The sequence below is a fragment of the Pseudophryne corroboree genome, assembly GCF_028390025.1.
Source record: "Pseudophryne corroboree isolate aPseCor3 chromosome 6 unlocalized genomic scaffold, aPseCor3.hap2 SUPER_6_unloc_1, whole genome shotgun sequence".
In the NCBI taxonomy this organism is placed as follows: domain Eukaryota; kingdom Metazoa; phylum Chordata; class Amphibia; order Anura; family Myobatrachidae; genus Pseudophryne; species Pseudophryne corroboree.
The window spans coordinates 2600658-2672746 of NW_026967602.1; the positions used below are offsets into that span (position 1 = coordinate 2600658).

The window sequence follows — 72089 nt, forward strand, 5'->3', positions numbered from 1 at the left end:
TTTGCCAGTATTCGTACCGGTTCCGTGAGTAGCGGCACGGCCGCGTCCGTTGGCTTAGGCCGCTGTATTCCCTTATTATTTCTGTCACTGGTGTTTTGCAGAGGGTTCTGCTTATGCTGTCACCGCCGGTACACAAAAGTATTGTGTCGGCGTGTGGTCAGCATTTCCTTTGTTGTTCTTTTCCTTTGGCGGCAAGCCGCACATACTTTGGTTTTAGGTTTGTTAGTAGCCCCTGGCCTTGTTGTTTAGTCAGAGGGCCCCTTGTTATCACCCTGTCTCGGTTCACTCTTTGTCTCTCATTAAGACCTGAGGGGGCATCGAAGTTGGGCAGACGTAATCCGCCCTTCAAACGCGGCTGCCATGGGCTCAAGCAACCATAGTCTCGCAAGAGTGTACTGACAGCACGGGTGAGACAACGGAGATAGGGCGCCAGGGGCTATTCCCTTTCCATTCCCCTTTCCCAGCATTACGTCCTGGTGCTCTGGACTCGCTTCATAACATCTCCCTTGTTCTGAGCACCAGGAACCTAACAATTGGTTTCAAGGAACTTCTGAATACTATCTCTTAGAATACCTTCCAATACTTTCCCCACTATAGATGTAAGACTAACTGGTCTATAATTACCTGGTTCAGCTTTACTTCTCTTTTTGAATGTAGGCACTACTTCCGCTATACGCCAGTCTTTGGGAACCATACCTGATATAACTGAATCCTTAAAGATCAAAGATAGCGGTTTTGCCAGTTCAGAGTGAAGCTCCACTAGAACCCTTGGATGAATACCATCGGGCCCTGGTGATTTATTAATCTTTAAATGTTTTAATCGGTCACAGACCACTTCCTCGCTTAAATAAGTACCTATCAGTGGGATATTCTCATTATTGAGATTGTGCGTTAGTCCCTGAATTGGGTCCTCACGAGTGAATACTGTTGAAAAAAACTCATTTAGTGTGTCCGCTATGTCATTATCATTTTTGCTTAAGACTCCCAACTTGTCTTTTAAAGGGCCTATACTCTCCTTCTTTAATCTCTTGCTATTAATGTAATTAAAGAATTTTTTGGGATTCGCTTTGCTTTCCTTTGCTACTAGTTTTTCAGTTTCTACTTTAGCCGCTCTTATTTCCTTTTTGCAAACTTTGTTACATTCCTTATAGCGCTGAAATGACTCTGCTTCCCCGTCAGATTTGTATTTTTTAAATGCTCGCCTTTTCTTGCCAATAAGTTCCTTAATCTTTTTGTTAAGCCACATCGGTTTATGATTTTCATTCCTTTTTTTGCTACTCATAGGAATACATTTGAGTGTATTTTTAGCTAGCATGAATTTTAGTACCTCCCATTTCTCCGTAGTATTTTTTCCTAAAAACAAACCTTCCCATTCAATATCCCTGAAAAATACCCTCATCTTTTCAAAATCTTTGCTAAAGTTTAAAGTCCTAGTTGAGCCAGTATAGGGCTGTTTATAGAAACTGATATTGAATGTGACCATATTGTGGTCGCTATTTCCTATGGGTTCCCCTACTATAATACCTGAGCGCTGACGTACAGTACGTAATGATGGCGGCCGTTATATAGACAAGTCTCTCCTCAGTTGGGTGTGTTGGACGTTTCAGAACAAGAAGGTTGAAGTAAAATTGGGAAAGCGGCGTAAATCTATATGCTGCCCTCTACAGGAGAGCTGATGGCAGGACAGGTGATCACGGTCAGTAGAACGTGGCCAGACGGTGGAGCTAGAACCCAACAGAGCTACAATTATTGTGTCCTGAGGTTCTACCTCCCCATGGAGCATGAACAGGTCAATTTGCCAAACCTAATGGGCTAAGTTACCAACACCTCTTATGACAGGCAGCACAAGCAATGGTTAGATTTCAATTTTTAATTAATTTTCACAGCTATGATCCATCGTTATTACACAGATTAATAAGGAATTTAGTAGTAAATCATTATTTGATTGACAGGTCTGTGGCAAAGGTCAACAATATCTGTGTAGCTGTCATTTTGCCTTCTTCTCGCAGATGAAACGGTAGGCTCGGGAGCAGTGCTCATCATTCCATTCTCCATTGTAGTGAAGCTGCGCACAGTCCTCTCCACCACCCAGGCCATGGCCGAAATACTCATCCGGCTGATTGGTCCCCCAGTTCCTGCAATGACACAGTAGATTTTGGACAGTCCCTAGCATACTCCCTGGTTCTCCAGCATCTGTAGAGGCTGCCTCTAGGTGAAGGCCGCATAGAGTACCCAGACAGGTTATAGGCCGTTATTCTGTTATAAAAAGAGCTCAGGGCAGTAGGTAACAGTGCTCAAAGGAGGCGATGCAGAAGGTGACACGGTGCCAGCAATATAGGGTATCAATCAGGTGTAGAGGTCAGTACAGAAAATGATAGAGACTGAAACTCGGAAAGATAGATTGTTCTGCAGTAAACGTATAGACAGAAATAACATTATGGTCTAAGAGAGAGGACAAAGTTCAGGAGGTGAGAAGAAGACAGAGAAAGAAATAGGGATGGTGTTACTGTGGTAAGGAACAGTCTGAGAGAAAGGAATAGAGGTGATGTTCCTGTGGTAAGGCATAGGCAAAGAAAAAGGAATAGGGATGGAGTTCCTGTGGTAGGGAGCAGTCAGAGAGTAAGGAATATGGATGGTGTTCCTGTGGTAAGGAGCAATCAGAGAGTAAGGAATAGGGATGGAGTTCCTTTGGTAAGGAGCAGTCTGAGGGTAAGAAATAGGGGTGAAGTTCCTGTGGTAAGGCGCAGTCAGACAATTAGGAATAGGGATGGAGTTCCTGTGGTAAAGGAGTAGTCAGAGTAAGGAATAGGAGTGAAGTTCCAGTGGTAAGGAGCAGTCAGAGAGTGATAAATAGGGATGGAGTTCCTGTGGTAAGGAGCAGTCTAAGAGTAAGGACTAGGGATGGAGTTCCTGTGGTAAGGAGCAGTCAGAGAGTAAGGAATAGGGATGGAGTTCCTGTGGTAAGGAGCAGTCAGAGAGTAAGGACTAGGGATGGAGTTCCTGTGGTAAGGAGCAGTCAGAGGGTAAGGAATAGGGATGGAGTTCCTGTGGTAAGGAGCAGTCAAAGAGTAAGGACTAGGGATGGAGTTCCTGTGGTAAGGAGTAGTCAGAGAGTAAGGAATAGGGATGGAGTTACTCCGGTAAGGAGCAGTCAGAGAGTAAGAAATAGGGATGGAGTTCCTGTGGTAAGGAGCAGTCACATTAAGGAATAGGGATGGAGTTCCTGTGGTAAGGAACAGACAGAGAGTAAGGAATAGGGGTGATGTTCATGTGGTAAGGAGCAGTCACTCAATTAGGAATAGGTATAGTGTTCCTGTGGTAGAGACCAGTTTGAGAGTAATTAATATGGATGGTGTTCATGTGGTAAGGAGTAGTCTGAGAGTAAGGAATAGGGATGATGTTCCTGTGGTAAGGCGTAGTCAGATAATTAGGAATAGGGATAGAGTTCCTGTAGTAAGAAGCAGTCAGAGAGTAAGGAATAGGGATTGTGTTTCTATGATAAGGACCAGTTTGAGAGTAAGGAATAGGGACGGAGTTCCTGTGGTAAGGAGCAGTCTAAGAGTAATGAATAGGGTGAAGTTCCTGTGGTAAGGAGCAGTCAGAGTAAGGAATAGGGATGGAGTTACTGTCGTAAGGAGCAGTCACATTAAGGAATAGGGATGGTGTTCCTGTGGTAAGGAGCAGTCAGAGTAAGGAATAGGGATGGTGTTCCTGTGATAAGGAACAGACAGAGAGTAAGGAATAGGGGTAATGTTCATGTGGTAAGGAGTAGTCACTCAATTAGGAATAGGTATAGTGTTCCTGTGGTAGAGACCAGTTTGAGAGTAATTAATAGGGATGGTGTTCATGTGGTAAGGAGCAGTCAGAGAGTAAGAAATAGGGATGGAGTTCCTGTGGTAAGGAGCAGTCAGAGAGTAAGGAATAGGGATGGTGTTCCTGTGGTAAGGAGCAGTCAGAGAGTAAGAAATAGGGATGGTGTTCCTGTGGTAAGGAGCAGTCTGAGAGTAAGAAATAGGGATGATGTTCCTGTGGTAAGGAGCAGTCAGGGAGTAGGGAAAAGGGATGGAGTATCTGTGGTAAGGAGCAGTCAGAGAGTAAGAAATAGGGATGATGTTCCTGTGATAAGGAGCAGTCAGAGATTAAGAAATAGGGATGGAGTTCCTGTGGTAAGGAGCAGTCAGAGAGTAAGAAATAGGGATGATGTTCCTGTGGTAAGGAGCAGTCAGAGAGTAGGGAAAAGGGATGGAGTTCCTGTGGTAAGGCGTAGTCAGAGAAAAGGAATAGGGATGGAGTCTAATGTGGTAAGGAGCAGTCAGAGAGTAAGGAATAGGGGTGGAGTTCCTGTGGTAAGAAGCAGTCAGAGAGTTAGGAATAGGGATGGTGTTCCTGTGGTAAGGAGCAGTCAGAGAGTAAGGAATAGGGATGGTGTTCCTGTGGTAAGGAGCAATCAGAGAATAAGACATAGGGATGATGTTCCTGTGGTAAGAAGCAGTCAGAGAGTAGGGAAAAGGGATGGAGTTCCTCTGGTAAGGAGCAGTCAGAGAGTAAGAAATAGGGATGATGTTCCTGTGGTAAGGAGCAGTCAGAGATTAAGAAATAGGGATGGAGTTCCTGTGGTAAGGAGCAGTCAGAGAGTAAGAAATAGGGATGGAGTTCCTGTGGTAAGGAGCAGTCTGAGAGTAAGGAATAGTGGTGATGTTCCTGTGGTAAGGCGTAGTCAGAGAAAAGGAATAGGGATGGAGTCTAATGTGGTAAGGAGCAGTCAGAGAGTAAGGAATAGGGATGGAGTTCCTGTGGTAAGAAGCAGTCAGAGAGTAAGGAATAGGGATGGTGTTCCTGTGGTAAGGAGCAGTCAGAGAGTAAGGAAAATGGATGGAGTTCCTGTGATAAAAAGCAGTCAGAGAGTAGGGAAAAGGGATGGAGTTCCTGTGGTAAGGAGCAGTCAGAGAGTAAGAAATAGGGATGGAGTTCCTTTGGTAAGGAGCAGTCTGAGAGTAAGAAATAAGGGTGAAGTTCCTGTGGTAAGGCGCAGTCAGACAATTAGGAATAGGGATGGAGTTCCTGTGGTAAGGAGTAGTCAGAGAGTGATAAATAGGGATGGAGATCCTGTGGTAAGGAGCAGTCAGAGAGTAAGGACTAGGGATGGAGTTCCTGTGGTAAGGAGTAGTCAGAGAGTAAGGAATAGGGACGGAGTTCCTGTGGTAAGGAGCAGTCTAAGAGTTAGGAATAGGGGTGAAGTTCCTGTGGTAAGGAGTAGTCAGAGTAAGGAATAGGGATGGAGTTACTGTAGTAAGGAGCAGTCAGAGAGTAAGGAATAGAGATGGAGTTCCTGTGGTAAGGAGCAGTCAGAGTAAGGAATAGGGATGGTGTTCCTGTGGTAAGGAACAGACAGAGAGTAAGGAATAGGGGTGATGTTCATGTGGTAAGGAGTAGTCACTCAATTAGGAATAGGTATAGTGTTCCTGTGGTAGAGACCAGTTTGAGAGTAATTAATATGGATGGTGTTCATGTGGTAAGGAGCAGTCTGAGAGTAAGGAATAGTGGTGATGTTCCTGTGGCAAGGCGCAGTCAGATAATTAGGAATAGGGATGGAGTTCCTGTGGTAAGGAGCAGTCAAAGAGAAAGGACTAGGGATGGAGTTCCTGTGGTAAGGAGTAGTCAGAGAGTAAGGAATAGGGATGGAGTTTCTGTGGTAAGGAGTAGTCAGAGAGTAAGGAATAGGGGCAGAGTTACTGTGGTAAGGAGTAGTCAGAGAGTAAGGAATAGGGGCAGAGTTACTGTGGTAAGGAGCAGTCAGAGAGTAAGAAATAGGGATGGAGTTCCTGTGGTAAGGAGCAGTCAAAGAGTAAGGACTAGGGATGGAGTTCCTGTGGTAAGGAGTAGTCAGAGAGTAAGAAATGGGGATGGAGTACCTGTGGTAAGGAGCAGTCAGACAGTAAGGAATAGGGATGGAGTTCCTGCGGTAAAGAGTAGTCACAGAGTAAGGAATAGGGATGGAGTTTCTGTGGTAAAGAGCAGTCACAGAGTAAGGAATAGGGATGATGTTCCTGTGATAAGGAGCAGTCTGAGAGTAAGGGATAGGGGTAAAGTAACTGTGGTAAAGAGCAGTCAGAGAGTTAGGAATAGGGATGGAGTTCCTGTGGTAAGAAGCAGTCAGAGAGTAAGGAATAGGGGTGAAGTTCCTGTGGTAAGGAACAGTCATGGAGTAAGGTATAGGGATGGAGTTCATTTGGTAAGTAGTAGTCAGAGAGTAAGAAATAGGGATGGAGTTCCTGTGGTAAGAAGTAGTCAGAGAGTAAGAAATAGGGATGGAGTTCCTGTGGTAAGAAGTAGTCAGAGAGTAAGAAATAGGGATGGAGTTCCTGTGGTAAGGAGCCGTCAAAGAGTAAGGACTAGGGATGGAGTTCCTGTGGTAAGGAGTAGTCAGAGAGTAAGGACTAGGGATGGAGTTACTGTGGTAAGGAGCAGTCAGAGAGTAATTAATAGGGGCAGAGTTCCTGTGGTAAGGAGCAGTCTAAGAGTAAGGAATAGGGATGGAGTTCCTGTGGTAAGGAGTAGTCAGAGAGTAAGGAATAGGGGTGAAGTTCCTGTGGTAAGGAGTAGTCAGATAATTAGGAATAGGGATAGAATTCCTGTGGTAAGGAGTAGTCAGAGAGTAAGGAATAGGGATGGAGTTACTGTGGTAAGGAGCAGTCAGAGAGTAAGAAATAGGGATGGAGTTCCTGTGGTAAGGAGCAGTCACATTAAGGAATAGGGATGGAGTTCATGTGGTAAGGAGCAGTCACTCAATTAGGAATAGGTATAGTGTTCCTGTGGTAGAGACCAGTTTGAGAGTACTTAATATGGATGGTGTTCATGTGGTAAGGAGCAGTCACAGAGCAAGGACTAGGGATGGAGTTCCTGTGGTAAGGAGCAGTCTGAGAGTAAGGAATAGGGGCAGAGTTACTGTGGTAAGGAGCAGTCAGAGAGTAGGGAAAAGGGATGGAGTTACTGTGGTAAGGGGCAGTCAGAGAGTAAGGAATAGGGATGAAGTTCCTCCGGTAAGGAGCAGTCAGAGAGCAAGGAATAGGGATGGAGTTCCTGTGGTAAGGAGCAGTCAGAGAGTAAGGAATAGGGACGGAGTTCCTGTGGTAAGGAGCAGTCTAAGAGTAAGGACTAGGGATGGAGTTCCTGTGGTAAGGAGTAGTCAGAGAGTAAGGAATAGGGATGGAGTTACTGTGGTAAGGAGCAGTCAGAGAGTAAGAAATAGGGATGGAGTTCCTGTGGTAAGGAGCAGTCACATTAAGGAATAGGGATGGAGTTCCTGTGGTAAGGAACAGACAGAGAGTAAGGAATAGGGGTGATGTTCATGTGGTAAGGAGCAGTCACTCAATTAGGAATAGGTATAGTGTTCCTGTGGTAGAGACCAGTTTGAGAGTAATTAATATGGATGGTGTTCATGTGGTAAGGAGCAGTCACAGAGCAAGGACTAGGGATGGAGTTCCTGTGGTAAGGAGCAGTCGGAGAGTAAGGAATAGGAGTGAAGTTCCTGTGGTAAGGAGCAGTCAGAGAGTAAGAAATAGTGATGATGTTCCTGTGGTAAGGAGCAGTCAGAGAGTAAGGAATAGGGATGGAGATCCTGTGGTAAGGAGCAGTCAGAGAGTAAGGAATAGGGATGGTGTTCCTGTGGTAAGAAGCAGTCAGAGAGTAAGGAATAGGGATAGTGTTCCTGTGGTAAGAAGCAGTCAGAGAGTAAGAAATAGGGATGGTGTTCCTGTGGTAAGGAGCAGTCAGAGAGTAAGGAATAGGGATGGTGTTCCTGTGGTAAGAAGCAGTCAGAGAGTAAGAAATAGGGATGGTGTTCCTGTGGTAAGGAGCAGTCAGAGAGTAAGGAATAGGGATGGTGTTCCTGTGGTAAGAAGCAGTCAGAGAGTAAGGAATAGGGATAGTGTTCCTGTGGTAAGAAGCAGTCAGAGAGTAAGAAATAGGGATGGAGATCCTGTGGTAAGGAGTAGTCAGAGAGTAAGGAATAGGGATGGAGTTCCTGTGGTAAGGAGCAGTCAGAGAGTAAGGAATAGGGACGGAGTTCCTGTGGTAAGGAGCAGTCTAAGAGTAAGGAATAGGGGTGAAGTTCCTGTGGTAAGGAGTAGTCAGAGTAAGGAATAGGGATGGAGTTACTGTGGTAAGGAGCAGTCAGAGAGAAAGGAATAGGGGTGGAGTTCCTGTGGTAAGTAGCAGTCAGAGTAAGGAATAGGGATGGTGTTCCTGTGGTAAGGAACAGACAGAGAGTAAGGAATAGGGGTGATGTTCATGTGGTAAGGAGTAGTCACTCAATTAGGAATAGGTATAGTGTTCCTGTGGTAGAGACCAGTTTGAGAGTAATTAATATGGATGGTGTTCATGTGGTAAGGAGCAGTCACAGAGCAAGGACTAGGGATGGAGTTCCTGTGGTAAGGCGCAGTCAGAGAGTAAGGAATAGGAGTGAAGTTCCTGTGGTAAGGAGCAGTCAGAGAGTAAGAAATAGTGATGATGTTCCTGTGGTAAGGAGCAGTCAGAGAGTAAGGAATAGGGATGGAGATCCTGTGGTAAGGAGCAGTCAGAGAGTAAGAAATAGGGATGATGTTCCTGTGGTAAGGAGCAGTCAGAGAGTAAGGACTAGGGATGGAGTTCCTGTGGTAAGAAGCAGTCAGAGAGTAAGGAATAGGGATAGTGTTCCTGTGGTACGAAGCAGTCAGAGAGTAAGAAATAGGGATGGTGTTCCTGTGGTAAGGAGCAGTCAGAGAGTAAGGAATAGGGATGGTGTTCCTTTGGTAAGAAGCAGTCAGAGAGTAAGAAATAGGGATGGTGTTCCTGTGGTAAGGAGCAGTCAGAGAGTAAGGAATAGGGATGGTGTTTCTGTGGTAAGAAGCAGTCAGAGAGTAAGGAATAGGGATAGTGTTCCTGTGGTAAGAAGCAGTCAGAGAGTAAGAAATAGGGATGGAGATCCTGTGGTAAGAAGCAGTCAGAGTAAGGAATAGGGATGAAGTTCCTGTGGTAAGGAACAGACAGAGAGTAAGGAATAGGGGTGATGTTCATGTGGTAAGGAGTAGTCACTCAATTAGGAATAGGTATAGTGTTCCTGTGGTAGAGACCAGTTTGAGAGTAATTAATATGAATGGTGTTCATGTGGTAAGGAGCAGTCTGAGAGTAAGGAATAGGGATGGAGTTCCTGTGGTAAGGTGTAGTGAGAGAGTAAGGAATAGGGATGGAGTTCCTGTGGTAAGGTGTAGTCAGAGAGTAAGGAATAGGGATGGAGTTCCTGTGGTAAGGAGTAGTCAGAGAGTAAGGAATAGGGGCAGAGTTACTGTGGTAAGGAGCAGTCAGAGAGTAAGAAATAGGGATGGAGTTCCTGTGGTAAGGCGCAGTCAAAGAGTAAGGACTAGGGATGGAGTTCCTGTGGTAAGGAGTAGTGAGAGAGTAAGGAATAGGGATGGAGTTCCTGTGGTAAGGAGTAGTCAGAGAGTAAGGAATAGGGGCAGAGTTATTGTGGTAAGGAGTAGTCAGAGAGTAAGGAATAGGGGCAGAGTTACTGTGGTAAGGAGCAGTCAGAGAGTAAGAAATAGGGATGGAGTTCCTGTGGTAAGGCGCAGTCAAAGAGTAAGGACTAGGGATGGAGTTCCTGTGGTAAGGAGTAGTCAGAGAGTAAGAAATGGGGATGGAGTACCTGTGGTAAGGAGCAGTCTGAGAGTAAGGAATAGGGATGGAGTTCCTGCGGTAAAGAGTAGTCACAGAGTAAGTAATAGGGATGGAGCTCCTGTGGTAAAGAGCAGTCACAGAGTAAGGAATAGAGATGATGTTCCTGTGACAAGGAGCAGACTGAGAGTAAGGGATAGGGGTAAAGTAACTGTGGTAAAGAGCAGTCAGAGAGTTAGGAATAGGGATGGAGTTCCTGTGGTAAGAAGCAGTCAGAGAGTAAGGAATAGGTGTGAAGTTCCTGTGGTAAGAAGCAGTCAGAGAGTAAGGAATAGGGGTGAAGTTGCTGTGGTAAGGAGCAGTCAGGGAGTAAGGAATAGGGATGGAGTTCATTTGGTAAGTAGTAGTCAGAAAGTAAGGAATAGGGATGGAGTTCCTGTGGTAAGAAGTAGTCAGAGAGTAAGAAATAGGGATGGAGTTCCTGTAGTAAGGAGCCGTCAAAGAGTAAGGACTAGGGATGGAGTTCCTGTGGTAAGGAGCAGTCAGAGAGTAATGAATAGGGGCAGAGTTCCTGTGGTAAGGAGCAGTCTAAGAGTAAGGAATAGGGATGGAGTTCCTGTGGTAAGGAGTAGTCAGAGAGTAAGGAATAGGGGTGAAGTTCCTGTGGTAAGGAGTAGTCAGAGAGTAAGGAATAGGGGTGAAGTTCCTGTGGTAAGGAGTAGTCAGATAATTAGGAATAGGGATAGAGTTCCTGTGGTAAGGAGCAGTCAGAGAGTAAGGAATAGGGATGGAGTTCCTGTGGTAAGGAGCAGTCAGAGAGTAAGGAATAGGGATGGTGTTCCTGTGGTAAGTAGCAGTCAGAGATTAAGGAATAGGGATGGTGCTCCTGTGGTAAGGAGCAGTCAGAGAGTAAGGAAAATGGATGGAGTTCCTGTGATAAAAAGCAGTCAGAGAGTAGGGAAAAGGGATGGAGTTACTGTGGTAAGGAGCAGTCAGAGATTAAGAAATAGGGATGGAGTTCCTGTGGTAAGGAGCAGTCAGGGAGTAAGAAATAGGGATGATGTTCCTGTGGTAAGGAGCAGTCAGAGAGTAAGGAATAGGGATGATGTTCCTGTGGTAAGGAGCAGTCAGGGAGTAAGAAATAGGGATGATGTTCCTCCAGTAAGGAGCAGTCAGAGAGTAAGGAATAGGGATGATGTTCCTCCGGTAAGGAGCAGTCAGAGAGTAAGAAATAGTGATGATGTTCCTGTGGTAAGGAGCAGTCAGAGAGTAAGGAATAGGGATGGAGTTCCTGTGGTAAGGAGCAGTCAGAGAGTAAGTAATGTTGATGGAGTTCCTGTGGTAAGGAGCAGTCAGAGAGTAAGTGATGTTGATGGAGTTCCTGTGGTAAGGAGCAGCCTGAATGATGGAGGGTGAAGTTAAATACACCATTAGACATCTATGGGAGAGGTTAATGTTTCGAGGGATAATGATATAATAGAAACTAATAGGAATGGGTGTGATGGAAGACATAACATGTTTCTCTTACTTTGGTGAGGATGAATATGGGGTCCCATCAACCCATTTCCACTCTCCATCTGATTCAGACAGCCCAATCCACGCTCTTGTTCTCATGGCGAGTTGAGTTACAAAAACCTTCAGGAGACCAGAGAGATAGCAATATATGTAGTCACCAGAGTCACCCACTCACAGAACTCTCCCTCTTCCGTGCTCAGCGCATGATTCAGAGACGGTCGCAGCTGCAGTCTCATGTATGTAGTAACTGCTGCAGTCAGCTTCTCAGTACCACAAAGACGCAACCATCGGACACACATCAGCCGATCATCGAACTTCTGTGTATCTGTATGGTCGCAGCATGGTGGACGGAAACTGACGGAGCTATTTTTTAGAGTCCAGGATTGCAGTCACAAGCTGTGACACGACTGAAAATGGTTGCGATACTCTTGTGCGCAAACAGACTGTCACCAAAGGACCAACTCCGTGCGACGTTGCGACACCGTACTTACATCTACTTACTGATCCCTACTTATGCAGCTCTAACCCTTACACCTGGCTAGTGCCCCAGCTTTTATACCCCTTTCACACCGCACAAATAACCCGGTATTGTCCCGATGAGCAATATTATGGACCAGATATAAATCTCGGCCACGCGTACGGATATATACAATGTATATGCTGATACCTGCTCCTCCTTGGTGTTGATGGCGACCAGCCTGGCGTTCCTCCACTGACACGCGTTCTGCGATTGCTGCCAGGATTTTGCCAAGTTGGAGAAATAGTAGCAGCTGTCTTTGAATTGGTGCCAGTCGTCCGGGCAAGGGCCGTCATACGTGTCTGTAAAGACAAGATACGGGACACTCTTGAGGCAGCGCGGCCATGAGGGGCTGGTGCAGAGACGGACGTACCCCCATCTGCGGAGCCTATCTTTCTGGTTTTCACGCTGCGCATGCTCCGCAGAGTATGCACAGGTGCGGCAGAGCCATACGCATCTCAGTCACAGATATCGCGCATGTATGATGTTATCAAACCAAAGGCCTGATTGAGATGTGTATGTAGCCTGATGGTATATGTATAAATCTGATGTTCAGGGGTCTGCACAGGTGCTGAACGCGTCTTGTGATATCTCTCGCAGCGCATCCGTAGCCACAGCAGGATTGACACGCTGCAGTGTTTGGGGGGTGGAGAAGGGATGGCTACCAGCAGCGTTCTTCAAAACAGGCGCATGTCACCCCAATTTATAGCATGCTGGGCCCAGGGTCTGTGTGGTCGGATCCTACAGCCAGTCCGAGTAAGCTTCAGCATACCCAGACTGAGCAAGGTCTGCTAACTCCATGGGTCATGGTCACGATGGTGATCCGAGACTGTGTCCTCAGACCGGGCACTCGGATCTCGCAGGTGTATGCAGAAGGTGTCTTTCTCCTACAGACACCGCCTCCTCCTGAATTTGCATTTTATATGTACGGAATTGCACAGCTGCATCCCTGCACCTCCTTGTGCCTCCCTGCACCTCACTGTACCTCCCTTCGCCTCCCTGCAACTGCGCAATTCCATACTATACAAATAGGATTCAGGCCCCAAGCGCACAGATAACGGCCAGCCACTCTCATATATGCATATGACTCTGCGTACGGGCAAATATATGCATTTAGTTGCATACACAAAATACAGGAGCAAGTACTATACGGCCCATGGTGCACAGATGTTACCTTACATAGAGACTCACCAGATCACCAGAAAAATAAAATGTATTTGCAGCAACTGTTTTTATATAAACTGCAGATACCTTTATTTATGCTTTAAACATAGAGATGTGGCAAAACGCGTTGGTCCTGCATCCAGACCACAACACCTTCTCCACACTCCCATCTCTAATGCAGTATTTTAGCCAGTGACCCGCACATCAACCAAGACTGACCCGCACATCAACCGAGACTGAACGAGCAATGCAGGTTTTCAACTCTTCCCACTCCCAAATGACTATAGTCCAGCGCCTCACCGTTACATTATAATATAAATGTTGCGTATCACCTGGAAGGCGTCATTATTAATAACTAAGCCCTAGATTTTATTTCTGCTGCCTGAATAAATGTATGTCTGATTACTGAGACTTAAAGGCTCCAAAATTTGCCAAGTGCCTTATACTCTGGGATACAAACATATTGTCGATTTTAATGCTGTCGGCGGTCACAATTATGTAGATGGGACAATGCTGACATGGTTTTACCATTGAAACCATTAGAACTGCGTCGGCATTATAACTTTAAATGTGATGCTTTATGATCAAGCTATAACGCAACACAATGAAATAACATTATAACTAATATGTAGGCATTGCCCCATCAATGTAATGTTGCTGACATTGTGACTGTCGACGGCATTTCATTAAACCACAGAAACTACTTCCCTTACAGTCTGAGGTATGAGGTATGATCGGGGAGGTGCAACAGCTACTGCAGGAGTATTATAGATCAGCAGCCACCATGGCCTTCAGCCGTGTTACCTGTCATGTACTAAGCCTGCTGCCTTACTGTATTCTTATGGGTACAATGGAGAGATATCGTTCCCTACTCACCATTATCACTAATCCCAGGCAGCTGTTTCTGGAAGACCGCACCTACATGGACAACACACAAGTGAGGCCTCCTACATAGCGATGTATCAAACCTGCTAAAGATTGGACAAGTGGAGAAGTTGCCCATACCAACCAATCATTGGACAGCATGTGCTTGATAAATGCTAGCTAGAAAATGATTGGCTGCTCCCTCCTCCAATTCCACTCCATCCTCCAATTCCACTTCATCCACTGATTCCATTCTCTCCTCCGATTCCACTCCCTCCTCCGATTCCACTCCATCCACTGATTCCATTCTCTTCTCCAGTTCTACTCCCTCCTCCAATTCCACTCCCTCCTCCGATTCCACTCCCTCCCCCGATTCCTCTCCCTCCTCCAATTCCATGATTCCACTCCCTCCCCCGATTCCTCTCCCTCCTCCAATTCCATGATTCCACTCCCTCCCCCGATTCCTCTCCCTCCTCCAATTTCACTCCATCCACTGATTCCTCTCCCTCCTCCAATTCCACTCCCTCCCCTGATTCCTCTCCCTTCTCCAATTCCACTCCATCCTCCAATTCCACTCCATCCACTGATTCCTCTCCCTCCTCCAATTCCACTCCCTCCCTCCCCCGATTCCTCTCCCTCCCCTGATTCCTCTCCCTCCTCCAATTCCACCTATCCTCCAATTCCACTCCATCCACTGATTCCATTCTCTTCTCCAGTTCTACTCTCTACCTCCCCCGATTCCTCTCCCTCCTCCGATTCCACTCCCTCCCCCGATTCCTCTCCCTCCTCCAATTACACTCCCTCCTCCGATTCCACTCCCTCCTCCGATTCCTCTCCCTCCTCCAATTCCACTCCATCCACTGATTCCATTCTCTTCTCCAGTTCCACTCCCTCCCCCGATTCCTCTCCCTCCTCCAATTCCACTCCCTCCCCCGATTCCTCTCCCTCCTCAAATTCCACTCCATCCACTGATTCCATTCTCTTCTCCAGTTCTACTCCCTCCCTCCCCCGATTCCTCTCCCTCCTCCAATTCCACTCCATCCACTGATTCCATTCTCTTCTCCAGTTCCACTCCCTCCCCCGATTCCTCTCCCTCCTCCAATTCCACTCCCTCCCCCGATTCCTCTCCCTCCTCGAATTCCACTCCATCCACTGATTCCATTCTCTTCTCCAGTTCTACTCCCTCCCTCCCCCGATTCCTCTCCCTCCTCCAATTCCACTCCATCCCCTGATTCCATTCTCTTCTCCAGTTCTACTCCCTCCCTCCCCCGATTCCTCTCCCTCCTCCAATTCCATGATTCCACTCCCTCCCCCGATTCCTCTCCCTCCTCCGATTTCACTCCCTCCTCCGATTCCACTCCCTCCCCCGATTCCTCTCCCTCCTCCAATTCCACTCCCTGCTCCGATTCCACTCCCTCCTCTGATTCCTCTCCCTCCTCCAATTCCACTCCATCCACTGATTCCATTCTCTTCTCCAGTTCTACTCCCTCCCCCGATTCCTCTCCCTCCTCCAATTCCACTCCCTCCCCCGATTCCTCTCCCTCCTCCAATTCCACTCCATCCACTGATTCCATTCTCTTCTCCAGTTCTACTCCCTCCCTCCCCCGATTCCTCTTCCTCCTCCAATTCCTCCCTCCCTCCCCCGATTCCTCTTCCTCCTCCAATTCCATGATTCCACTCCCTCCCCCGATTCCTCTCCCTCCTCCAATTCCACTCCCTCCCCCGATTCCTCTCCCTCCTCCAATTCCACTCCCTCCTCCAATTCCACTCCATCCACTGATTCCATTCTCTTCTCCAGTTCTACTCCCTCCCTCCCCCGATTCCTCTCCCTCCTCCAATTCCATGATTCCACTCCCTCCCCCGATTCCTCTCCCTCCTCCAATTCCATGATTCCACTCCCTCTCCCGATTCCTCTCCCTCCTCCAATTCCACTCCCTCCCCCGATTCCACTCCCTCCTCCAATTTCACTCCCTTCCACTGATTCCATTCTCTTCTCCAGTTCTACTCCATCCCTCCCCCGATTCCTCTCCCTCCTCCAATTCCATGATTCCACTCCCTCCCCCGATTCCTCTCCCTCCTCCAATTCCACTCCCTCCTCTGATTCCACTCCCTTCCCCGATTCCACTCCCTCCTCCAATTCCACTCCATCCACTGATTCCATTCTCTTCTCCAGTTCTACTCCATCCCTCCCCCTCCTCCAATTCCATGATTCCACTCCCTTCCCCGATTCCACTCCCTCCTCCAATTCCCCTCCATCCACTGATTCCATTCTCTTCTCCGATTCCACTGATTCCACTGTCTCCTCCATTTCCACTCCATCCACTGATTCCACTCACTCCTCCAATTCCACTCCTTCCTGCAATTCCACTCCCTCCTCCAATTCCACTCCATCCACTGATTCCATTCCCTCCTCCAGTTCCACTCCCTCCTCTGATTCCACTCCCTCCTCCAATTCCACTCCTTCCTGCAATTCCACTCCCTCCTCCAATTCCCCTCCATCCACTGATTCCATTATCTCCTCCGATTCCACTCTCTCCTCCATTTCCACTCCATCCATTGATTCCACTCCCTCCTCCAATTCCACTCATTCCTCTAATTCCCCTCCATCCACTGATTCCATTCTCTCCTCCGATTCCACTCCCTGCTCCGATTCCACTCTCTACTCTATTTCCAGTCCATCCACTGATTCCACTCCCTCCTCCTATTCCACTCCCTTCCCTGATTCCACTCCCTCCTCCAATTCCACTCCATCCACTGATTCCATTCTCTTTTCCAGTTCTACTCCCTCCCTCCTCCAATTCCACTCCCTCCTCCGAGTCCACTCCCTTCCCCGATTCCACTCCCTCCTCCGATTCCACTCCCTTCCCCGATTCCACTCCCTCCTCCGATTCTACTCCCTCCTTTTATTCCACTCCCTCCTGCAATTCCCCTCCATCCACTGATTCCATTCTCTCCTCCGATTCCACTCTCTCCTCCATTTCCACTCCATCCACTGATTCCATTCTCTCCTCCGATTCCACTCCCTGCTCTGATTCCACTGTCTCCTCTATTTCCAGTCTATCCACTGATTCCACTCCCTCCTCCAATTCCACTCCCTTCCCTGATTCCACTCCCTCCTCCGATTCCACTCCCTTCCCTGATTCCACTCCCTCCTCCAATTCCCCTCCATCCACTGATTCCATTCCCTCCTCTAGTTCTACTCCCTCCTCCGATTCCACTCCCATCCCCGATTCTACTCCTTCCTCCTATCCAACTCTCTCCCCTGATTCCACTCCCTCCCCCGATTCCACTCCTTCCTCCTATCCAACTCTCTCCCCTGATTACACTCCCTCCTCCGATTACACTCCCTTCCCTGATTCCAATCCTTCCTCCTATCCAACTCTCTCCCCTGATTCCACTCCCTCCTTCAATTCCCCTCCATCCACTGATTCCATTCTCTCCTCCGATTCCACTCCCTGCCCTGATTCCACTCCCTCCTCTATTTCCAGTCCATCCACTGATTCCACTCCCTCCTCCGATTCCACTACCTTTCCTGATTCCACTCCCTCCTCCAATTCCACTCCCTTCCCTGATTCCACTCCCTCCTCCAATTCCACTCCCTCCTCCAATTGCCCTCCATCCACTGATTCCATTCCCTCCTCCAGTTCTACTCCCTCCTCCGATTACACTCCCTCCCCCGATTCCACTCCTTCCTGCTATCCAACTCTCTCCCCTGATTCCACTCCCTCCTCCGATTCCACTCCCATCCCCGATTCCACTCCTTCCTCCTATCCAACTCTCCCCTGATTCCACTCCCTCCTCCGATTCCACTCCCTTTCCTGATTCCACTCCCTCCTCCGATTCCACTCCCTTTCCTGATTCCACTCCCTTTCCTGATTCCACTGCCTCCTCCAATTCCCCTCCATCCACTGATTCCATTCTCTCCTCCGATTCCACTCCCTCCTCCGATTCCACTGTCTCTTCCATTTCCACTCCATTCACTGATTCCATTCTCTCCTCCGATTCCACTCCCTCCTCCAATTCCACTCCTTCCTCCAATTCCACTCCCTCCTCCAATTCCACCCCATCCACTGATTCCATTCTCTTCTCCAGTTCTACTCCCTCCCTCCTCTGATTCCTCTCCCTCCCCCTGATTCCACTCCCTTCCCTGATTCCACTCCCTCCTCCAATTCTCCTCCATCCACTGATTCCATTCCCTCCTCCAGTTCTACTCCCTCCTCTGATTCCACTCCCCTCCCCGATTCCACTCCTTCCTCCTATCCAACTCTTTCCCCTGATTCCACTCCCATCCCCGATTCCACTCCTTCCTCCTATCCAACTCTCTCCCCTGATTCCACTCCCTCCTCTTATTCCACTCCCTTTCCTGATTCCACTCCCTCCTCCGATTCCACTCCCTTTCCTGATTCCACTGCCTCCTCCAATTCCCCTCCATCCACTGATTCCATTCTCTCCTCCGATTCCACTCCCTCCTCCGATTCCACTCCATCCACTGATTCCATTCTCTCCTCCGATTCCACTCCCTCCTCCGATTCCACTCCATCCACTGATTCCATTCTCTCCTCCGATTCCACTCCCTCCTCCGATTCCTCTCCCTCCTCCAATTCCACTCCATCCACTGATTCCATTCTCTTCTCCAGTTCCACTCCCTCCCCCGATTCCTCTCCCTCCTCCAATTCCACTCCCTCCCCCGATTCCTCTCCCTCCTCCAATTCCACCCCATCCACTGATTCCATTCTCTTCTCCAGTTCTACTCCCTCCCTCCTCTGATTCCTCTCCCTCCCCCTGATTCCACTCCATCCACTGATTCCATTCTCTTCTCCAGTTCCACTCCCTCCCCCGATTCCTCTCCCTCCTCCAATTCCACTCCCTCCCCCGATTCCTCTCCCTCCTCCAATTCCACCCCATCCACTGATTCCATTCTCTTCTCCAGTTCTACTCCCTCCCTCCTCTGATTCCTCTCCCTCCCCCTGATTCCACTCCATCCACTGATTCCACTCCAGTCTCCAATTCCACTCCTTCCTCCGATGTTACTCACTGCTGAAGTTCCAGCAATATCCACCTTGAACCTTACCATCCTGATCATACTGTCGCTCATCGTTTGATCTCCCATCAGGGTCACAAATTTGGGAAGCGAGAAGTTTCTCCAACTCCTTCTCATGGAAATCTGTTTAGGAAAGGAGTATCTTCAGCCAGTAGGTTGCAGACACTGATTCATTAAGATGTATATTAAGCAGGTGATACAGTTATAGTAGTGTTGCTGTGAGAGGTGAAATGCGTGGAAACAGAATGAGATATTATAGCAACAGAAACTGGTTTAAAGCGCTGTCTGAGGTATAATGTTCCCATATGCAGCAAAGTGTCCACATGGCAGTACCACACAAGCGCTCCGCGGGGCGATATGGGAGGGACAGCAGGAAGGAATTCCCCGCTCTTTGTTTTCTAGTGATGAAACCCAAAGGCTCTTCTTCAGGAAGACAGAAGGCTGAAGCTGGTCCCTGTTGGTAAGGACACCCAGCGACGATTGGCCATTACAGCTCACCACCAATGGCCATTATGGAAGAGCAGGATAAGGATGAGTATCATTAGGACCCCAGTGATTTGCTCTGTGTAGGTATCTGGTAACTTACCTCTGCTGGTAACAGTGATTATGATGTTCAGGCTGATAAGTGCAACACACATGCACAAGAGAAGGCCAAGGAGACGGGAGGAGAAGGGCTGCTGACACCACCGGGACATTCTGCTGACTAGATGGAGTACGATAATGTATGGATTAGACATTGTAATAGAAATCGGCTCCACCCCATCAATTATGTCATAAATACCTTCTCTATTGTCATTTGCAGTCAGCTGCTCGAAGTCTCGGTCATCCATCCCCATCGCCTGGAAGAGAATGAGAGGAGAGATCATTCCATAGTGACCAATGTGTCTCACACTATGCACTATAAAGGATTACAAGTCTCCAAGGGATTGTGCAGCCAGGGGTGCTGAGTGGGGGTCCTCACTTCTCAGTCCTCCCTCAGCACCCCTCTCAGTCCTCCCTCAGCACCCCTCTCAGTCCTCCCTCAGCACCCATCTCAATTCTCCCTCAGCACCCCTCAGTTCTCCCTCAGCAAGCCTTTCAGTCCTCCCTCAGTACCCCTCTCAGTACTCCCTCAGCACCCCTCTCAGTCCTCCCTCAGCACCGCTCTCAGTCCTCCCTCAGCACCCCTCTCAGAACTCCCTCAGCACCCCCTCAGTCCTCCCTCAGCACCCCTCTCAGTCCTCCCTCAGCACCCCCCTCTCAGTTCTCCCTCAGGACCCCTCAGTTCTCCCTCAGCAAGCCATTCAGTCCTCCCTCAGCACCCCTCTTAGTACTCCCTCAGTTCTCCCTCAGCACCCCTCTAAGTACTCCCTCAGCACCTCTCTCCGTTCTCCCTAAGCACCCTTCTCAGTACTCCTTCAGTTCTCCCTCAGCACCCCTCTCAGTACTCCCTCAGCACCTCTCTCCATTCTCCCTCAGCACCTTTCTCAGTACTCCCTCAGCACCCCCCTCAGTTCTCCCTCAGCACCCCTCTCAGTACTCCCTCAGCACTACTCCCTCAGCACCCCTCTCAGTACTCCCTCAGCACCCCCCTCAGTTGTCCCTCAACACTCCTCTCAGTACTTCCTCAGAACCCATCTCAGTTCTCCCGCAGCACCCACCCCCCTCAGTTCTTCCTCAACACCCCTCTCAGTTCTCCCTCAGCACCCTTCTCAGTACTCCCTCAGCACCCCTCTCAGTTCTCCCTTAGCACCCCCTCAGTTCTCCCTCAGTTCTCCCTCAGCACCCCTCTCAGTACTCCCTCAGCACCTCTCTCAGTACTCCCTCAGCACCCCTCTCAGTTCTCCCTCAGCACCCCCCTCAGTTGTCCCTCAACACCCCTCTCAGTTCTCCCTAAGCACCCCTCTCAGTACTCCCTCAGCACCCCTCTCAGTACTCCCTCAGTTCTCCCTCAGCACCTCTCTCAGTACTTCCTCAGCACCCCTCTCAGTTCTCCCTCAGCACCCCACTCAGTTGTCCCTCAACACCCCTCTCAGTTCTCCCTCAGCACCCCTCTCAGTTCTCCCTCTGCACCCTTCTCAGTACTCCCTCAGCACCCCTCTCAGTTCTCCCTCAGCACCACCTCAGTTCTCCCTCAACACCCCTTTCAGTACTTCATCAGAACACTTCTCAGTTCTCCCTCAGTTCTCCCTCAGCACCCCACTCAGTTCTCCCTCAGCACCCCTCTCAGTACTCCCTCAGTTCTCCCTCAGCACCCCTCTCAGTACTCCCTCAGCACCTCTCTCAGTACTCCCTCAGCACCCCTCTCAGTTCTCCCTCAGCAATCCCCTCAGTTCTCCCTCAACACCCCTCTCAGTTCTCCTTCAGCTTCCCTCTCAGTACTCCCTCAGCACCCCTCTCAGTACTCCATCAGCACCCTCCTCAGTTCTTCCTCAGCACCCCTCTCAGTTCTCCCTCGGGACCCCCTGAGTTCTCCCTCAACACCCCTCTCAGTACTTCATCAGAACACTTCTTAGTTCTCCCTTTGCACCCCCCTCAGTTCTCCCTCAGCACCCCTCTTAGTTCTCCCTCAGCACCCCTCTCAGTTCTCCCACAGCACCCCTCTCTGTACTCCCTCAGCACCTCTCTCAGTACTCCCTCAGCACCCTTCTCAGTTTTCCCTCAGCAATCCCCTCAGTTCTCCCTCAACACCCCTCTCAGTTCTCCTTCAGCTCCCCTCTCAGTACTCCCTCAGCACCCCCCTCAGTTGTCCCTCAACACCACTCTCAGTTCTCCCTCAGCACCCCTCTCAGTTCTCCCTCAGCACCCCCTCAGTTCTCCCTCAGCACCCCTCTTAGTTCTCCCTCAGCACCCCTCTCAGTTCTCCCTCAGCACCCCTCTCAGTACTCCCTCAGCACCTCTCTCAGTACTCCCTCAGCACCCCTCTCAGTTTTCCCTCAGCAATCCCCTCAGTTCTCCCTCAACACCCCTCTCAGTTCTCCTTCAGCTCCCCTCTCAGTACTCCCTCAGCACCCCCCTCAGTTCTCCCTCAACACCACTCTCAGTTCTCCCTCAGCACCCCTCTCAGTTCTCCCTCAGCACCCTTCTCAGTACTCCCTCAGCACCCCTCTCAGTTCTCCCTCAGCACCCCCTCAGTTCTCCCTCAACACCCCTCTCAGTACTTCATCAGAACACTTCTCAGTTCTCCCTCAGCACCCCCCTCAGTTCTCCCTCAGCACCCCTCTCAGTACTCCCTCAGTTCTCCCTCAGCACCCCTCTCAGTACTCCCTCAGCACCTCTCTCAGTACTCCCTCAGCACCTCTCTCAGTTCTCCCTCAGCAATCCCCTCAGTTCTCCCTCAACACCCCTCTCAGTTCTCCCTCGGGACTCACTCAGCTCCCCCCAATACCCCTCTCAGTTTGCCCTCAGCACCCCTCTCAGTTCTCCCTCAGAACTCCCTCAGCTCCCATCTCAGTTCTCACTCAGCACCCTTCTCAGTACTCCTACAGCACCCCTCTTAGTTTTCCCTCAGCACCCCCTCAGTTCTCCAGAAGATCCCCTCTCCGTACTCCCTCAGCATCCCTCTCAGTACTCCCTCAGAATCCCTCTCAGTACTCCCTCAGCACCCCTCTCAGTTCTCCCTCAACTCCCATCTCAGTTCTCCCTCAGCACCCATTCAGTTCTTCCTCAGCTCCCATCTCAGTACTCCCTCAGCACCCCTCTCAGTTCTCCCTTAGCACCCCCCTCAGTTGTCCCTCAACACCCCTCTCAGTTCTCCCTCAGCACCCCTCTCAGTTCTTCCTCAGCACTTCTCAACTCCCATCTCAGTACTCTCTCAGCACCCTTCTCAGTTCTCCCTCAGCACCCCTCTCAGTTCTCCCTCAGCACCCCTCTCAGTTCTCCCTCAGCACCCCTTCAGTTCTTCCTCAGCTCCCATCTCAGTACTCCCTCAGCACCCCTCTCAGTTCTTCCTAAGCACTTCTCAACTCCCATCTCAGTACTCTCTCAGCACCCCTCTCAGTTGTCCCTCAACACCCCTCTCAGTTCTCCCTCAGCACCCCTCTCAGTTCTCCCTCAGCACCCCTCTCAGTTCTTCCTCATTACTTCTCAACTCCCATCTCAGCACCCCTCTCAGTACTCCCTCAGCACACCTCTCAGTTCTCCCTCAGCCCCCCTTCAGTTCTTCCTCAGCACCCCTCTCAGTTCTCCCTCAGCTCCCATCTCAGTTCTCCCTCAGCACCCCCTTCAGTTCTTCCTCAGCTCCCATCTCAGTACTCCCCCAGCACCCCTCTCAGTTCTTCCTCAGCACCCCCCTCAGGTCTCCCTCACCTCCCATCTCAGGTCTCCCTCAGCACCCCTTCAGTTCTTCCTCAGCTCCCATCTCAGTACTCCCCCAGCACCCCTCTCAGTACTTCCTCAGCACCCCCCTCAGTTCTCCCTCAGCTCCCATCTCAGGTCTCCCTCAGCACCCCTTCAGTTCTTCCTCAGCTCCCATCTCAGTACTCCCCCAGCACCCCTCTCAGTACTTCCTCAGCACTCCCCTCAGTTCTCCCTCAGCACCCCCCTCAGTTCTCCCTCAACACCCCTCTGAGTACTCCCTCAGCACCCCCTCAGTTCTCCCTCAACACCCCTCTCAGTACTTCCTCAGTACCCATGTCAGTTCTCCCTCAGCACCCCCCTTAGTTCTCCCTCAGCACCCCTCTCAGTTCTCCCTCAGCATCCCTCTCAGTTCTCCCTCAGCATCCCTCTCAGTACTCCCTCAGTTCTCCCTCAGCACCCCTCTAAGTACTCCATCAGCACCCCTCTCAGTACTCCATCAGCACCCCTCTCAGTTCTCCCTTAGAACTCCCACAGCTCCCCTCTCAGTACTCCGTCAGCACCCTCCTCCGTTCTCCCTCAGCACCCCCCTCAGTTCTCCCTCAACACCCCTCTCAGTTTTCCCTCAGCACCCCTCTCTGTTCTCCCTCAGCACCCTCTCAGTTCTCCCTCAGTACTCCCTCAGCACCCCCCTCAGTACTCTCTCAGCACCCCTCTCAGATCACCCTTAGCACCCCTCTTAGTTCTTCCTCAGAACCCCTCTCAGTTCTCCCTCAGCACCCCTCTCAGTTCTCCCTCAGTACTCCCTCACCACCCCCTCAGTACTCCCTCAGCACCCCTCTCAGTACTCCCTCAGCACCCCTCTCAGTTCTCCCTCGGCACCCCTCTCAGTTCTCCCTCATCACCCCTCTCAGTTCTCCCTCAGCACCCCCTCAGTTCTCCCTCAGCACTTCCTCAGCTCCCCTCAGCTTACTCCCTCAGCACCCCTCTCAGTTCTCCCTTAGCACCCTTCTCAGTTCTCTCTCAGTTCTCCCTCAGCATCCCTCTCAGTTCTCCCTCAGCACCCTTCTCAGTTCTCCCTCAGTTCTCCCTCAGCATCCCTCTCAGTTCGCCCTCAGCACCCTTCTCAGTTCTCCCTCAGCACCCTTCTCAGTTCTCCCTCAGCACCCCTCTCAGTTCGCCCTCAGCACCCCTCTCAGTTTTCCCTCAGCACCCCTCTCAGTACTCCCTCAGCACCCCCCTCAGTACTCTCTCAGCACCCCTCTCAGATCACCCTTAGCACCCCTCTTAGTTCTTCCTCAGAACCCCTCTCAGTTCTCCCTCAGCACCCCTCTCAGTTCTCCCTCAGTACTCCCTCACCACCCCCTCAGTACTCCCTCAGCACCCCTCTCAGTACTCCCTCAGCACCCCTCTCAGTTCTCCCTCAGCACCCCTCTCAGTTCTCCCTCAGCACCCTTCTCAGTTCTCCCTCAGCATCCCTCTCAGTTCTCCCTCAGCACCCTTCTCAGTTCTCCCTCAGTTCTCCCTCATCACCCTTCTCAGTTCTCCCTCAGTTCTCCCTCAGCACCCTTCTCAGTTCTCCCTCAGCACCCCTCTCAGTTCTCCCTCAGCACCCTTCTCAGTTCTCCCTCAGCACCCTTCTCAGTTCTCCCTCAGCACCCCTCTCAGTTCTCCCTCAGCACCCTTCTCAGTTCTACCTCAGCACCCTTCTCAGTTCTACCTCAGCACCCTTCTCAGTTCTCCCTCAGCACCCTTCTCAGTTCTCCCTCTGCACCCTTCTTAGTTCTCCCTCAGCACCCTTCTCAGTTCTCCCTCAGCACCCTTCTCAGTTCTCCCTCAGCACCCCCCTCAGTTCTCCCTCAGCACCCTTCTCAGTTCTCCCTCAGCACCCCTCTCAGTTCTCTCTCAGCACCCCTCTCAGTTCTCCCTCAGCACCCTTCTCAGTTCTCCCTCAGCACCCTTCTCAGTTCTCCCTCAGCATCCCTCTCAGTTCTCCCTCAGCACCCTTCTCAGTTCTCCCTCAGCACCCCTCAGTTCTCCCTCATCACCCTTCTCAGTTCTCCCTCAGTTCTCCCTCAGCACCCCTCTCAGTTCTCCCTCAGCACTCCCTCAGTGCTGGGTTGGGGCAGAGGCAGTGATAGTTATTGACAGTGATGTTGATGGTTTAGCCATCGGTGATGGAGATCTGACAGTTCCCTGGCATCAATAGCAGACATCCAGCAATTGGATTTTTTAAGACTCTGCAGGGGGTAAGAAGCTTATCTCCCCCCCCCCCCCCCCCCCCAGTGTCCAATAAAGCCCCATCCATCTTCCATTATTGGCCTCTTGCCCACAGTGCAGCACAATGAGGGATGTTCATTGATAGTTGAAACCAGCGATGGTTTCCCACCTATGGTTTCATGCCATCCATGATAAGCACCGATGACACCATTGATGTAGACCAGTGGTTCCTAAGCTTGGTCCTCAAGGACCCCCCAACAGTTCATGTTTTCCAGGTCTCCTCACAGAATCACAAGTGAAATAATTAGCTCCACCTGTGGGTCTTTTATAATGTGTCAGTGAGTAATGAGTACACCTGTGCTCCTGCTGGGTGACCTGGAAAACATGAGCTGGCAGCACGGATGGTGTAGTGGTTAGCATTACTGCCTCACAGCACTGAGGTCATGGGTTCAATTCCCACCATGGCCCTAACTGTGTGGAGTTTGTATATTCTCCCTGTACTTGCGTGGGTTTCCTCCGGGTACTCCGGTTTCCCCCCACAATCCAAAAATATACTGGTAGGTTAATTGGCTTCCAACAAATTTAACACTAGCGTGAATGTGTGTGCGTGTACATGTGATAGGGAATATAGAGTGTAAGCTCCACTGGGGCAGGGACTGATGTGAATGGCCAAATATTCTCTGTACAGCGCTGCGGATTATGTGTGCGCTATATAAGTAAATGGTAATAAATAAATATTAAATCATTATTGGGGATCCTTGAAGACTGAGTTTGGGAGCCAGTGATGTAGACCAACAATGGGTATTTCTCCCGTGATAACACCCAGGCTGGGAATTGCCAGGGAAGCAGAGAGAACGTACATATTGCGTCCTATGATACCCCGCTACGCGATGTCTGACACTGGAGTGCGCTACTGTGCATGTGACTACACAGGCGGATAATTCCCAGCAGCCTCGGCGGCTGCGCAGGAGTTCAGGGGCAGGTCACATGGACCAGTGTCAGGAGGTGAGGTCAGCGGAAGGCGGTCAGGACTGAGAACTGTGGCAGCCATTTTGAGAAACAGCAGCTGCGTTGTTGTGGTGCTGGCTGACAGGACGGCTGTACGTGAGAGGTTCCGCCACCGCCAGCCTGCTGGGAACCGGAGCTGTGCGTGGAGCTGGAGTGGCCCAGGCAGTACTGTGATCTGAGTGCAGCCTCCCCTCCACCTCCCTCAGCGAGAGAGGCAGGCCCTGGAGACACGGCTCCCCTGCGGGGATAGATCTATATCACAAAGCAACAGTCAGCATTGGAGAGTCTAGTCTGTACCACAGGGTTAGCAATTAACGTAGAGCTAGTGTTCGGATATAGGGGTTCATTCCGAGTTGATAACTCGCTAGCAGTTTTTAGCAGCCGTGCAAACGCATAGTCGCCGCCCACTGGGGAGTGTATTTTCGCCTGTGCAGAAGTGCGAACGCCTGTGCAGCAGAGCGCCTGCAAAAACATTTTGTGCAAAACAAGACCAGCCCTGGACTTACTCTTCGTGTGCGTTGGTTCTAACGACGGAGGGACGGCTTTTGATGTCACACACCCGACCAGTGTTCGCCCAGCCACGCCTGCGTTTTCCCCGACACGCCTGCGTTTTTCTAAGCACTCCCTTAAAACGGTCGGTTGACACCCAGAAACGCCCCTTTCTGTCAATCTTCCTGCGTTCTGCCAGGCGACTGAAAGCTTCGCTAGAACCTGTGCAAAATCACAAAGGACTTTGTACCCGTACGTCGCGCGTGCGCATTGCGGTGCATACGCATGCGCAGAAATGCCGATTTTTAGCCTGATCGCTGCATGCGAACAACGGCAGCTAGCGATCAACTCGGAATGACCTCCGTAGTAACAGTAACTTATTTTGGCCCATTAATCTTCAGTCTAAGATCAGGAATAATTCAACTAGTCAACCAAACGTTCATTCAGAAACTGCAACAGTATATGAAGGATCGATATGTGCACCAACAAAAGACTGGCCAGTGAAGAGTCAGAGGCGCAGACTGTGGGACAGGTGACCATTATTGTTAGAGTATATGTGTGTATATATATATATATATATATATATATGTCTGCAGAACACTAGTTTTCCAAGTTGCTTCTTTGTGTACTGAGCTGTTTATTTATTTCATTGTTGAATTATTGGTGAAGTGTCGCATGAATATATTATAGTGACAGTATATTATAGTCTGTGATATATCGCCGGTAATTACTGTACATACACAATAAGTTCCTGGATCTTGTGGGAGAGATCCATCGGCCATGGCATGTGTGTGCAACTGGCGCCGAATCTGCCTCAGGCCCTTTACGGTTGAATGAGCACATTTCAGATATTCGTGCAATCTGTAAAACACGAAAGACGAGGTGGCCTCCCAATGTGCAGGGGCCATCGAAAGGGTTTCGCGAGCCCGGGTGCTGGGGGCGTGGCCAAATTCAGGGAGGCGTGGTCACGCCCCATCAAAAAATAGTTGCACGCACACACTCACCCCACCACAATCACTTCTCCTTTGTGATTACCGGGAACACAACGTGCTGCTGTTTATGTGGATATTGCTGTCAGTGATGTCACTGTAATCAGTCAGGAAATCCTGCAAGCCCTGAAATACGGCGGAGGGCGGAGGGCGGAGGGCGGTGCTGATAGTACAGCTAGGCTGACCATACTGTCCCTTTATCCTGGGACGCTCATGGATTACACAGGTTCGGGGGCTGCTTAAAACCAGGTGAAATGCAGACTTGTAGCCAGCCAGCCCCAGAACCTGTGTAACTCATGTGTCCCAGGTTAGAGGGATTGTCTGGTTACCCTAGTACAGTGCTCAGTGCTACACAGTGGGGGTAAATCTGAGTTGATCGCAGCAGCAAATTTGTTAGCAGTTGGGCAAAACCATGTGCACTGCAGGAGGGGCAGATATAACATGTGCAGAGAGAGTTAGATTTGGGTGGGGTGTGTTCAAACTGAAATCTAAATTGCAGTATAAAAATAAAGCAGCCAGTATTCCCTGCACAGAAACAGTATACCCCACCCAAATCTAACTCTCTCTGCACATGTTACATCTGCCCCACCTGCAGTGCACATGGTTTTGCCCAACTGCTAACAAATTTGCTGCTGCGATCAGGTCTGAGTTACCCCCATTATGTGCAGGTGTGAGAACCCCTCGGTACAGAGGTAACAATTCCCACCAATCCGGGTGCAGCGCGCCTCCTCTGACCCCTGGGATTGCGGCTGAGCCAGTAGAGACACCGCAGCGGGAATACCAGCCTATGACCCGCTCTCATTATAGCTGACCAGCATGCGGAGGAAGGGGCATCACAGGGGTGACAATGGCCAATCACCGGATGGGAGAGCGGTCCTCACAGGCCACAGGACCTCAGCCACTCGGCTTCGCCTGTTTAGCGTTTCCGCACTGGAACTTGCCTGCACTCCTGGAATGTGCGGGAGACTGCAGAATCTCTGGTGGCTCTCCCAGATGCCTGATAACGCAGGTAAGTCTCCTGAAGGCCACCCGTTGCTGTCACCATCATAGGACCTCTGCAAGTGGGTGTATCCGCTGCCCCAGGTTTGGCGGCTGCACCTGTGAATCCGGCTCACCGCGGCAACCCGTCCCCTTACTCCTGTGAGGAGACATCATGGAGCCATCCGCACAGCTCAGGCCCTGATCCCGAGGTGGGTGCGAGGTGTTCCCGTTGCTGGGTGATTACTGTTGTACTGCGCTTGCGTCCCAGTGGCCTTGTGAAGGTTGCACTGCGGATTTCGGGCATTCTGGGAGCAATTGTGTGACATAATGGGGGGGGGGGTAGATTCTAATAAGTCGGATGTAGCCACATCTGGCCGCGCCTGCGTCTATTGGCGGTCGCCCATCTGCAACTGTATGTCCATAGGCAAGTGAAGGGGGTTCACAGTCACTTAGACCACCCACCCAGGCCAGCCGCTCAGGTCATGACCCCAGTAGCAGCCAGTGCTACATAATACAGTTATAATGGAGCTGCGGTATATAATGCGGTATATAATGCAGGACACAGGACGGAGCAGAAGCCTCACTGCAGCGGCTTCTTCTGCCGAATCTGTTCTGTGCGTGGATCTGAGCGCTCAGTCAGCGCAACAGACCAGAGAGCAGCTGCCAGCAACAAGAGACAGGCATCTTACCATGAGGCGGGAGAATGTGGGTGTATGAAGCATAGGCCCTCATTCCGAGTTGATCGGTCGCAAGGCGAATTTAGCAGAGTTACACACGCTAAGCCGCCGCCTACTGGGAGTGAATCTTAGCTTCTTAAAATTGCGACCGATGTATTCGCAATATTGCGATTACTAACTACTTAGCAGTTTCAGAGTAGCTTCAGACTTACTCTGCCTGTGCGATCATTTCAGTGCTTGTCGTTCCTGGTTTGACGTCACAAACACACCCAGCGTTCGCCCAGACACTCCCACCGTTTCCCCGGCCACTCCTGCGTTTTTCCCAGAAACGGTAGCGTTTTCAGCCACACGCCCCTGAAACGCCGTGTTTCCGCCCAGTAACACCCATTTCCTGTCAATCACATTACGATCGCCGGAGCGAAGAAAAAGCCGTGAGTAAAAATACTTTCTTCATAGTAAAGTTACTTGGCGCAGTCGCAGTGCGAACATTGCGCATGCGTACTAAGCGGATTTTCATTGCGATGTGATGAAAAATACCGAGCGAACAACTCGGAATGAGGGCCAATGTTCTATTTCCTAATGAGGGTATTATGTATGCGGATTTTGTGTGGGATGTTTAACCCTTTCCTGGCCACTTGCTGTGTATATGAGATAAATGTTTCCTGCAGAATGTTTTGTAGACTCTCTCCCCTGCAGGCCATACTGTTTAGACACGGGGAAGGGGGATCCCATTTTTTTAGGGTCCCAACTTTCTGAGGAATTCCAGATCCAGGGCTGACCAGTTTGGAGCTGGGGCCGCGGTGCTGTGTGTCGCCCTGCTGGGGCTCTAACACCCAGCATCTGGAAACCCCCCTCTAGACATCCTGCATTTGCCCCTAAAACGCCCTTCCCTGGTGCACATCCGTGCGTCCAATGTGCAGTAACTGAGACGCTCACTGTCAGTGTCCGCAGGTGCTGGAATACCGCCAGGTGCATCTATACATGTCACCATCAGTCACACCAGTCCTGCAACAGGTACTGATTATCCATCGGAGTACGGCCGCCTGCGTGCACGGATCTACATCTAGGAACGCAGCCACTGTCAGCAACACACCTGCGGCACTCCCATTACATGCAACATCTCCCTGCCTCTGTTTAGCTACCCCCCGATCACCTCCCAAGAACCCCCCCCCCCTTACATTTCTGCTGCCGTGTGTCCCAGTCTGTACTGCGTCTACGTACAAGTTACATCTGCCCCACCTGCAGTGCTGCATGGTGTTACCCAGGTCTCTCTGCACATGTTACATCTGCCCCACCTGCAGTGCAGCATGGTGTTACCCAGGTATCTCTGCACATGTTACATCTGCCCCACCTGCAGTGCAGCATGTTGTTACCCAGGTCTCTCTGTACATGTTACATCTGCCCCACCTGCAGTGCTGCATGGTGTTACCCAGGTCTCTCTGCACATGTTACATCTGCCCCACCTGCAGTGCAGCATGGTGTTACCCAGGTCTCTCTGCACATGTTACATCTGCCCCACCTGCAGTGCAGCATGGTGTTACCCAGGTCTCTCTGCACATGTTACATCTGCCCCACCTGCAGTGCAGCATGGTGTTACCCAGGTCTCTCTGTACATGTTACATCTGCCCCACCTGCAGTGCAGCATGGGGTTACCCAGGTCTCTCTGCACATGTTACATATGCCCCACCTGCAGTGCAGCATGGGGTTACTCAGGTCTCTCTGCACATGTTACATCTGCCCCACCTGCAGTGCAGCATGGTGTTACCCATGTATCTCTGTACATGTTACATCTGCCCCACCTGCAGTGCAGCATGATGTTACCCAGGTCTCTCTGTACATGTTACTTCTGCCCCACCTACAGTGCAGCATGATGTTACCCAGGTCTCTCTGCACATGTTACATCTGCCCCACCTGCAGTGCAGCATGTTGTTACCCAGATGTCTCTGTACATGTTACATCTGCCCCCACCTGCAGTGCAGCATGGTGTTACTCAGGTCTCTCTGCACATGTTACATCTGCCACACCTGCAGTGCAGCATGGTGTTACCCAGGTCTCTCTGCGCATGTTACATCTACCCCACCTGCAGTACAGCATGGTGTTACCCAGGTCTCTCTGCACATGTTACATCTGCCCCACCTGCAGTGCAGCATGGTGTTACCCAGGTCTCTCTGTACATGTTACATCTGCCCCACCTGCAGTGCAGCATGGGGTTACCCAGGTCTCTCTGCACATGTTACATCTGCCCCACCTGCAGTGCAGCATGGGGTTACTCAGGTCTCTCTGCACATGTTACATCTGCCCCACCTGCAGTGCAGCATGGGGTTACCCAGGTCTCTGTACATGTTACATCTGCCCCACCTGCAGTGCAGCGTGGTGTTACCCAGGTCTCTCTGTACATGTTACATCTGCCCCACCTGCAGTGCAGCATGGGGTTACCCAGGTCTCTCTGTACATGTTACTTCTGCCCCACCTGCAGTGCAGCATGTTGTTACCCAGATGTCTCTGTACATGTTACATCTGCCCCATCTGCAGTGCAGCATGGTGTTTCCCAGGTCCCTCTGCACATGTTACATCTGCCCCACCTGCAGTGCAGCATGTTGTTACCCAGATGTCTCTGTACATGTTACATCTGCCCCCACCTGCAGTGCAGCATGGTGTTACTCAGGTCTCTCTGCACATGTTACATCTGCCACACCTGCAGTGCAGCATGGTGTTACCCAGGTCTCTCTGCGCATGTTACATCTACCCCACCTGCAGTACAGCATGGTGTTACCCAGGTCTCTCTGCACATGTTACATCTGCCCCACCTGCAGTGCAGCATGGTGTTACCCAGGTCTCTCTGTACATGTTACATCTGCCCCACCTGCAGTGCAGCATGGGGTTACCCAGGTCTCTCTGCACATGTTACATCTGCCCCACCTGCAGTGCAGCATGGGGTTACTCAGGTCTCTCTGCACATGTTACATCTGCCCCACCTGCAGTGCAGCATGGTGTTACCCATGTATCTCTGTACATGTTACATCTGCCCCATCTGCAGTGCAGCATGGTGTTTCCCAGGTCCCTCTGCACATGTTACATCTGCCCCACCTGCAGTGCAGCATGTTGTTACCCAGATGTCTCTGTACATGTTACATCTGCCCCCACCTGCAGTGCAGCATGGTGTTACTCAGGTCTCTCTGCACATGTTACATCTGACCCACCTGCAGTGCAGCATGGTGTTACCCAGGTCTCACTGCACATGTTACATCTGCCCCACCTGCAGTACAGCATGGTGTTACCCAGGTCTCTCTGCACATGTTACATCTGCCCCACCTGCAGTGCAGCTTGGGGTTACCCAGGTCTCTCTGCACATGTTACATCTGCCCCACCTGCAGTGCAGCATGGTGTTACCCAGGTCTCTCTGTACATGTTACATCTGCCCCACCTGCAGTGCAGCATGGGGTTACCCAGGTCTCTGTACATGTTACATCTGCCCCACCTGCAGTGCAGCGTGGTGTTACCCAGGTCTCTCTGTACATGTTACATCTGCCCCACCTGCAGTGCAGCATGGGGTTACCCAGGTCTCTCTGTACATGTTACTTCTGCCCCACCTGCAGTGCAGCATGTTGTTACCCAGATGTCTCTGTACATGTTACATCTGCCCCATCTGCAGTGCAGCATGGTGTTTCCCAGGTCCCTCTGCACATGTTACATCTGCCCCACCTGCAGTGCAGCATGTTGTTACCCAGATGTCTCTGTACATGTTACATCTGCCCCCACCTGCAGTGCAGCATGGTGTTACTCAGGTCTCTCTGCACATGTTACATCTGCCACACCTGCAGTGCAGCATGGTGTTACCCAGGTCTCTCTGCGCATGTTACATCTACCCCACCTGCAGTACAGCATGGTGTTACCCAGGTCTCTCTGCACATGTTACATCTGCCCCACCTGCAGTGCAGCATGGTGTTACCCAGGTCTCTCTGTACATGTTACATCTGCCCCACCTGCAGTGCAGCATGGGGTTACCCAGGTCTCTCTGCACATGTTACATCTGCCCCACCTGCAGTGCAGCATGGGGTTACTCAGGTCTCTCTGCACATGTTACATCTGCCCCACCTGCAGTGCAGCATGGTGTTACCCATGTATCTCTGTACATGTTACATCTGCCCCACCTGCAGTGCAGCATGATGTTACCCAGGTCTCTCTGTACATGTTACTTCTGCCCCACCTACAGTGCAGCATGATGTTACCCAGGTCTCTCTGTACATGTTACATCTGCCCCACCTGCAGTGCAGCATGGTTACCCAGGTCTCTCTGCACATGTTACATCTGCCCCACCTGCAGTGCAGCATGGTGTTACCCAGGTATCTCTGTACATGTTACATCTGACCCACCTGCAGTGCAGCATGGTGTTACCCAGGTCTCACTGCACATGTTACATCTGCCCCACCTGCAGTACAGCATGGTGTTACCCAGGTCTCTCTGCACATGTTACATCTGCCCCACCTGCAGTGCAGCTTGGGGTTACCCAGGTCTCTCTGCACATGTTACATCTGCCCCACCTGCAGTGCAGCATGGTGTTACCCAGGTCTCTCTGTACATGTTACATCTGCCCCACCTGCAGTGCAGCATGGGGTTACCCAGGTCTCTGTACATGTTACATCTGCCCCACCTGCAGTGCAGCGTGGTGTTACCCAGGTCTCTCTGTACATGTTACATCTGCCCCACCTGCAGTGCAGCATGTTGTTACCCAGATGTCTCTGTACATGTTACATCTGCCCCATCTGCAGTGCAGCATGGTGTTTCCCAGGTCCCTCTGCACATGTTACATCTGCCCCACCTGCAGTGCAGCATGTTGTTACCCAGATGTCTCTGTACATGTTACATCTGCCCCCACCTGCAGTGCAGCATGGTGTTACTCAGGTCTCTCTGCACATGTTACATCTGCCACACCTGCAGTGCAGCATGGTGTTACCCAGGTCTCTCTGCGCATGTTACATCTACCCCACCTGCAGTACAGCATGGTGTTACCCAGGTCTCTCTGCACATGTTACATCTGCCCCACCTGCAGTGCAGCATGGTGTTACCCAGGTCTCTCTGCGCATGTTACATCTGCCCCACCTGCAGTACAGCATGGTGTTACCCAGGTCTCTCTGTACATGTTACATCTGCCTCACCTGCAGTGCAGTATGGTGTTACCCAGGTCTCTCTGCACATGTTACTTCTGCCCCACCTGCAGTGCAGTATGGTGTTACCCAGGTCTCTCTGTACATGTTACATCTGCCTCACCTGCAGTGCAGTATGGTGTTACCCAGGCCTCTCTGCACATGTTACATCTGCCCCACCTGCAGTGCAGCATGTTGTTACCCAGGCCTCTCTGCACATGTTACATCTGCCCCACCTGCAGTGCAGCATGCTTTTGCCCAGTTGTACTCTTTTGGTTTGCTAACAACTCTGAATAACCCCCATATAACATATGTATAAAGTATAATACAAGTGCACAGTCTGGAACCTGATCCCTAGAGGAGGGGGTGAGTCCTCAGTCAGTGGGGTCCATCGGGGGATTCCCCTGTACCTATGTGGGCCAGTCCAACCCCGATTACAGGACAGGGACTGAGGGTTAGCAGTCTCAGATACAGCCATATACACCACCCTCATTACTGACCTTCCTCTGTGGCTTGTCCTGTGGTCTACACTACTCGTGGTGAGAGGCGGAGAGCAGAGGAACGCTGACAGACCCATCTCGGTTCCTGCCGCCTCCACGTCCCCCACCCCAGTGTTACACAACTTCATGTTTCCAAGAAATCACTATATACAGAGAGTGAGGGACAGGGAATGAATCACGTGTGTCCCCCTCACACTGTACGTCAGGGCTATTTACCCACTGAGCCACAGACTGATAGTGACATAGCGAATAGGATAATGCAGACTGTCGGGGTGTCACAGAAAGAGGGTCATATACACCCCAATACCTGAGGCCTGATATACTAATCCGGCTCTCCGACCATCTGTACACAGAGCAGAGTGCAGTGCGGGAAGGGAGGAAGAGGAAGGTGTATGAGGGTGTAACTGCTGGAGCAGAGTGCAGTGCGGGAAGGGAGGAAGAGGAAGGTGTATGATGGTGTAACTGCTGGAGCAGAGTGCAGTGCGGGAAGGGAGGAAGAGGAAGGTGTATGAGGGTGTAACTGCTGGAGCAGAGTGCAGTGCGGGAAGGGAGGAAGAGGAAGGTGTATGAGGGTGTAACTGCTGCACCCGTCACTGCAGGTATATCTGACCCCATGGCCTGTCCTCTGTCTGCTGGAGCAGAGCGCAGTGCGGGAAGGGAGGAAGAGGAAGGTGTATGAGGGTGTAACTGCTGGAGCAGAGTGCAGTGCGGGAAGGGAGGAAGAGGAAGGTGTATGAGGGTGTAACTGCTGGAGCAGAGTGCAGTGCGGGAAGGGAGGAAGAGGAAGGTGTATGATGGTGTAACTGCTGTAGCAGAGTGCAGTGCGGGAAGGGAGAAAGAGGAAGGTGTATGAGGGAGTAACTGCTGGAGCAGAGTGCAGTGCAGGAAGGGAGGAAGAGGAAGGTGTATGATGGTGTAACTGCTGCACCCGTCACTGCAGGTATATCTGATGCCATGGCCTGTCCTTTGTCTGCTGGAGCAGAGTGCAGTGCCGGAAGGGAGGAAGAGGAAGGTGTATGAGGGTGTAACTGCTGGAGCAGAGCGCAGTGCAGGAAGGAGGAAGAGGAAGGTGTATGAGGGTGTAACTGCTGGAGCAGAGTGCAGTGCAGGAAGGGAGGAAGAGGAAGGTGTATGAGGGTGTAACTGCTGGAGCAGAGTGCAGTGCGGGAAGGGAGGAAGAGGAAGGTGTATGATGGTGTAACTGCTGGAGCAGAGTGCAGTGCGGGAAGGGAGGAAGAGGAAGGTGTATGAGGGTGTAACTGCTGGAGCAGAGTGCAGTGCTGGAAGGGAGGAAGAGGAAGGTGTATGAGGGTGTAACTGCTGGAGCAGAGTGCAGTGCAGGAAGGGAGGAAGAGGAAGGTGTATGAGGGTGTAACTGCTGGAGCAGAGTGCAGTGCAGGAAGGAGGAAGAGGAAGGTGTATGAGGGTGTAACTGCTGGAGCAGAGTGCAGTGCAGGAAGGGAGGAAGAGGAAGGTGTATGAGGGTGTAACTGCTGGAGCAGAGTGCAGTGCGGGAAGGGAGGAAGAGGAAGGTGTATGAGGGTGTAACTGCTGGAGCAGAGTGCAGTGCGGGAAGGGAGGAAGAGGAAGGTGTATGAGGGTGTAACTGCTGGAGCAGAGTGCAGTGCGGGAAGGGAGGAAGAGGGCGGTGTATGAGGGTGTAACTGCTGGAGCAGAGTGCAGTGCGGGAAGGGAGGAAGAGGAAGGTGTATGAGGGTGTAACTGCTGGAGCAGAGTGCAGTGCGGGAAGGGAGGAAGAGGACGGTGTATGAGGGTGTAACTGCTGGAGCAGAGTGCAGTGCGGGAAGGGAGGAAGAGGACGGTGTATGAGGGTGTAACTGCTGGAGCAGAGTGCAGTGCGGGAAGGGAGGAAGAGGAAGGTGTATGAGGGTGTAACTGCTGGAGCAGAGTGCAGTGCGGGAAGGGAGGAAGAGGAAGGTGTATGAGGGTGTAACTGCTGGAGCAGAGTGCAGTGCAGGAAGGGAGGAAGAGGAAGGTGTATGAGGGTGTAACTGCTGGAGCAGAGTGCAGTGCGGGAAGGGAGGAAGAGGAAGGTGTATGAGGGTGTAACTGCTGGAGCAGAGTGCAGTGCGGGAAGGGAGGAAGAGGAAGGTGTATGAGGGTGTAACTGCTGGAGCAGAGTGCAGTGCGGGAAGGGAGGAAGAGGAAGGTGTATGAGGGTGTAACTGCTGGAGCAGAGTGCAGTGCGGGAAGGGAGGAAGAGGAAGGTGTATGAGGGTGTAACTGCTGGAGCAGAGTGCAGTGCGGGAAGGGAGGAAGAGGAAGGTGTATGATGGTGTAACTGCTGGAGCAGAGTGCAGTGCGGGAAGGGAGGAAGAGGACGGTGTATGAGGGTGTAACTGCTGGAGCAGAGTGCAGTGCGGGAAGGGAGGAAGAGGAAGGTGTATGAGGGTGTAACTGCTGGAGCAGAGTGCAGTGCGGGAAGGGAGGAAGAGGAAGGTGTATGAGGGTGTAACTGCTGGAGCAGAGTGCAGTGCGGGAAGGGAGGAAAAGGAAGGTGTATGATGGTGTAACTGCTGGAGCAGAGTGCAGTGCGGGAAGGGAGGAAGAGGAAGGTGTATGAGGGTGTAACTGCTGGAGCAGAGTGCAGTGCGGGAAGGGAGGAAGAGGAAGGTGTATGAGGGTGTAACTGCTGGAGCAGAGTGCAGTGCGGGAAGGGAGGAAGAGGAAGGAGATTAGGGCGAGTTCTGCAGAATTTGGCAGGATGCGATCATTCCTGTATCCGGGGGACGTGGTGTGAGCGGGGAAGGGGTTAATGTGCTGATATACAGATGACACGTGTGGGCGCGTTGTGGTGTGACGTATAGTTACAGGAAAGGCGGAGGGTCCTGCATCGGGAGGTAGTACGCTAGTAACAATAGTGTCTCGTACATAAGAACAACATATGGGGCCAAATGTAATAGAGGGAGAGTGTCAGAGAGTGAGAGATTTGGGAAAGTTTTGCAGTTTTTTTTAAAGCGGCAATTATTCACACAGCGAGATCAGCCTGGTTCTGCAGAGTAAATGATTGCCGCTTTAAAAAAAAAAAATGCAAACCCTTCCCAAATCTCTCACTCTCTGACACTCTCCCTCCATTCCATTTGGCCCTGAGTCTGTATTTGGGTGACACTCCGTGGCAGCGGTGGGTGGTGTTGGTGGCCGGTCCCCTTGGTTTAGAAATATTATAACAATGATATCGCCTCTCTTTGGATTGGCGCTGGTAATAAGCGCGGAGGATCATTACCACTTATTAGGTGTCAGTCTGGGTGACGGGATCTGTAGTTTCTTGGTGTAAAAGAACCTGTGTTATCTAATGTTTATCATCCAGAGGTTTCGGGGGGCTCCCTAAGATTAGGGCGCCCGGGGTACTGACCCCCTGTGACCCCGCCTTAATCCGGCTCTGTTCCGAGCACCGTTATATTATATATTCTATGTGTTAGGTGTTATATTATCAGTAACACACATCCATTTTTAACGCTGAGGTTACATGCAGGTCTATCTCTCTGCTCAACAAATGGTAGATATAGATTGCTGCGCAGTGTTATCACATGACATTACACGCTGGTGAGAGAGCGCCGAGGATAGCTGCGCTTCTAGTAGTGAATGCTATACTGTAGGTCATTGCTAGTGATCTCCCCTTGGTGCCCTGGACCATGAGTCGCCGGAAGTCAACGCGCGTTTCACCCAATAGAGCTTGTTCACACTGACCTCACACTACACCTCCACCTTACTAAGGTCACGTTATACACATATATAACACACGCACCAGCCTTGGTTATGTGATTTCGGTGTAACCGGCGTTGGCGCTCAGGAACGGGTGCGGCGCCGGTATACTGTATACCCTGCAGACAGAGACACCCACGCAGCAGTAAATATATAACATTTTATTTATCCACATAAAATAGTTTTATTTTTTATTACTGTACTGTATGTAACCCTTCGCTGCCTGAGCCCTGCAGGGCCCCGATGTGTACCCAGTGTCCTGAAGAGCATCGCATCCTAAGCACCTCTTGGGAAAAAGTCCGCAGAGCGTTTCTTTCAAGCTCCTTACCAGAGCCCTGCAGAGCATTGCACACTTAACCCCTCCATGGCTTTGTTTGAGAGCTAAGGAGACATCCATGAATCTACTGCCCCTCACGGGGGGAGATAATGTTCATACTGCCCCATACTCTAAGGACATGTGTGTGGGGATTGAGGGGAGAAAGGGGTATTTGTCCATGAATCCAGAGTCCCCGCCCCCTTCCAGTATAAGACGCATGCACAAGATAAACGCAGACAGCGAGATAAAAAACCATGACTAAAAGTCTTTTTATACAACAGGCCCTATGCACTGTATGAGGTGTGACTGTGAGTCCACACCCAACTGCATACAGCAGGGGCGGGACCACAAAGAAACCACTCCCACGAGGAGCCAAGCAGGAACAGAAGAGCCGGATTGTGGTCTATATAGTTTTGTGCATGTTTAAATACACACGTAAAAAACATATATAAACACAAACATTCTGGTCTCCTGTTATGTGGGAGGATATCAGCCCCTATAGAAGTAATAAGGCACTCCAGGGAGGGGTGGCGACATCAGGGCCATGGAGGATCCAGAGTGCCTTATTGCCTCCTGACATACAAAGCTCCGAGAGAGAGGAGTCTCCGCTGCTTCACGGTGGGGTTGGAGGAAGAGGCTGGTTTTAAAGTCTTTCACGAGAAGGAACCCAAATGTAGGGCCCTGAGAGGTCCTCAATGATCCCTTTTATTTTATGGTAGACTTCTTCAAAACTTTCTCCCTCGACCACCGCTGTAGAGAAGAAGGCAAAGAGAGAAGAATTAGAGAAGATTATCAGAGCGGGAACGAAACACAAACACATTTCCCAACAGGAACATTTCACCAATAACACCAGAAGATTGAAAAGCGCTAACACTAATATGAGGATGAACCAGCACCTGGGGTGGACTACATGCTTCTGAGGGAGTCGTAGGTACTTTACACAACGAACCGCATTAGCCAGTACCCTGTTGGACCCTCTGGACAGTATTTGGACCTTACTGCGCCCTTGTTACCGGACCAGCACCTTTGAATGCTTCCATCACCAGCAATACTCACCATCTACTGGGGAGCAGAGGCATCGCGCTGCGCACAGGGATACCGTAACGAGTGGCGCAATGAGACGAGCCTCACCTGCAGCGCTGCACTCACCTGAAAAACACTCTGTAAAGTCCTGCTCCAGTTTTGTTGACCTTTCATATGTTTTTCTAGCTTGTTCCTCGGTTAGACGTTTGTTAATTTCTCTGTTGCGCGGGTGAAGGATGAAGAGAAGAGAAGAACAATCAGCACAATAGTTACACAGCCGGAAATTTACATTTCTGGCCAAACAAAATTGCAGAAAACTGAACTAAACTAATAAGAATCCACCAAATTTAAGAAAAAAAGATTAATCAATGTTAAAACTGAAACCAAGATGCAGATAGATCACACTATGTACTCAGAACCAGCGCTGAGATAACTAACAGTAACGTATACGGGCCCTCATTCCGAGTTGATCGCACCAAGCAACTTTTTGCTGCTGGTGCGATCAACTAATCCCCGCCTATGGGGGAGTGTATTTTAGCGATCGCTTGTGCAGCCCTGATATGGTAAAAAAGTTTCACACAAACCAAGACCAGCCCTAGACCTACTTACCCAGTGCGACGGATCCAGCGATGCAGGTCCCGGCTTTGACGTCAAACATCCGCCCTCCGTTCACCTGGACACGCCTGCGTTTTTCTTACCACTCCCCGAAAAAACGGCTGGAAATGGTGAGTATCCACCCCGGAACGCCTCCCGCCTGTCCATCTTCTTGCGGTCGCCGCTGCGATCTCATTTGTCGCTGGCGGCGTCGTTGCCCGGCGACAATCGTCACCAGGCAACGACGCGTGTGTGCAATGCGTCTGCCGCGCATGCCCATTTCCGACCCGTTCGCACCGCAGCGAAAAACTGCTGTGTATGAACGGGTCGGAATGACCACCACAGTCAATGAACAAATGGACTGCCACCAATAATCCCACATCTAACCATCAATAAGAAGATACTAGAGACACGGAACCAGGACTGTCACCAATAGTCCCACATCTAACCATCAATAAGGAAATACCAGATACACAGAACCAGGACTGCCACCAATAATCCCTCAATAAGGAGATACCAGATATACAGAACCAGGAATGCCACCAAAAATCCTACATCTAACCATCACTAAGGAGATACCAGATATACAGATCCAGGACTGTCACCAATGGTCCCACATCTAACCATCAATAAGGAGATACCAGATATACAGAACCAGGACTGTCACCAATGGTCCTACATGTAACCATCACTAAGGAGATACCAGATATACAGAACCAGGACTGTCACCAATGGTCCTACATCTAACCATCACTAAGGAGATACCAGATATACAGAACCAGGACTGTCACCAATGGACCCACATCTAACCATCAATAAGGAGATATCAGATACACAGGACCAGTACTGTCACCAATGGTCCCACATCTAACCATCAATAAGGAGATACTAGATACACAGAACCAGGACTGTCACCAATGGTCCCTGATCTATCCATCAATAAGGAGATACTAGATACACAAAACCAGGACTGCCACCAATGGTCCCACATCTAACCATCAATAAGGAAATACTAGATATACAGAACCAGGACTGTCTACCAATAATCCCACATCTAACCATCAATAAGGAGATACTAGATATACAGAACCAGGAATGCCACCAAAAATCCCACATCTAACCATCAATAAGGAGATATCAGATACACAGAACCAGTACTATCACCAATGGTCCCACATCTAACCATCAATAAGGAGATACTAGATACACAGAACCAGGACTGTCACCAATGGACCCTGATCTATCCATCAATAAGGAGATACCAGATATACAGAACCAGGACTGTCACCAATGGTCCCACATCTAACCATCAATAAGGAGATACTAGATACACAGAACCAGGACTGTCACCAATGGACCCTGATCTATCCATCAATAAGGAGATACCAGATATACAGAACCAGGACTGTCACCAATGGTCCCACATCTAACCATCAATAAGGAGATACTAGATATACAGAACCAGGACTGTCACCAATGGTCCCACATCTAACCATCAATAAGGAGATACTAGATATACAGAACCAGGACTGTCACCAATGGTCCCACATCTAACCATCAATAAGGAGATACCAGATATACAGAACCAGTACTATCACCAATGGTCCCACATCTAACCATCAATAAGGAGATATCAGATACACAGAACCAGGAATGCCACCAATGGACCCACATCTAACCATCAATAAGGAGATATCAGATACACAGAACCAGGACTGTCACCAATGGACCCACATCTAACCATCATTAAGGAGATATCAGATACACAGAACCAGGACTGTCACCAATGGACCCACATCTAACCATCAATAAGGAGATACCAGATATACAGAACCAGGAATGCCACCAAAAATCCTACATCTAACCATCAATAAGGAGATATCAGATACACAGAACCAGGACTGTCACCAATGGTCCCACATCTAACCATCAATAAGGAGATACTAGATACACATAACCAGGACTGTCACCAATGGACCCTGATCTATCCATCAATAAGGAGATACCAGATATACAGAACCAGGACTGTCACAAATGGTCCCACATCTAACCATCAATAAGGAGATACTAGATATACAGAACCAGTACTGTCACCAATGGTCCCACATCTAACCATCAATAAGGAGATACTAGATATACAGAACCAGGACTGTCACCAATGGTCCCACATCTAACCATCAATAAGGAGATACTAGATACACAGGACCAGTACTGTCACCAATGGACCCACATCTAACCATCAATAAGGAGATACCAGATATACAGAACCAGGAATGCCACCAATGGTCCCACATCTAACCATCAATAAGGAGATACCAGATATACAGAACCAGTACTGTCACCAATGGTCCCACATCTAACCATCAATAAGGAGATATCAGATACACAGAACCAGGACTGTCACCAATGGACCCACATCTAACCATCAATAAGGAGATACCAGATATACAGAACCAGGAATGCCACCAATGGACCCACATCTAACCATCAATAAGGAAATACCAGATATACAATACCAGTACTGTCACCAATGGACCCACATCTAACCATCAATAAGGAGATACCAGATACACAGAACCAGGACTGTCACCAATAATCCCTCAATAAGGAGATACCAGATATACAGAACCAGGAATGCCACCAATGGTCCCACATCTAACCATCAATAAGGAGATATCAGATACACAGAACCAGTACTGTCACCAATGGACCCACATCTAACCATCAATAAGGAGATACTAGATATACAATACCAGGACTGTCACCAATGGTCCCACATCTAACCACCAATAAGGAGATACTAGATATACAGAACCAGTACTGCCACCAAAAATCCTACATCTAACCATCAATAAGGAGATACTAGATACACAGAACCAGGACTGTCACCAATGGTCCCACATGTAACCACCAATAAGGAGATACTAGATATACAGAACCAGGACTGTCACCAATGGTCCCACATGTAACCATCAATAAGGAGATACTAGATATACAATACCAGGACTGTCACCAATGGTCCCACATGTAACCATCAATAAGGAGATACCAGATATACAGAACCAGGACTGTCACCACTGGTCCTACATCTAACAATCAATAAGGAGATATCAGATACACAGAACCAGGAATGCCACCAATGGACCCACATCTAACCACCAATAAGGAGATACTAGATACACAGAACCAGTACTGTCACCAATGGACCCACATCTAACCATCAATAAGGAGATACTAGAGACACGGAACCAGGACTGTCACCAATAGTCCCACATCTAACCATCAATAAGGAAATACCAGATACACAGAACCAGGACTGTCACCAATGGACTCACATATAACCATCAATAAGGAGATACCAGATATACAGAACCAGGAATGCCACCAATGGACTCACATCTAACCATCAATAAGGAGATACTAGATACACAGAACCAGGACTGTCACCAATGGACCCACATCTAACTATCAATAAGGAGATACCAGATATACAGAACCAGTACTGTCACCAATGGTCCCACATCTAACCATCAATAAGGAGATACCAGATATACAGAACCAGGAATGCCACCAATGGTCCCACATCTAACCATCAATAAGGAGATACCAGATATACAGAACCAGGAATGCCACCAATGGACCCACATCTAACCATCAATAAGGAGATACCAGATATACAGAACCAGGACTGTCACCAATGGACCCACATCTAACCATCAATAAGGAGAAACCAGATATACAGAACCAGGACTGTCACCAATGGACCCACATCTAACCATCAATAAGGAGATACTAGATATACAGAACCAGGACTGTCACCAATGGTCCCACATCTAACCATCAATAAGGAGATACTAGATACACATAACCAGGACTGTCACCAATGGTCCCACATCTAACCATCAATAAGGAGATACTAGATACACAGGACCAGTACTGTCACCAATGGACTCACATCTAACCATCAATAAGGAGATACTAGATACACAGGACCAGTACTGTCACCAATGGACTCACATGTAACCATCAATAAGGAGATACTAGATATACAATACCAGGACTGTCACCAATGGTCCCACATTTAACCATCAATAAGGAGAAACCAGATACACAGAACCAGTACTGTCACCAATGGACTCACATCTAACCATCAATAAGGAGATACAAGATATACAGAACCAGTACTGTCACCAATGGTCCCACATCTAACCATCAATAAGGAGATACCAGATACACAGGACCAGTACTGTCACCAATGGACCCACATCTAACCATCAATAAGGAGATACCAGATATACAGAACCAGTACTGTCACCAATGGTCCCACATGTAACCATCAATAAGGAGATAACAGATACACATAACCAGGACTGCCACCAATAATCCCTCAATAAGGAGATACCAGATATACAGAACCAGGACTGTCACCAATGGTCCCACATCTAACCATCACTAAGGAGATACCAGATACTTAGAACTAGGACTGTCACCAATGGTCCCACATCTAACCATCAATAAGGAGATACTAGATACACAGGACCGGGCTGCCACCAATGGTCCCACATCTAACCATCAATAAGGAGATAACAGATACACAGGACCGGGCTGCCACCAATGGTCCCACATCTAACCATCAATAAGGAGATACTTGATATACAGAACCTGGACTGTCTACCAATGGTCCCACATCTAACCATCAATAAGGAAATACTAGATATACAGAACCAGGACTGTCACCAATGGTCCCACATCTAACCACCAATAAGGAGATACTAGATATACAGAACCAGGACTGTCTACCAATGGTCCCACATCTAACCATCAATAAGGAGATACTAGATACACATAACCAGTATACCACCAATGGTCCCACATCTAACCATCAATAAGGAGATACTAGATACACATAACCAGGACTGCCACCAATAATCCCACATCTAACCATCAATAAGGAGATAACAGATACAGAGAACTAGGACTTCCAATAATGGTCCCACATCTAACCATCAATAAGGAGATACTAGATACACAGAACCAGGACCACCACCAATAGTCCTACATCTAACCATCACTAAGGAGATACCAGATACTTAGAACTAGGACTGTCACCAATGGTCCCACATCTACCCATCAATAAGGAGATACCAGATACACAGAACCAGGACTGCCACCAATGGTCCCACATGTAACCATCAATAAGGAGAAACCAGATACACAGAACCAGGGCTGTTACCAATGGTCCCACATGTAACCATCAATAAGGAGATACTAGATACACAGAACCTGGACTGTCACCAATGGTCCCACATCTAACCATCAATAAGGAGATACTAGATACACAGAACCTGGACTGTCACCAATGGTCCCTGATCTATCCATCAATAAGGAGATACCAGATACACAGAACCAGGACTGTCACCAATGGACCTAGATCTATACATCGATAAGGAGATACTAGATACACAAAACCAGGACTGTCATCAATGGACCTAGATCTATACATCAATAAGGATACCAGACACACAGAACCAGGACTGTTACCAATGGAACCTGATCGATACATTAATATGGATACCAGACACACAGAACCAGGACTGCCGCCAATAATCCCACATCTAATCATTAATAAGGAGATAACAGATACACAGAACCAGGACTGTCATCAATGGACCTAGATCTATACATTGATAAGGAGATACTAGATAAACAGAACCAGGACTGTCACCAATGGAAACTGATCGATACATCAATAAGGATACTAGATACATAGAACCAGGACTGTCACCAATGGTCCCTGATCTATCCATCAATAAGGAGATGCCAGATACACAAAAGCAAGACTGTCCCCTATGGGCCCAAATTTTTCTATCATGCTGGAGATACTAGATACAGACACGAGATATTACAGTATGTACAGGTTACCAGGACTGTCACCATATCCAGATCAGATCTTTATATCAGTCTGGAGATACTATGTATGGAGAAAAGTGGAGATGCTTTGCAAGCCAGCATGTCTGCAGCCTGATGAAACCCTCTCAAAGATGCACTGAGTTTGCAACTTCTTTGCAGATCAAGTATCCTCTATCCATGCTGGAAACCCCACCGTGCCATCAAAGGAGTGCCAAACTACCAAGCCTGCCAATGCCAATGTAAGCCACCTTTCTTCATGGACCAGCTTTGACCCAATGGATCTAAAAGACATTGCTAAAATTACCCAAAAGTTACATCCCACTACATGTGACCTTGACCCTGTCTCAACCAAGGTTCTAATAGGGTGTATGGGTCTAACTGGCCAAGTATGTGCTAAAATAGTGCAATGCTCTTTGCAGACAGTAACTTTTCCTGAACCACTAAGGGAAGCAATTGCTAAAACTCTTCTTAAAAAAACTAATTTAGATCCTGACTGCATGACCAACTACAGACCAGTATCAAACATTACTTTTCTAGGAAAGGTTATTGAAAAAAGTGGTTGCAAATCAGCTAGAAACCCATTGACAACCAATGATATTTATGAGCCATTCTACTCAGGATTCAGGAGAAGACATAGCACCGAAACAGCCCTGGTGTATGTGCTTAATGATCTTCTGATCAAGAGACAGAGGTGACTGTTCAATCTTGCTCCTTCTGGATCTCTCTGCAGCATTTGATAGCATGGACCATGGGTTCGCATTGAGCAACCTGAAACATTTTTGTGGCGTGGATGGAACAGTCCTCAGCTGATTCAAATCATTTCTCACTGGCAGGACACAGAGTTTCTTCTGGACCACAGGGTTCTATTCTATATCCCATACATGGTACCACTAGGTGATATAATCAGACGTCATGGCCTGGTCTACCACTACTATGCAGATGTTATACAACTATACCGGTATCATCCTGGAGATACTGTGTATGGGGAACCAGGACTGTCACCTACAGGTCCTTACATCAGTCTGGAGATACTATGTATGGGGAACCAAGACTGTCACCTACAAGTCCTTTCATCAGTCTGGAGAGATTATGTATGGGGAACCAGGACTGTCACCTACAAGTCCTTTCATCAGTCTGGAGAGATTATGTATGGGGAACCAGGACTGTCACCTACAAGTCCTTTCATCAGTCTGGAGAGATTATGTATGGGGAACCAGGACTGTCACCTACAGGTCCTTACATCAGTCTGGAGAGATTATGTATGGGGAACCAGGACTGTCACCTACAGGTCCTTACATCAGTCTGGAGAGATTATGTATTGGGACCCAGGAATGTCACCTACAGGTCTTTATATCATCCTGGAAATACTATGTATGGGGAACCAGGACTGTCATCTATAGGTCCTTATATCATCCTGGAGATACTATGTATGGGGAACCGGGACTGTCATCTATAGGTCCTTATATCATCCTGGAGATACTATGTATGGGGAACTGGGACTGTCACCTACAGGTCTTTATATAATTGTGGAAATACTATGTATGGGGAATCAGGACTGTCATCTATAGGTCCTTATATCATCCTGGAGATACTATGTATGGGGAACCAGGACTGTCATCTATAGGTCCTTATATCATCCTGGAGATACTATGTATGGGGAACCGGGACTGTCATCTACAGGTCTTTATATAATTGTGGAAATACTATGTATGGGGAATCAGGACTGTCATCTATAGGTCCTTATATCATCCTGGAGATACTATGTATGGGGAACCGGGACTGTCACCTACAGGTCTTTATATAATTGTGGAAATACTATGTATGGGGAATCAGGACTGTCATCTATAGGTCCTTATATCATCCTGGAGATACTATGTATGGGGAACCAGGACTGTCACCTACAGGTCTTTATATCATCCTGGAGATACTATGTATGGGGAACCAGGACTGTCACCTACAGGTCTTTATATCATCGTGGAAATAGCATGTATGGGGAACCGGGACTGTCACCTAGAGGCTCAGATCTCTACATTGCCTGAAGAGACAGATATCAAAGTCTATCACCACGGCACCTTGCATTGGGTTGCTAGATCTGGTGACAGCACCACCCAGACTCTTCACCCCAATCCATACTGATCAGACGCACAATGGAAATACTACCAGGCCGGAAGATGAAATACTTACAGGATATTCTCCAATGTCTTAGGCCGTATAAAAATGGCGATGGGTTGAAGCTGTGCAGCTTGCAGGCGTCTGACAGCGTTGGCCGATACGTCTAGGATACAATGCTTCCCCTGTGGGGCGGAAAAGGGTGTGTTAGGATTTGCTGGTGTCGGGTGCTGACAAGGGTTATTCAGAGATAGGCTACTAATACCTGCTCGGCCACTTCCCTGACGCTCTGCACGCTCGTTCCATACAAGTGTCCGTTATACTGTCCGGCCTCAATGAACTTGTGACCCTGGATGTCCTTCTCCATTTTTTCCCGAGATGATACAAAGTGGTAATCTCGCCCGTCCACCTCATAATCCCGCTTGGGGCGTGTCGTATCTGCGGGAAGAAATCGGATATGCTGTGGGTGGTTTTAGGAGATTAAGAAGAGCAGCCATAAACCTTCACGGCTGTATAACGCAGAGACGTGTATAGGCACTAAGCGCACCCGCTGTATAACACAGAGACGTGTATAGGCACTAAGCGCCCCAGGTGTATAACACAGAGACGTGTAGAGTGTATAAGCACTAAGCACCCCGGCTGTATAACACAGAGACGTGTACAGTGTATAGGCACTAAGCGCACCCGCTGTATAACACAGAGACATGTACAGTGTATAGGCACTAAGCACCCCCGCTATATAACACAGAGACGTGTACAGTGTATAGGCACTAAGCACCCCGGCTGTATAACACAGAGACATGTACAGTGTATAGGCACTAAGCACCCCGGCTGTATAACACAGAGACGTGTACAGTGTATAGGCACTAAGCACCCCGGCTGTATAACACAGAGACGTGTAGAGTGTATAAGCACTAAGCACCCCGGCTGTATAACACAGAGACGTGTACAGTGTATAGGCACTAAGCACCCCGGCTGTATAACGCAGAGACGTGTACAATGTATAGGCACTAAGCACCCCGGCTGTATAACACAGAGACGTGTACAGTGTATAGGCACTAAGCACCCCGGCTGTATAACACAGAGACATGTACAGTGTATAGGTACTAAGCACCCCGGCTGTATAACACAGAGACATGTACAGTGTATAGGCACTAAGCATCCCGGCTGTATAACACAGAGACGTGTATAGTGTATAGGTACTAAGCACCCCGGCTGTATAACACAGAGACATGTACAGTGTATAGGCACTAAGCACCCCGGCTGTATAACACAGAGACATGTACAGTGTATAGGCACTAAGCACCCCCGCTATATAACACAGAGACGTGTACAGTGTATAGGCACTAAGCACCCCGGCTGTATAACACAGAGACATGTACAGTGTATAGGCACTAAGCACCCCGGCTGTATAACACAGAGACATGTACAGTGTATAGGTACTAAGCACCCCGGCTGTATAACACAGAGACATGTACAGTGTATAGGCACTAAGCACCCCGGCTGTATAACACAGAGACATGTACAGTGTATAGGCACTAAGCACCCCGGCTGTATAACACAGAGACATGTACCGTGTATAGGCACTAAGCACCCCGGCTGTATAACACAGAGACGTGTACAGTGTATAGGCACTAAGCACCCCGGCTGTATAACACAGAGACATGTACAGTGTATAGGCACTAAGCACCCCCGCTATATAACACAGATACGTGTACAGTGTATAAGCACTAAGCACCCCGGCTGTATAACACAGAGACATGTACAGTGTATAGGCACTAAGCACCCCGGCTGTATAACACAGAGACGTGTACAGTGTATAGGCACTAAGCACCCCGGCTGTATAACACAGAGACATGTACAGTGTATAGGCACTAAGCACCCCGGCTGTATAACGCAGAGACGTGTACAGTGTATAGGCACTAAGCACCCCGGCTGTATAACACAGAGACATGTACAGTGTATAGGCACTAAGCACCCCCGCTATATAACACAGATACGTGTACAGTGTATAAGCACTAAGCACCCCGGCTGTATAACACAGAGACATGTACAGTGTATAGGTACTAAGCACCCCGGCTGTATAACACAGAGACATGTACAGTGTATAGGCACTAAGCACCCCAGCTGTATAACACAGAGACATGTACAGTGTATAGACACTAAGCACCCCGGCTGTATAACACAGAGACATGTACAGTGTATAGGCACTAAGCACCCCGGCTGTATAACACAGAGACGTGTACAATGTATAGACACTAAGCACCCCGGCTGTATAACACAGAGACATGTACAGTGTATAGACACTAAGCACCCCGGCTGTATAACACAGAGACATGTACAGTGTATAGGCACTAAGCACCCCGGCTGTATAACACAGAGACGTGTACAATGTATAGACACTAAGCACCCCGGCTGTATAACACAGAGACATGTACAGTGTATAGGCACTAAGCACCCCGGCTGTATAACACAGAGACATGTACAGTGTATAGACACTAAGCACCCCGGCTGTATAACACAGAGACATGTACAGTGTATAGGCACTAAGCACCCCGGCTGTACAACACAGAGACATGTACAGTGTATAGACACTAAGCACCCCGGCTGTATAACGCAGAGACGTGTACAGTGTATAGGCACTAAGCACCCCGGCTGTATAACGCAGAGACATGTACAGTGTATAGGTACTAAGCACCCCGGCTGTATAACGCAGAGACATGTACCGTGTATAGGCACTAAGCACCCCGGCTGTATAACACAGAGACATGTACAGTGTATAGGCACTAAGCACCCCGGCTGTATAACACAGAGACATGTACAGTGTATAGGCACTAAGCACCCCGGCTGTATAACACAGAGACATGTACAGTGTATAGGCACTAAGCACCCCGGCTGTATAACACAGAGACGTGTACAGTGTATAGGCACTAAGCACCCCGGCTGTATAACACAGAGACATGTACAGTGTATAGACACTAAGCACCCCGGCTGTATAACACAGAGACATGTACAGTGTATAAGCACTAAGCACCCCGGCTGTATAACGCAGAGACATGTACAGTGTATAGGCACTAAGCACCCCGGCTGTATAACACAGAGACGTGTACAGTGTATAGGCACTAAGCACCCCGGCTGTATAACACAGAGACGTGTACAGTGTATAAGCACTAAGCACCCCGGCTGTATAACACAGAGACGTGTACAGTGTATAGGCACTAAGCACCCCGGCTGTATAACACAGAGACGTGTACAGTGTATAAGCACTAAGCACCCCGGCTGTATAACACAGAGACGTGTACAGTGTATAGGCACTAAGCACCCCGGCTGTATAACACAGAGACGTGTACAGTGTATAGACACTAAGCACCCCGGCTGTATAACACAGAGATATGTACAGTGTATAGGCACTAAGCATCCCGGCTGTATAACACAGAGACGTGTACAGTGTATAAGCACTAAGCACCCTGGCTGTATAACACAGAGACGTGTATAGTGTATAGGCACTAAGCACCCCGGCTGTATAACACAGAGACGTGTACAGTGTATAGGCACTAAGCATCCCGGCTGTATAACACAGAGACGTGTACAGTGTATAAGCACTAAGCACCCCGGCTGTATAACACAGAGACGTGTACAGTGTATAGGCACTAAGCACCCCGGCTGTATAACACAGAGACGTGTACAGTGTATAAGCACTAAGCACCCCGGCTGTATAACACAGAGACGTGTACAGTGTATAGGCACTAAGCACCCCGGCTGTATAACACAGAGACGTGTACAGTGTATAGACACTAAGCACCCCGGCTGTATAACACAGAGATATGTACAGTGTATAGGCACTAAGCATCCCGGCTGTATAACACAGAGACGTGTACAGTGTATAAGCACTAAGCACCCTGGCTGTATAACACAGAGACGTGTATAGTGTATAGGCACTAAGCACCCCGGCTGTATAACGCAGAGACATGTACAGTGTATAGGCACTAAGCACCCCGGCTGTATAACACAGAGACGTGTACAGTGTATAGGCACTAAGCACCCCGGCTGTATAACACAGAGACGTGTACAGTGTATAAGCACTAAGCACCCCGGCTGTATAACACAGAGACGTGTACAGTGTATAGGCACTAAGCACCCCGGCTGTATAACACAGAGACGTGTACAGTGTATAAGCACTAAGCACCCCGGCTGTATAACACAGAGACGTGTACAGTGTATAGGCACTAAGCACCCCGGCTGTATAACACAGAGACGTGTACAGTGTATAGACACTAAGCACCCCGGCTGTATAACACAGAGATATGTACAGTGTATAGGCACTAAGCATCCCGGCTGTATAACACAGAGACATGTACAGTGTATAGGCACTAAGCGCCCCGGCTGTATAACGCAGAGACGTGTACAGTGTATAGGCACTAAGCATCCCGGCTGTATAACACAGAGACGTGTACAGTGTATAAGCACTAAGCACCCTGGCTGTATAACACAGAGACGTGTATAGTGTATAGGCACTAAGCATCCCGGCTGTATAACACAGAGACGTGTACAGTGTATAAGCACTAAGCACCCTGGCTGTATAACACAGAGACGTGTATAGTGTATAGGCACTAAGCACCCCGGCTGTATAACACAGAGACATGTACAGTGTATAGGCACTAAGCACCCCGGCTGTATAACACAGAGACGTGTATAGTGTATAAGCACTAAGCACCCTGGCTGTATAACACAGAGACATGTACAGTGTATAGGCACTAAGCACCCTGGCTGTATAACACAGAGACGTGTATAGTGTATAAGCACTAAGCACCCTGGCTGTATAACACAGAGACATGTACAGTGTATAGGCACTAAGCACCCTGGCTGTATAACACAGAGACGTGTATAGTGTATAGGCACTAAGCACCCCGGCTGTATAACACAGAGACATGTACAGTGTATAGGCACTAAGCATCCCGGCTGTATAACACAGAGACGTGTATAGTGTATAAGCACTAAGCACCCTGGCTGTATAACACAGAGACATGTACAGTGTATAGGCACTAAGCACCCTGGCTGTATAACACAGAGACGTGTATAGTGTATAGGCACTAAGCACCCCGGCTGTATAACACAGAGACATGTACAGTGTATAGGCACTAAGCGCCCCGGCTGTATAACGCAGAGACATGTACAGTGTATAGGCACTAAGCACCCCGGCTGTATAACGCAGAGACGTGTACAGTGTATAGGCACTAAGCACCCCGGCTGTATAACACAGAGACATGTACAGTGTATAGGCACTAAGCGCCCCGGCTGTATAACGCAGAGACATGTACAGTGTATAGGCACTAAGCACCCCGGCTGTATAACACAGAGACATGTACAGTGTATAGGTACTAAGCACCCCGGCTGTATAACACAGAGACATGTACAGTGTATAAGCACTAAGCACCCCGGCTGTATAACGCAGAGACATGTACAGTGTATAGGCACTAAGCACCCCGGCTGTATAACACAGAGACGTGTACAGTGTATAGGCACTAAGCACCCCGGCTGTATAACACAGAGACGTGTACAGTGTATAAGCACTAAGCACCCCGGCTGTATAACACAGAGACGTGTACAGTGTATAGGCACTAAGCACCCCGGCTGTATAACACAGAGACGTGTACAGTGTATAAGCACTAAGCACCCCGGCTGTATAACACAGAGACGTGTACAGTGTATAGGCACTAAGCACCCCGGCTGTATAACACAGAGACGTGTACAGTGTATAGACACTAAGCACCCCGGCTGTATAACACAGAGATATGTACAGTGTATAGGCACTAAGCACCCCGGCTGTATAACACAGAGACATGTACAGTGTATAGGCACTAAGCACCCCGGCTGTATAACACAGAGACATGTACAGTGTATAGGCACTAAGCACCCCGGCTGTATAACACAGAGACATGTACAGTGTATAGGCACTAAGCACCCCGGCTGTATAACACAGAGACATGTACAGTGTATAGGCACTAAGCACCCCGGCTGTATAACACAGAGACGTGTACAGTGTATAAGCACTAAGCAACCCGGCTGTATAACACAGAGACATGTACAGTGTATAGGCACTAAGCACCCTGGCTGTATAACACAGAGACGTGTATAGTGTATAGGCACTAAGCACCCCGGCTGTATAACACAGAGACATGTACAGTGTATAGGCACTAAGCGCCCCGGCTGTATAACGCAGAGACATGTACAGTGTATAGGCACTAAGCACCCCGGCTGTATAACGCAGAGACGTGTACAGTGTATAGGCACTAAGCACCCCGGCTGTATAACACAGAGACATGTACAGTGTATAGGCACTAAGCGCCCCGGCTGTATAACGCAGAGACATGTACAGTGTATAGGCACTAAGCACCCCGGCTGTATAACACAGAGACGTGTACAGTGTATAGGCACTAAGCACCCCGGCTGTATAACGCAGAGACATGTACAGTGTATAGGCACTAAGCACCCCGGCTGTATAACGCAGAGACGTGTACAGTGTATAGGCACTAAGCACCCCGGCTGTATAACACAGAGACATGTACAGTGTATAGGCACTAAGCACCCCGGCTGTATAACACAGAGACATGTACAGTGTATAGGCACTAAGCACCCCGGCTGTATAACACAGAGACATGTACAGTGTATAGGCACTAAGCACCCTGGCTGTATAACACAGAGACGTGTATAGTGTATAGGCACTAAGCACCCCGGCTGTATAACGCAGAGACGTGTACAGTGTATAGGCACTAAGCACCCCGGCTGTATAACACAGAGACATGTACAGTGTATAGGCACTAAGCACCCCGGCTGTATAACACAGAGACATGTACAGTGTATAGGCACTAAGCACCCCGGCTGTATAACACAGAGACGTGTACAGTGTATAGGCACTAAGCACCCCGGCTGTATAACACAGAGACATGTACAGTGTATAGGCACTAAGCACCCCGGCTGTATAACGCAGAGACGTGTACAGTGTATAGGCACTAAGCACCCCGGCTGTATAACACAGAGACATGTACAGTGTATAGGCACTAAGCACCCCGGCTGTATAACACAGAGACATGTACAGTGTATAGGCACTAAGCACCCTGGCTGTATAACACAGAGACGTGTATAGTGTATAGGCACTAAGCACCCCGGCTGTATAACACAGAGACGTGTACAATGTATAGGCACTAAGCACCCCGGCTGTATAACACAGAGACATGTACAGTGTATAGGCACTAAGCACCCCGGCTGTATAACACAGAGACATGTACAGTGTATAGGCACTAAGCACCCCGGCTGTATAACGCAGAGACGTGTACAGCGTATAGGCACTAAGCACCCCGGCTGTATAACACAGAGACGTGTACAATGTATAGGCACTAAGCACCCCGGCTGTATAACACAGAGACATGTACAGTGTATAGGCACTAAGCACCCCGGCTGTATAACACAGAGACGTGTACAATGTATAGGCACTAAGCACCCCGGCTGTATAACACAGAGACATGTACAGTGTATAGGCACTAAGCACCCCGGCTGTATAACACAGAGACGTGTACAATGTATAGGCACTAAGCACCCCGGCTGTATAACACATAGATGTGTACAGTGTATAGGCACTAAGCACCCCGGCTGTATAACACAGAGACATGTACAGTGTATAGGCACTAAGCACCCCGGCTGTATAACGCAGAGACGTGTACAGCGTATAGGCACTAAGCACCCCGGCTGTATAACACAGAGACGTGTACAGTGTATAGGCACTAAGCACCCCGGCTGTATAACACAGAGACGTGTACAATGTATAGGCACTAAGCACCCCGGCTGTATAACACAGAGACGTGTACAGTGTATAGGCACTAAGCACCCCGGCTGTATAACGCAGAGACGTGTACAGTGTATAGGCACTAAGCACCCCGGCTGTATAACGCAGAGACATGTACAGTGTATAGGCACTAAGCACCCCGGCTGTATAACGCAGAGACATGTACAGTGTATAGACACTAAGCACCCCGGCTGTATAACGCAGAGACATGTACAGTGTATAGGCACTAAGCACCCCGGCTGTATAACGCAGAGACATGTACAGTGTATAGGCACTAAGCACCCCGGCTGTATAACACAGAGACATGTACAGTGTATAGGCACTAAGCACCCCGGCTGTATAACGCAGAGACATGTACAGTGTATAGACACTAAGCACCCCGGCTGTATAACGCAGAGACGTGTACAGTGTATAGGCACTAAGCACCCCGGCTGTATAACACAGAGACATGTACAGTGTATAGGCACTAAGCACCCCGGCTGTATAACACAGAGACATGTACAGTGTATAGGCACTAAGCACCCCGGCTGTATAACACAGAGACATGTACAGTGTATAGGCACTAAGCACCCCGGCTGTATAACACAGAGACATGTACAGTGTATAGGCACTAAGCACCCTGGCTGTATAACACAGAGACGTGTATAGTGTATAGGCACTAAGCACCCCGGCTGTATAACACAGAGACATGTACAGTGTATAGGCACTAAGCACCCCGGCTGTATAACACAGAGACGTGTACAATGTATAGGCACTAAGCACCCCGGCTGTATAACACAGAGACGTGTACAGTGTATAGGCACTAAGCACCCCGGCTGTATAACACAGAGACATGTACAGTGTATAGGCACTAAGCACCCCGGCTGTATAACGCAGAGACGTGTACAATGTATAGACACTAAGCACCCCGGCTGTATAACGCAGAGACATGTACAGTGTATAGGCACTAAGCACCCCGGCTGTATAACGCAGAGACATGTACAGTGTATAGGCACTAAGCACCCCGGCTGTATAACACAGAGACGTGTACAGTGTATAGGCACTAAGCACCCCGGCTGTATAACACAGAGACATGTACAGTGTATAGGCACTAAGCACCCCGGCTGTATAACGCAGAGACATGTACAGTGTATAGGCACTAAGCACCCCGGCTGTATAACGCAGAGACATGTACCGTGTATAGGCACTAAGCACCCCGGCTGTATAACACAGAGACGTGTACAATGTATAGGCACTAAGCACCCCGGCTGTATAACGCAGAGACATGTACAGTGTATAAGCACTAAGCACCCCGGCTGTATAACACAGAGACGTGTACAGTGTATAGGCACTAAGCACCCCGGCTGTATAACACAGAGATGTGTACAGTGTATAGGCACTAAGCACCCCGGCTGTATAACACAGAGACATGTACAGTGTATAGGCACTAAGCACCCCGGCTGTATAACACAGAGACGTGTACAGTGTATAGGCACTAAGCACCCCGGCTGTATAACACAGAGACGTGTAGAGTGTATAGGCACTAAGCACCCCGGCTGTATAACACAGAGACGTGTACAGTGTATAGGCACTAAGCACCCCGCCTGTATAACACAGAGACATGTACAGTGTATAGGCACTAAGCACCCCGGCTGTATAACACAGAGACATGTACAATGTATAGGCACTAAGCACCCCGGCTGTATAACACAGAGACATGTACAGTGTATAGGCACTAAGCACCCCGGCTGTATAACACAGAGACATGTACAGTGTATAGGCACTAAGCACCCCGGCTGTATAACACAGAGACATGTACCGTGTATAGGCACTAAGCACCCCGGCTGTATAACACAGAGACATGTACAGTGTATAGGCACTAAGCACCCCGGCTGTATAACGCAGAGACGTGTACAGTGTATAGGCACTAAGCACCCCGGCTGTATAACACAGAGACATGTACAGTGTATAGGCACTAAGCACCCCGGCTGTATAATGCAGAGACATGTACAGTGTATAGGCACTAAGCATCCCGGCTGTATAACACAGAGACGTGTATAGTGTATAGGTACTAAGCACCCCGGCTGTATAACGCAGAGACGTGTACAGTGTATAGGCACTAAGCACCCCGGCTGTATAACACAGAGACGTGTACAGTGTATAGGCACTAAGCACCCCGGCTGTATAACACAGAGACATGTACAGTGTATAGGCACTAAGCACCCTGGCTGTATAACGCAGAGACGTGTACAGTGTATAGGCACTAAGCACCCCGGCTGTATAACACAGAGACATGTACAGTGTATAGGCACTAAGCACCCCGGCTGTATAACACAGAGACATGTACAGTGTATAGGCACTAAGCACCCCGGCTGTATAACACAGAGACGTGTACAGTGTATAGGCACTAAGCTCCTCGGCTGTATAACACAGAGACATGTACAGTGTATAGGCACTAAGCACCCCGGCTGTATAACACAGAAACGTGTACAGTGTATAGGCACTAAGCACCCCGGCTGTATAACACAGAGACATGTACAGTGTATAGGCACTAAGCACCCCGGCTGTATAACGCAGAGACGTGTACAGTGTATAGGCACTAAGCATCCCGGCTGTATAACACAGAGACGTGTACAGTGTATAGGCACTAAGCACCCCGGCTGTATAACGCAGAGACATGTACAGTGTATAGGCACTAAGCACCCCGGCTGTATAACACAGAGACGTGTACAGTGTATAGGTACTAAGCACCCCGGCTGTATAACGCAGAGACGTGTACAGTGTATAGGCACTAAGCACCCCGGCTGTATAACACAGAGACGTGTACAGTGTATAGGCACTAAGCACCCCGGCTGTATAACACAGAGACATGTACAGTGTATAGGCACTAAGCACCCCGGCTGTATAACACAGAGACGTGTACAGTGTATAGGCACTAAGCTCCTCGGCTGTATAACACAGAGACATGTACAGTGTATAGGCACTAAGCACCCTGGCTGTATAACACAGAGACGTGTACAGTGTATAGGCACTAAGCTCCTCGGCTGTATAACACAGAGACATGTACAGTGTATAGGCACTAAGCACCCTGGCTGTATAACACAGAGACGTGTACAGTGTATAGGCACTAAGCTCCTCGGCTGTATAACACAGAGACATGTACAGTGTATAGGCACTAAGCACCCTGGCTGTATAACACAGAGACGTGTACAGTGTATAGGCACTAAGCACCCCGGCTGTATAACACAGAGACATGTACAGTGTATAGGCACTAAGCACCCCGGCTGTATAACACAGAGACATGTACAGTGTATAGGCACTAAGCACCCCGGCTGTATAACACAGAGACATGTACAGTGTATAGGCACTAAGCACCCCGGCTGTATAACACAGAGACATGTACAGTATATAGTCACTAAGCACCCCGGCTGTATAACGCAGAGACATGTACAGTGTATAGGCACTAAGCACCCCGGCTGTATAACACAGAGACATGTACAGTGTATAGGCACTAAGCACCCCGGCTGTATAACACAGAGACGTATACAGTGTATAGGTACTAAGCACCCCGGCTGTATAACACAGAGACATGTACAGTGTATAGGCACTAAGCACCCCGGCTGTATAACACAGAGACATGTACAGTGTATAGGCACTAAGCACCCCGGCTGTATAACACAGAGACATGTACAGTGTATAGGCACTAAGCACCCCGGCTGTATAACACAGAGACATGTACAGTGTATAAGCACTAAGCACCCCGGCTGTATAACGCAGAGACGTGTACAGTGTATAGGCACTAAGCACCCCGGCTGTATAACGCAGAGACATGTACAGTGTATAGGCACTAAGCACCCCGGCTGTATAACGCAGAGACGTGTACAGTGTATAGGCACTAAGCACCCCGGCTGTATAACACAGAGACGTGTACAGTGTATAGGCACTAAGCACCCCGGCTGTATAACGCAGAGACATGTACAGTGTATAGGCACTAAGCACCCCGGCTATATAACACAGAGACGTATACAGTGTATAGACACTAAGCACCCCGGCTGTATAACGCAGAGACGTGTACAGTGTATAGGCACTAAGCACCCCGGCTGTATAACAGAGAGACATGTACAGTGTATAGGCACTAAGCACCCCGGCTGTATAACGCAGAGACATGTACAGTGTATAGGCACTAAGCACCCCGGCTGTATAACACAGAGACATGTACAGTGTATAGGCACTAAGCACCCCGGCTGTATAACACAGAGACGTGTACAGTGTATAGGCACTAAGCACCCCGGCTGTATAACACAGAGACGTGTACAGTGTATAGGCACTAAGCACCCCGGCTGTATAACACAGAGACATGTACAGTGTATAGGCACTAAGCACCCCGGCTGTATAACACAGAGACATGTACAGTGTATAGGCACTAAGCACCCCGGCTGTATAACACAGAGACGTGTACAGTGTATAGGCACTAAGCACCCCGGCTGTATAACACAGAGACATGTACAGTGTATAGGCACTAAGCACCCCGGCTGTATAACACAGAGACATGTACAGTGTATAGGCACTAAGCACCCCGGCTGTATAACACAGAGACGTGTACAGTGTATAGGCACTAAGCACCCCGGCTGTATAACACAGAGACGTGTATAGTGTATAGGCACTAAGCACCCCGGCTGTATAACACAGAGACGTGTACAGTGTATAGGCACTAAGCACCCCGGCTGTATAACACATAGATGTGTACAATGTATAGGCACTAAGCACCCCGGCTGTATAACGCAGAGACGTGTACAGTGTATAGGCACTAAGCACCCCCGCTATATAACACAGAGATGTGTACAGTGTATAGGCACTAAGCACCCCGGCTGTATAACGCAGAGACATGTACAGTGTATAGGCACTAAGCACCCCGGCTGTATAACACAGAGACATGTACAGTGTATAGGCACTAAGCACCCCGGCTGTATAACACAGAGACGTGTACAGTGTATAGGCACTAAGCGCCCCGGCTGTATAACACAGAGACGTGTACAGTGTATAGGCACTAAGCACCCCGGCTGTATAACGCAGAGACATGTATAGTGTATAGGCACTAAGCACCCCGGCTGTATAACGCAGAGACATGTACAGTGTATAGGCACTAAGCACCCCGGCTGTATAACACAGAGACATGTACAGTGTATAGGCACTAAGCGCCCCGGCTGTATAACACAGAGACGTGAACAGTGTATAGGCACTAAGCACACCAGCTGTATAATGCAGAGACGTGTACAGTGTATATGCACTAAGCACCCCGGCTGTATAACACAGATACGTGTACAGTGTATAGGAACTAAGCACCCCGGCTGTATAACGCAGAGACGTGTACAGTGTATAGGCACTAAGCACCCCCGCTATATAACACAGAGACGTGTACAGTGTATAGGCACTAAGCACCCCGGCTGTATAACACAGAGACATGTACAGTGTATAGGCACTAAGCGCCCCGGCTGTATAACACAGAGACATGTACAGTGTATAGGCACTAAGCGCCCCGGCTGTATAACACAGAGACATGTACAGTGTATAGACACTAAGCACCCCGGCTGTATAACGCAGAGACGTGTACAGTGTATAGGCACTAAGCACCCCGGCTGTATAACGCAGAGACGTGTACAGTGTATAGGCACTAAGCACCCCGGCTGTATAACACAGAGACGTGTACAGTGTATAGGAACTAAGCACCCCGGCTGTATAACGCAGAGACATGTACAGTGTATAGGCACTAAGCACCCCGGCTGTATAACACAGAGACATGTACAGTGTATAAGCACTAAGCACCCCGGCTGTATAACGCAGAGACATGTACAGTGTATAGGCACTAAGCACCCCGGCTGTATAACACAGAGACGTGTACAGTGTATAGACACTAAGCACCCCGGCTGTATAACGCAGAGACGTGTACAGTGTATAGGCACTAAGCACCCCGGCTGTATAATGCAGAGACATGTACAGTGTATAAGCACTAAGCACCCCGGCTGTATAACGCAGAGACGTGTACAGTGTATAGACACTAAGCACCCCGGCTGTATAACACAGAGACATGTACAGTGTATAGACACTAAGCACCCCGGCTATATAACACAGAGACATGTACAGTGAATAGGCACTAAGCACCCCGGCTGTATAACGCAGAGACATGTACAGTGTATAGGCACTAAGCACCCCGGCTGTATAACGCAGAGACGTGTACAGTGTATAGACACTAAGCACCCCGGCTGTATAACACAGAGACATGTACCGTGTATAGGCACTAAGCACCCCGGCTATATAACACAGAGACATGTACAGTGTATAGGCACTAAGCACCCCGGCTGTATAACACAGAGATGTGTACAGTGTATAGGCACTAAGCACCCCGGCTGTATAACACAGAGACATGTACAGTGTATAGGCACTAAGCACCCCGGCTGTATAACACAGAGACATGTACAGTGTATAGGCACTAAGCACCCCGGCTGTATAACACAGAGACATGTACAGTGTATAGGCACTAAGCACCCCGGCTGTATAACGCAGATACATGTACAGTGTATAGGCACTAAGCACCCCGGCTGTATAACGCAGAGACATGTACAGTGTATAGGCACTAAGCATCCCGGCTGTATAACACAGAGACGTGTACAGTGTATAGGCACTAAGCACCCCGGCTATATAACACAGAGACATGTACAGTGTATAGGCACTAAGCACCCCGGCTGTATAACACAGAGACATGTACAGTGTATAGGCACTAAGCACCCCGGCTGTATAACGCAGATACATGTACAGTGTATAGGCACTAAGCACCCCGGCTGTATAACGCAGAGACATGTACAGTGTATAGGCACTAAGCATCCCGGCTGTATAACACAGAGACGTGTACAGTGTATAGGCACTAAGCACCCCGGCTGTATAACACAGAGACGTGTACAGTGTATAGGCACTAAGCACCCCGGCTGTATAACGCAGAGACGTGTACAATGTATAGGCACTAAGCACCCCGGCTGTATAACGCAGAGACGTGTACAGTGTATAGGCACTAAGCACCCCGGCTGTATAACACAGAGACGAGAACAGTGTATAGGCACTAAGCACCTCGGCTGTATAACACAGAGACGTGTACAGTGTATAGGCACTAAGCACCCCGGCTGTATAACACAGAGACGTGTACAGTGTATAGGCACTAAGCATCCCGGCTGTATAACACAGAGACGAGAACAGTGTATAGGCACTAAGCATCCCGGCTGTATAACACAGAGACATGTACCGTGTATAGGCACTAAGCACCCCGGCTGTATAACACAGAGACGTGTACAGTGTATAGGCACTAAGCATCCCGGCTGTATAACACAGAGACATGTACCGTGTATAGGCACTAAGCACCCCGGCTGTATAACACAGAGACATGTACCGTGTATAGGCACTAAGCACCCCGGCTGTATAACACAGAGACATGTACAGTGTATAGGCACTAAGCACCCCGGCTGTATAACGCAGATACATGTACAGTGTATAGGCACTAAGCACCCCGGCTGTATAACGCAGAGACGTGTACAGTGTATAGACACTAAGCACCCCGGCTGTATAACGCAGAGACGTGTACAGTGTATAGGCACTAAGCACCCCGGCTGTATAACACATAGATGTGTACAGTGTATAGGCACTAAGCACCCCGGCTGTATAACACAGAGACATGTACAGTGTATAGGCACTAAGCACCCCGGCTGTATAACACAGAGACATGTACAGTGTATAGACACTAAGCATCCCGGCTGTATAACACAGAGACATGTACCGTGTATAGGCACTAAGCACCCCGGCTGTATAACGCAGAGACATGTACCGTGTATAGGCACTAAGCACCCCGGCTGTATAACACAGAGACATGTACAGTGTATAGGCACTAAGCACCCCGGCTGTATAACACAGAAACGTGTACAGTGTATAGGCACTAAGCACCCCGGCTGTATAACACAGAGACATGTACAGTGTATAGGCACTAAGCACCCCGGCTGTATAACACAGAGACATGTACCGTGTATAGGCACTAAGCACCCCGGCTGTATAACACAGAGACATGTACAGTGTATAGGCACTAAGCACCCCGGCTGTATAACACAGAAACGTGTACAGTGTATAGGCACTAAGCACCCCGGCTGTATAACACAGAGACATGTACAGTGTATAGGCACTAAGCACCCCGGCTGTATAACGCAGAGATGTGTACAGTGTATAGGCACTAAGCACCCCGGCTGTATAACACAGAGACGTGTACAGTGTATAGGCACTAAGCACCCCGGCTGTATAACGCAGAGACGTGTACAGTGTATAGGCACTAAGCACCCCGGCTGTATAACACAGAGACATGTACAGTGTATAGGCACTAAGCACCCCGGCTGTATAACACAGAGACATGTACAGTGTATAGGCACTAAGCACCCCGGCTGTATAACACAGAGACATGTACAGTGTATAGGCACTAAGCATCCCGGCTGTATATCACAGAGACATGTACAGTGTATAGGCACTAAGCATCCCGGCTGTATAACACAGAGACGTGTACAGTGTATAGGCACTAAGCACCCCGGCTGTATAACACAGAGACATGTACAGTGTATAGGCACTAAGCACCCCGGCTGTATAACGCAGAGACATGTACAGTGTATAGGCACTAAGCATCCCGGCTGTATAACACAGAGACGTGTACAGTGTATAGGCACTAAGCACCCCGGCTGTATAACACAGAGACATGTACAGTGTATAGGCACTAAGCACCCCGGCTGTATAACACAGAGATGTGTACAGTGTATAGGCACTAAGCACCCCGGCTGTATAACACAGAGACATGTACAGTGTATAGGCACTAAGCACCCCGGCTGTATAACACAGAGACATGTACAGTGTATAGGCACTAAGCACCCCGGCTGTATAACACAGAGACGTGTATAGTGTATAGGCACTAAGCACCCCGGCTGTATATCGCAGAGACGTGTACAGTGTATAGGCACTAAGCACCCCGGCTGTATAACGCAGAGACATGTATAGTGTATAGGCACTAAGCACCCCGGCTGTATAACACAGAGACGTGTACAGTGTATAGGCACTAAGCACCCCGGCTGTATAACACAGAGACGTGTACAGTGTATAGGCACTAAGCACCCCGGCTGTATAACACAGAGACGTGTACAGTGTATAGGCACTAAGCACCCCGGCTGTATAACACAGAGACGTGTACAGTGTATAGGCACTAAGCATCCCGGCTGTATAACACAGAGACGTGTACAGCGTATAGGCACTAAGCACCCCGGCTGTATAACGCAGAGACGTGTACAGTGTATAGGCACTAAGCACCCCGGCTGTATAACGCAGAGACGTGTACAGTGTATAGGCACTAAGCACCCCGGCTGTATAACGCAGAGACGTGTACAGTGTATAGGCACTAAGCACCCCGGCTGTATAACACAGAGACGTGTACAGCGTATAGGCACTAAGCACCCCGGCTGTATAACACAGAGACATGTACAGTGTATAGGCACTAAGCACCCCGGCTGTATAACACAGAGACGTGTACAGTGTATAGGCACTAAGCACCCCGGCTGTATAACGCAGAGACGTGTACAGTGTATAGGCACTAAGCACCCCGGCTGTATAACACAGAGACGTGTTCAGCGTATAGGCACTAAGCACCCCGGCTGTATAACACAGAGACATGTACAGTGTATAGGCACTAAGCACCCCGGCTGTATAACACAGAGACGTGTACAGTGTATAGGCACTAAGCACCCCGGCTGTATAACACAGAAACGTGTACAGTGTATAGGCACTAAGCACCCCGGATGTATAACACAGAGACATGTACAGTGTATAGGCACTAAGCACCCCGGCTGTATAACACAGAAACGTGTACAGTGTATAGGCACTAAGCACCCCGGCTGTATAACGCAGAAACGTGTACAGTGTATAGGCACTAAGCACCCCGGATGTATAACACAGAGACATGTACAGTGTATAGGCACTAAGCACCCCGGCTGTATAACACAGAAACGTGTACAGTGTATAGGCACTAAGCACCCCGGCTGTATAACGCAGAGACGTGTACAGTGTATAGGCACTAAGCACCCCGGCTGTATAACACAGAGACGTGTACAGTGTATAGGTACTAAGCACCCCGGCTGTATAACACAGAGACATGTACCGTGTATAGGCACTAAGCATCCCGGCTGTATAACGCAGAGACATGTACAGTGTATAGGCACTAAGCACCCCGGCTGTATAACACAGAGACATGTACAGTGTATAGGCACTAAGCACCCCGGCTGTATAACACAGAAACGTGTACAGTGTATAGGCACTAAGCACCCCGGCTGTATAACACAGAGACGTGTACAGTGTATAGGTACTAAGCACCCCGGCTGTATAACACAGAGACGTGTACAATGTATAGGCACTAAGCACCCCGGCTGTATAACACAGAGACATGTACAGTGTATAGGCACTAAGCACCCCGGCTGTATAACACAGAGACATGTACCGTGTATAGGCACTAAGCATCCCGGCTGTATAACACAGAGACGTGTACAGTGTATAGGTACTAAGCACCCCGGCTGTATAACACAGAGACATGTACAGTGTATAGACACTAAGCACCCCGGCTGTATAACACAGAGACGTGTACAGTGTATAGACACTAAGCACCCCGGCTGTATAACACAGAGACATGTACAGTGTATAGGCACTAAGCACCCCGGCTGTATAACACAGAGACATGTACAGTGTATAGACACTAAGCACCCCGGCTGTATAACACAGAGACATGTACCGTGTATAGGCACTAAGCATCCCGGCTGTATAACACAGAGACGTGTACAGTGTATAGGCACTAAGCACCCCGGCTGTATAACACAGAGACGTATACAGTGTATAGACACTAAGCATCCCGGCTGTATAACACAGAGACGTGTACAGTGTATAGGCACTAAGCACCCCGGCTGTATAACACAGAGACGTATACAGTGTATAGGCACTAAGCACCCCGGCTGTATAACACAGAGACATGTACAGTGTATAGGCACTAAGCACCCCGGCTGTATAACACAGAGACATGTACAGTGTATAGGCACTAAGCACCCCGGCTGTATAACACAGAGACATGTACCGTGTATAGGCACTAAGCATCCCGGCTGTATAACACAGAGACGTGTACAGTGTATAGGCACTAAGCACCCCGGCTGTATAACACAGAGACATGTACCGTGTATAGGCACTAAGCATCCCGGCTGTATAACACAGAGACGTGTACAATGTATAGGCACTAAGCACCCCGGCTGTATAACACAGAGACATGTACAGTGTATAGGCACTAAGCACCCCGGCTGTATAACACAGAGACATGTACCGTGTATAGGCACTAAGCATCCCGGCTGTATAACACAGAGACGTGTACAGTGTATAGGCACTAAGCACCCCGGCTGTATAACACAGAGACATGTACAGTGTATAGGCACTAAGCACCCCGGCTGTATAACACAGAGACGTATACAGTGTATAGACACTAAGCATCCCGGCTGTATAACACAGAGACGTGTACAGTGTATAGGCACTAAGCACCCCGGCTGTATAACACAGAGACGTATACAGTGTATAGGCACTAAGCACCCCGGCTGTATAACACAGAGACATGTACAGTGTATAGGCACTAAGCACCCCGGCTGTATAACACAGAGACATGTACAGTGTATAGGCACTAAGCACCCCGGCTGTATAACGCAGAGACGTGTACAGTGTATAGGCACTAAGCACCCCGGCTGTATAACACAGAGACGTGTACAGTGTATAGGCACTAAGCACCCCGGCTGTATAACACAGAGACATGTACAGTGTATAGGCACTAAGCACCCTGGCTGTATAACACAGAGACGTGTACAGTGTATAGGTACTAAGCACCCCGGCTGTATAATGCAGAGACATGTACAGTGTATAGGCACTAAGCACCCCGGCTGTATAACACAGAGACGTGTACAGTGTATAGGCACTAAGCACCCCGGCTGTATAACACAGAGACGTGTACAGTGTATAGGCACTAAGCACCCCGGCTGTATAACACAGAGACATGTACAGTGTATAGGCACTAAGCACCCCGGATGTATAACGCAGAGACATGTACAGTGTATAGGCACTAAGCACCCCGGCTGTATAACACAGAGACATGTACAGTGTATAGACACTAAGCACCCCGGCTGTATAACGCAGAGACGTGTACAGTGTATAGATACTAAGCACCCCGGCTGTATAACACAGAGACGTGTACAGTGTATAGGCACTAAGCATCCCGGCTGTATAACGCAGAGACATGTACAGTGTATAGGCACTAAGCACCCCGGCTGTATAACACAGAGACATGTACAGTGTATAGGCACTAAGCACCCCGGCTGTATAACACAGAAACGTGTACAGTGTATAGGCACTAAGCACCCCGGCTGTATAACACAGAGACGTGTACAGTGTATAGGTACTAAGCACCCCGGCTGTATAACACAGAGACATGTACCGTGTATAGGCACTAAGCACCCCGGCTGTATAACACAGAAACGTGTACAGTGTATAGGCACTAAGCACCCCGGCTGTATAACACAGAGACGTGTACAATGTATAGGCACTAAGCATCCCGGATGTATAACGCAGAAACGTGTACAGAGTATAGGCACTAAGCACCCCGGCTGTATAACACAGAGACGTGTACAGTGTATAGGCACTAAGCACCCCGGCTGTATAACACAGAGACGTGTACAATGTATAGGCACTAAGCATCCCGGATGTATAACGCAGAAACGTGTACAGAGTATAGGCACTAAGCACCCCGGCTGTATAACACAGAAACGTGTACAGTGTATAGGCACTAAGCACCCCGGATGTATAACGCAGAGACATGTACAGTGTATAGGCACTAAGCACCCCGGCTGTATAACACAGAAACGTGTACAGAGTATAGGCACTAAGCACCCCGGCTGTATAACACAGAGACGTGTACAATGTATAGGCACTAAGCACCCCGGCTGTATAACACAGAGACATGTACAATGTATAGGCACTAAGCACCCCGGATGTATAACGCAGAGACATGTACAGTGTATAGGCACTAAGCACCCCGGCTGTATAACGCAGAGACGTGTACAGTGTATAGGCACTAAGCACCCCGGCTGTATAACACAGAGATGTGTACAGTGTATAGACACTAAGCACCCCGGCTGTATAACGCAGAGACGTGTACAGTGTATAGGCACTAAGCACCCCGGCTGTATAACACAGAGACATGTACCGTGCATAGGCACTAAGCACCCCGGCTGTATAACACAGAGACATGTACAGTGTATAGGCACTAAGCACCCCGGCTGTATATCACAGAGACGTGTACAGTGTATAGGCACTAAGCACCCCGGCTGTATAACACAGAGACATGTACAGTGTATAGGCACTAAGCACCCCGGCTGTATAACACAGAGACATGTACAGTGTATAGGCACTAAGCACCCCGGCTGTATAACACAGAGACATGTACAGTGTATAGGCACTAAGCACCCCGGCTGTATAACACAGAGACATGTACAGTGTATAGGCACTAAGCACCCCGGCTGTATAACACAGAGACATGTACAGTGTATAGGCACTAAGCACCCCGGCTGTATAACACAGAGACATGTACAGTGTATAGGCACTAAGCACCCCGGCTGTATAACACAGAGATGTGTACAGTGTATAGACACTAAGCACCCCGGCTGTATAACACAGAGACGTGTACAGTGTATAGGCACTAAGCACCCCGGCTGTATAACGCAGAGACGTGTACAGTGTATAGACACTAAGCACCCCGGCTGTATAACACAGAGACATGTACAGTGTATAGGTACTAAGCACCCCGGCTGTATAACGCAGAGACGTGTACAGTGTATAGACACTAAGCACCCCGGCTGTATAACACAGAGACATGTACAGTGTATAGACACTAAGCACCCCGGCTGTATAACACAGAGACGTGTACAGTGTATAGGCACTAAGCACCCCGGCTGTATAACGCAGAGACGTGTACAGTGTATAGGCACTAAGCACCCCGGCTGTATAACACATAGATGTGTACAGTGTATAGGCACTAAGCACCCCGGCTGTATAACACAGAGACATGTACAGTGTATAGACACTAAGCACCCCGGCTGTATAACACAGAGACATGTACAGTGTATAGACACTAAGCACCCCGGCTGTATAACACAGAGACATGTACAATGTATAGGCACTAAGCACCCCGGCTGTATAACACAGAGATGTGTACAGTGTATAGGCACTAAGCACCCCGACTATATAACACAGAGACGTATACAGTGTATAGACACTAAGCACCCCGGCTGTATAACACAGAGACATGTACAGTGTATAGGCACTAAGCACCCCGGCTGTATAACACAGAGACATGTACAGTGTATAGGCACTAAGCACCCCGGCTGTATAACATAGAGACATGTACAGTGTATAGGCACTAAGCACCCCGGCTGTATAACGCAGAGACGTGTACAGTGTATAGGCACTAAGCACCCCGGCTGTATAACACAGAGATGTGTACAGTGTATAGGCACTAAGCACCCGGCTGTATAACGCAGAGACGTGTACAGTGTATAGGCACTAAGCACCCCGGCTGTATAACGCAGAGACGTGTACAGTGTATAGGCACTAAGCACCCCGGGTGTATAACGCAGAGACGTGTACAGTGTATAGACACTAAGCACCCCGGCTGTATAACGCAGAGACGTGTACAATGTATAGACACTAAGCACCCCGGCTGTATAACGCAGAGACGTGTACAGTGTATAGACACTAAGCACCCCGGCTGTATAACACAGAGACATGTACAGTGTATAGACACTAAGCACCCCGGATGTACAACGCAGAGACGTGTACAGTGTATAGGCACTAAGCACCCCGGCTGTATAACACAGAGACATGTACAGTGTATAGACACTAAGCACCCCGGCTGTATAACGCAGAGACGTGTACAGTGTATAGGCACTAAGCACCCCGGCTGTATAACGCAGAGACGTGTACAGTGTATAGACACTAAGCACCCCGGCTGTATAACACAGAGACATGTACAGTGTATAGGCACTAAGCACCCCGGCTGTATAACACAGAGACATGTACAGTGTATAGGCACTAAGCACACCGGCTGTATAACGCAGAGACATGTACAGTGTATAGGCACTAAGCACCCCGGCTGTATAACGCAGAGACATGTACAGTGTATAGGCACTAAGCACCCCAGCTGTATAACACAGAGACATGTACCGTGTATAGACACTAAGCACCCCAGCTGTATAACGCAGAGACATGTACAGTGTATAGGCACTAAGCACCCCAGCTGTATAACACAGAGACATGTACCGTGTATAGACACTAAGCACCCCGGCTGTATAACGCAGAGACATGTACAGTGTATAGGCACTAAGCACCCCAGCTGTATAACACAGAGACATGTACCGTGTATAGGCACT

General features: G+C 49.2%; 2 protein-coding genes across 5 annotated transcripts in view; both read right to left on the minus strand.

Annotated features, from left to right (window-relative positions):
• Positions 1 to 1855: 1855 nt before the first annotated feature.
• LOC134985598 (C-type lectin domain family 10 member A-like) lies at positions 1856 to 35142 on the minus strand. Of its 2 annotated transcripts, none has more exons than XM_063950415.1 (8): positions 35036 to 35142; positions 19534 to 19591; positions 19339 to 19455; positions 18783 to 18875; positions 13724 to 13765; positions 11834 to 11985; positions 11180 to 11286; positions 1856 to 2135 (listed from the first exon to the last, which is right to left on the minus strand). In XM_063950415.1, exons 2-8 carry the CDS (start codon positions 19586 to 19588, stop codon positions 1988 to 1990), a joined length of 714 nt encoding a protein of 237 aa, XP_063806485.1. In that variant the 5' UTR covers positions 19589 to 19591; positions 35036 to 35142; the 3' UTR covers positions 1856 to 1987. The 2 variants fall into 2 exon arrangements, with proteins under 2 accessions (XP_063806485.1, XP_063806484.1); XM_063950414.1 differs by having other exon boundaries at positions 18771 to 18875.
• Positions 35143 to 38904: 3762 nt separating this feature from the next.
• Positions 38905 to 72089, minus strand: part of DLG4 (discs large MAGUK scaffold protein 4) — a 196591-nt gene continuing 163406 nt past the window's right edge. For 2 of the 3 annotated variants that reach the window (XM_063950410.1, XM_063950411.1), the window contains 4 exons: positions 48976 to 49148; positions 48786 to 48895; positions 40224 to 40315; positions 38905 to 39824 (listed from right to left, as the gene is read on the minus strand). In XM_063950410.1, the coding sequence (XP_063806480.1) occupies positions 39718 to 39824; positions 40224 to 40315; positions 48786 to 48895; positions 48976 to 49148 (482 nt within the window). In that variant the 3' untranslated portion in view covers positions 38905 to 39717. Of the gene's footprint in view, positions 39825 to 40223; positions 40316 to 48785; positions 48896 to 48972; positions 49149 to 72089 lie in introns of all 3 variants that reach the window. The other variant, XM_063950409.1, reaches the window with a different exon arrangement.

Bases quoted from the DNA above. Each gene is read 5' to 3' on its own strand.
- LOC134985598 (XM_063950414.1), bottom strand. From the start codon at position 19,588: ATGGGGATGGATGACCGAGACTTCGAGCAGCTGACTGCAAATGACAAT. The intron at 19,456-19,533 runs GTATTTATGACA...TACTCCATCTAG, and splicing joins TGCAAATGACAATAGAGAAG to TCAGCAGAATGTCCCGGTGG. The intron at 2,136-11,179 runs GTAAGAGAAACA...GTGTCATTGCAG, and splicing joins CCATATTCATCCTCACCAAA to GAACTGGGGGACCAATCAGC.